Source organism: Euleptes europaea, chromosome 6, assembly GCF_029931775.1.
Source record: "Euleptes europaea isolate rEulEur1 chromosome 6, rEulEur1.hap1, whole genome shotgun sequence".
Classification (NCBI taxonomy): domain Eukaryota; kingdom Metazoa; phylum Chordata; class Lepidosauria; order Squamata; family Sphaerodactylidae; genus Euleptes; species Euleptes europaea.
The window spans coordinates 31,159,339-31,228,764 of NC_079317.1; the positions used below are offsets into that span (position 1 = coordinate 31,159,339).

Here is a 69,426-nt window from a genome sequence, read left to right on the forward strand (position 1 = left end):
CCCCACTCCTCCACATGAAGCCAACTGGGTGACCTTGGGCTAGTCACAGCTCTCTTAGAGCTCTCTCAGCCCCACCTACCTCACAGGGTATCTGTTGTGAAGAGGGGAAGGGAAGGTGATTGTAAACCGGTTTGATTCTTCCTTAAGTGGCAGAGTAGTTGGCATATAAAAACCAACTCCTCTTCTTCAGATGAGGAAGAAGAAAACTTGACACCAAGCTACCATTTTCAGTGAAAGCCCTATGTTCTTCATGAAGGGTAGTATTCCCCTGGGTCTTCAGTAGCAAAAGGGGAGGCACACCAACTTAAAGATTAAACTTTTGGCAGACGTGGTCTTTTGTTGGCAAGAATCTGTTTTGTAAGAGAGCCTGTGTGGTGTAGTGATTAGAGTTTCAGACTGGGAAATGAGGCTTGCTAGGTGATTTTGGGCCAGTCACTCGCTTTCAACCCAACTTAATTTACAGGGCTATTTAGAAGATAAAATGGGGAAGGGTGAACCACACATAGTGCCCTGAGCAGTATAGGATGGGTATGAAAAAACAGAAAATACCAGAAATAAAGATCTGGTATCATGCCTGAAAACACTGTGCTGCCTTTTTAATCTTTCAGGTATCACAAGCTCTCTGGTTTGGAATACTCTGTCTCAGGGGTGTCAAACATACGGCCCAAGGGCCGGATCCACCCCCTTGAGTGCTCTTATCCGACTCGCTAGCCAGCTGAGGCAGCCACCCACCCCCCAGTCCCAATCTGGGCTGGCGAGGAATGGCCTGGCCCGGTCAAGTGATATTTATGTCATACCCAGCTCTCTTAACAAATGAGTTTGACACCCCTGGTCTATCTTGTGCTCACCAGCACAGTATGATGGCGACTAGCATCCCATGTTGCTTATTCCCAGCATCCAATATGCCAAAATCCACAATCCCAATTTGGAGTTTCTGTTTTAAGCTCTTATGGCTAACAAGGTCAAGACTGCTGCGGGACTTGGAAAATTCAAAATGCTATAAAAGCCAAGTAATAAATATTGATAGAGACAGGTCACTGAGGTGCAACTCTCTATTTGAAGCTTGTTGCCCCTTTCTGTGAGACACCCCAGCATGAATCCCAGTGGGGATGAACAGTGGATGGTATCTACAAAAACCCAGTCTCTTTGTATATTCCTCATTTGTTATTCCTCATTATACAGACAATAAGCATTTTTTTAAAAATCCGTGAAGATATTCATCAGACACGATGAGCATGAATGAGGTCAAAGCAAAGATCCCAGACTCTTCGCAATGGCAGCTGTCCCAATTATACCTCACCCTGCTGCTGCTCTCTTTAATCTCAGAGAGGTTATTCTGCAGAATGACCCTACAGACCGCTGGAATCCTTAGAGGGGCTCCTTCTCTCCTCCTCATCTTTGAAAAGGCACTTGAAAGAAGGATGTGTTCCCCGCTCGGGAGCAAACTTCCCCATCTGCGCATGGCTTCTGCTTTCCCATCCCTTGTCCAGTCCTACAGGAATGCCATGTTCAGGTTTCACGGGCTAGCAGTACATCAGTGGTAACTGATGGTTCGGGATTGATTGAAAGAAGCATCTCTGGTCCAGCAAATCACCTTGGGTTCATTTGTCTGCCCTTTCTCTACATTCATGGCGGCATGCATTTCCTTGGCTGCCCATTTTCAGTACATGCAGGAAACTGGATCAGGAGAACTGGGGGTGCCAAAAAGGTTACTATAGCATCTTCCTTCTCATTCAGACAACCTGTGTTCACTTCTGCACCTCTCCCATTCAACTGTCCCCAAATACAATGGGACAATAAAGAGATTTTGGCAGCTACGGCAAAACATGTAGGGGGCTTTCTAGTATTCCATCAATAAATTTTCCCTTTCCTACCACGCTATGGGCATTTGTCTTTGCCTTCTTTCATCTTGGTGACTGGCACAGCCCTCTTGCATTGCTGCCCAAACACAATGGGACATTAAAGTGATCAGATTGTGTGGCCCGGGACTCCTTGGTGCAATCCTAAGCAGAGTTCCACCCTTCTGAGTCCATCGAAGTTGATCAACTAAGAAGGGTATAACTCTGCTTAGGATTGCTCCCCTATGGCCTGACTGAAAACAATTTCCCCCACCCCGTGCTTTTATTAGTGTTCAAAGGGAGGGAAGGGGATCCTTTTTTTTTACTTTAAGAGAAGGAGGAGAAGATGATGATGATGATGATGATGAAGAGTTGGTTTTTATATGCCGACTTTCTCTACCACTTAAGGAAGAATCAACCAGCTTACAATCACCTTCCCTTCCCCTCCCCACAACAGTAACCCTGTGAGGTAGGTGGGGCTGAGAGAGTTCTGAAAGAACTGTGACGTGCCCAAGGTCACCCAGCTGGCTTCACATACTGGGGAAACCAACCTGGTTCACCAGATTGGCGTCCATTGCTCATGTGAAGGAGTGGGGGATCAAACCCAGTTCTCCAGATCAGAGTCCACCACTCCAAACCACTGCTCTTAACCACCACACCATGCTGGCTCTCCTGTGTAGGAGGTGAGTCAGTTTCAACTGCCATAATGACATGGGAGGAGGAGTTAAACCTGCCTCTTTACCCCCATGTAGCCCCAATGCAAACTGGGCCCCTGCATGTTTTCTATTTGCATTTTTTTTAAAATGCTGGTAGGATTTGATCACAGATTCCTCAACATCTGGTTTGTATAGCCCTTGTTGTTGTTTTTTGCTTTGATATGCAGTGCTAATGGACACTGGAGTCCAAGATGAGTCACTAGATGAGAGGGAACAATAATCTGTTAGGCAGAAGAAGCACCAGGTGATACCTAAAAGCTCCAGCCCTGGAGATGGCACCCATAACAGAGACTCACTGGACTGTTTTGAAATATTGCTGCCTGCATATTAATAGCTTGATGCTCTGGGCAAGCTCTCCCAGCTTTGTACAAGCTGGGACTTTCCAGGGACAAGAGGCCGGATCATTTCTCTGCAGAACCTGCAAAAGAGAAACTATGATTCCTGATCGTCTCTCTTGACCCTGTAGAAGCCATTATTGCAAGGCGAAAGCATCACGTCGCCTCCTTCTGATACTCATGCCTTGTGAAGTCGACGCACAAGCATTTCCATGGCAGACGTAAGGGGAAGTCTCGGTGACTCTCTGAATCTTGACTGAATGCATCACCTGAACAAAATTGTCATATTAAAAGAACAGAGTGTGTGTGTAAACTGTGTGTTTGGCTCTAGAGAGCACTATCTTGTGGGTTGGCTTCCCTCCCCATCTGGGAAACTCTCTGTAGGGGAGCCCTTTTGAGATTCTTTGTGTAACTAGTCCCTCTCTTCTTGAGATTTCTCTATGGTGCGCTTACTTTCCAGCCACCACCAGAGCTAAGTAACTGAATTTTTTTTTGTGAAACTGAATTTTTTTTTGTGTGAAACTGAATTTTTTGTGTGAAACTGAATCTTTATTGTGAACCTGAATCTTTATTGTGAACCTGAATCTTTATTGTGAACCTCAATCTTTATTGTGAACCTGAATCTTTTTTGTGAACCTGAATTTTTTTTGAGTAACTGCATATTTGAATATTGAGTACCTGAAAACTTGCGATCTGGACGCAGATCATAGCCGGGGTGAGCTCAAGCCCCCCCCCCCAAACAGGAGCGACGGCACTGGCTGTCTGCTACTGAGTGAAACTGAAAGATTGGCCGGGAGCGAGGTGCCCCCCCAATCCAAGAGCAACTGCAAAGTCTGAACCCCAGGAGCGACGGCACTGGCTGTCTGCTACTGAGTGAAACTGAAAGATTGGCCGGGAGCGAGGTGCCCCCCCAATCCAAGAGCAACTGCAAAGTCTGAACCCCAGGAGCGACGGCACTGGCTGTCTGCTACTGAGTGAAACTGAAAGATTGGCCGGGAGCGAGGTGCCCCCCCAATCCAAGAGCAACTGCAAAGTCTGAACCCCAGGAGTGACGGCACTGGCTGTCTGCTACTGAGTAATTGATAGGATGGGCTCGAGAGCGAGGTGCGTCGAGGCCCCAATCCAAGAGCATTGGAAAGTCTGGAGTGGAATGCACAGAATTTCCAATAGAGAACCCTGGAGGGGAGTATCCCCTTGAAACAATGTGGGTTGTGTAGTCTGGCTGCAGCAGACTGCACTAGCCTGCCTTAAGCAATGGACCCTGGGTTAAAACCACCCCCAGAGCAATAAAAGAGTGCTTGCAAAAATATCTAATTAGAAATTGTAGCAATTATAGCTCAACTTGAATCCCTGAACTTTTCTTCCACGCTGGGCTGCACCCCAACAGCCAGCGATTAAAAATCCAGAGAGCCCTGATCGACTCCAACCCCTCCCTTGATGTGGACTATGGAACGTTTTCCCCCGCCACCCTGAAATACCCACAGGTGGCGTTTCAATCCCAAGAGTGCAGATCAGGCTCAAACCCATTCCCCTGGTTCTCTACTGAGAAACGGATTTCTTTTGCCTCACCAGGATCAGCCAGAGCGATCCACCCTTTCCCCCAGAGCTATAGTTTTCATCATGGCAGGAAAATTGAACAGTGACCCCAGCCTAAGCAAACTAAAGAGATGGCTGCCAAAATTAAGTCATGGTGATCCTTCAAGGCACAATATTGGCAAACGCGACCCTGTTGGATCCCAGGCAACTAATACTGGACTAATGAAGGATAGGAGTGATTTGTCCCATGCTCTCCTTGAAACACAGAAGGAATTAAATCAAGGGAAAGGAGCAATGAAAGCTGCCTTGAGCAGGATCACCTCACTTCAGCAAGAACTAGACCATTCTAGGGCCACAATCCAGTATTTACAAGAGCAAATCATGGCCCAAGACAAGAGCAGAAACTCTGCTGCCCCTTCCCAAATGAAGGAACAGCAGAAGATCCCATGGGATTGTAGCAAGGCAAAACTGCCTCTGCTCATTCCCTCGAGTGACAAAGGGGAACTATCGGCTTCCTCCCCCGCGGAGGAAAGCTAGCTATAAACGTAGCGACCTGCCTACCCCCGCCTTGGGAGCGGCAAGACACGAAGGAAAATTGCAGTAACTTCATAATCAAAATCCAACATTGTGACTTGGTTCAATACGAAGGAAAAATGCCGTTTCAAGCCTCTGTCTGAAAATTACCATGCAATGTGCATCTCTCCCCCCCCCCTTTTCCATCTCTTTTGATCCTATGGGCTTTTCCCATGCAATGTGCATCTCTTCTTGCCATGCAATCTGCCCCACCTCTTTCCCCCTTTTGAGTGAATGTGTGTGTGCGCGCATCCCCACCCCCCTCTCTCTTTTCTAAACTTCATTCTGTACTATTCCTAGTCAGCTGAACGAACATGCAAAAAGCCTCCTCAGTGCAGGAAGGGAAATGGTTAAAGAAGTGTGTGCCTAGTTTTAACTATGTAATGAAAGAATTAAAATCTCTGCAACTCAATGTTAAGATGTATAGCCTCTTCGGCAACGAAAGAGTTAACAAGTCAAGCTGTATTGCCATGGGGGAGCGGATCTTGAGGGAAGATCCGAGCAAAGCTCTCTCACTGTTTTCTAAATTATAGCAGAGCCTCCCTGGCGCAGGGAAGTGTACCTGAACCATAAAGAGTACCAAATAACTTGTTTTCATTTGCAGGAAACAATGACATGTCTCTGTGTATCTCTCATCACCCTTGTGATGGTTTTAAGTAAAGATTTTTACCGGGGCTTGTTTCTTGAGAAAGGTATGGCCAGCCTTTCCCAAGAATATCATCAACCCCCGTCCACCTCTCCAAAATAAAGGCAGTTTTCGCACAATTTGGCAAAGAGGAAAATGAAGTGAAATTACATGTGTATATGTGCCCCCCCTTGCCTGCTTCATATTGAAACTTGTATGTGTGTGTGTGTGTGTGTCGACCCCACGGTACCAGGGGAAGGCACTGGAATGAGATATTTTGTGAGTGTATTGAATGAAGTGAATATGGAGTGTCTATTTCATTGCGCAATGAAAGCCTTTTTTTTTTAATTTTCTTTTATGTGAATATATGTGTGGACCGTGGTAATGTATAAAATGTGATGTGTTCTCCAGCCAGTTAGGAATATGTGACCCAGTGAAGAGTCAGTGTGAGTGCATCAGAGCAAAGGTTTCCTTGTTTGTTTGTTTTTACCCTATGGAATGAATGAGGGAAGGGACAGCTTAGTACGCTTTGCTCCCCCCCCCCCTTTTTCAGCTCCACACTCGATATTTTCTGGGTCTTGTGGTCATTTATTGTGGTGGAAAAAGGAATGGTAAAACTATGTAGAAAGACAGGATTTTTATAGAAAGTGATGGTTAATGGCATGGCATCTAGTGTGAGGCTGCTACTCATAACAGATGCCTGTTAAGGTGTGTTTTCGTAAATGGAAGGTTTTGAAGGTATGGAAATGAAAGGATTTGACAGAGGTGTCTATGTGTTTCAGAGGGGCTGCACTGAACTGATGCAGCAGTGGAAGGAAACTTTCCCCACAAAATAATGGTCACAGCCCAAGATTGTAATATTATATGTAAACAATGGTCTTGCCCATCCCAAGATTGTATTGTTATTTGTATGTATAAAACGCTTAAAAGCAGTCCTGTCCCATTTAAATCAATGTTCAGGACTTGCATTGTACTTTTCCAAGCAGCACTTTGCACATGCCCAAGTGCTGCCACAATTGCCCCATTTATACTCCTTTCATCTGATTGCATCAGAAGAAAGGAAGGGGGGAGAGAAGGACACCCGGTCCCGTCCGGTCCATTTTTGTTTTTTTTTATCTGAAAACTTTTAAAGGAAAGGGAGATATGACCCACTTTTTATTTCTTTTGGACTTTGAATTTGAGGGATTTTTTTTTTAAGTTCCTGAACAATACCTGATCATTTGCAATGGATCCATTTTAATCATTGTGCCTTCTAAGAATCCAGCCTAAGTTTGTGATTTAGTTTATATGATTTTGGCCTTCTTCCAGTTTTTTTGAATTTTATTTTTGAGGAGTTTTAAATGCTTCAACCTAGCTCTTTCATTCCCCTTGTGGAGTACCAATGAATATGGCTATCAGAGATATGAAAGGGGGGAGCCCCCCCCCCACTTGAAGGGTCTCTTCCCCCTCCCTTCTTCTTGAAATGCAGATTGCCTGGTATTCATTAACAATCTTGCCTCCTGTTTTCCCTCCCTCCTGAAAGCCATGCCAACCAGCCAGGAAACCGGGAAGAGAGGCAACGCACTACCAACTTTTTTGTTTTGTGTGCAGTGTTTTAACTTTCTCTCCACCTTAATGAGTTTTTTTTTCTGTTTCGCTTCAAGGAGCAGCGGTCCTTGGAGTGATCCTCCAACCACTAATGTGTATAAGTTCCATCCCTAACTATACAGGTCTCTGCTATCAGTCACTGGTGGAACTCCCTGCTGCGTGCTCCCCCCCATAATCACCTCCCAGGCAGGAGACTCCTGACCTGAAGCAATGCTACTTCAGCCCACCTGCGGGGAGAAAGGAGGAGAGTCAACAAGGAGCTTGCTGTAGGGGCATACTTAGGAAATGAATCCCTGTCTCGAAACAAACATTGCACCATTGACAATGCTATTGGGTATATATGAGTCATTCAGTCCCAGGTTACTATGATGTACGTATTAATGCAAGGATGTGATTGGTTCAGATGGGACCCTGCGCTGACATTTGAAACCCAGGGCTCCCCCCTTGTGCCAACCTCCCGTGTAAGGAACACCCCCCCACACCAAAACATTGGGTATCCAGACAACTGCCAACTACCGCTTCCACTAGCAATGTTCTTGCACTGTCCTTTCTCACAAGGACTCATTAACAAATTGACTTAACCCTTTCCAGTACTTATAGCCCTATGATTTCTTGTTATTTTGTAGGCACAGATGCTTAGGTTTCCCTGCAAACAGCCATCCTGATAGCTTTAGTATACTAATCCAGATTGAATTGGTATCCTACATCCATTACTTGTCTGTACCTGCTTCACCTTCCAAGGTTTTATATTAGTTCAATGCCTAGACTTAATGGTTTAGTAATGTTTACAAACTTGCCAAGTTTTATGTATGTTAGCATTAGGATTTTTCTGAAACAGTTGATTGCCCAAGATGAAAAGATTAAGATAACAACCTATCTCAGCCACTGCATTGATGGAATAGATTTTAGATATTTATATGTGTAGTCCCTTTTATTGGGTATAAACATGAATGTTATGATTTGATCCCATTGGATATATATGTGTGTGCAAGCTGCCATTCTTCCTTTACCTATGCTTTCACACATCTATGAGTTTTGGGTAGATGGATGCAAAAATGGCCCAGCAAAATGATAGTCACCTACCAGGCTACACGGCTCTCCTAAAAGCAATATAGAGACCTGTGTAACCCCTAGGCTTGCTCTTAAGTTTTTATTATTTTCTATTTTTGACTTTCCAAGGTGGGGACAACATTTGGCATCCCCTAGACAAAAATTAAAGGGAGGGACTGAGGGACCCCCTTCCCCCCTCTAAAAAGGTCCTGCCCTTGGACAGTCAATCTCTTTTTGCACCTGAAAATGTGTTTTTGCTTCTTCATGTGCCAATCCCCTGACACCTACTTTTGCCCTGACAACCAGTAAGGCACCCATCATGCTCCAGCATTTGAAGATCTGCATGTGCCAGGCCCTCTGGGGCACGGGATTTTGCACCAATGTTCTTTTGTATAAGGATATAAATGTGTATGTGAAAGCTCGCTTTTGTGTTAGCCTTGCAGCCCGCTCTATTTCCAGCTCACTGTGAACCAATTAACCCCTTCCACAGTCTTCTGGGTATACATCCAAGCAAGAAGCATGAACAGCCGTAAAAGAGCTGTAATTTATGGAATCGTTTCAGCAATGTTATTATTATTATTTTTTGTAACCAAAAAGTGAAAGCGATACTGAGCCTCTAAGCACCTGGAGCCCTGCGTCTCTATCATCAGCCTGCAGCGAAGACCTAGTTAAGCTAATTAACCCTCTCCTTGATATAGATATGAGCTCACGAAGTGCTCTAAGGGGGGTGCTTTCCTATTTCCTACATTGTAACTTAATTGCGATGCCAGCGGAAACTTTCCTTTCCTACTAACTGTAACCTTGTAAAGAAGACTGACAGTTTTTTTTTCTCTGCAAACTGCAACATCCAGAGTTTTTTTCCCTGTACAGTTTTCTATGTATTGTAAATAGCAGATAGCCAATTTAGTTACTCTCTCTCCTTCTTGTTATCTTTAAACTAGTTAGAAAATCAACAAGTGTAAATAATTGTACATATATATCTATACCTCCTAGCACAACTCTATTCAATGTATCTACTTCTCACGAGTAGTAACAGCAAAACCAATATAGTACCCAGGTGTTTCCAATTCCCGTGGCTGTCACCCTTTTCAATCTGACCCGTTTTTAGCTTAGATTGCAAAATGGCTCCTACACTTCCCTTTGATTTATACATCTACTGGGTCTCCAATCAACACTACAAGCAAGTTCCAGCGACCCCGTTCCTGTGTTCCAGACCGTTCCTGTGTTCCAGTCCGTTCCTGTTTCTAACTTGCTGCCTTTAGTTTCCAGCATTCCTGCTTCAGCGCTCCTGTTATCCTGCCTCCAGCAGTTCCTAAGATCCAGTTTTTGTGGTGGCTCCGTCACGAAGTTCTGGAGCCACCAAAGGGGGGAATTGATACCTAAAAGCTCCAGCCCTGGAGATGGCACCCATAACAGAGACTCACTGGACTGTTTTGAAATATTGCTGCCTGCATATTAATAGCTTGATGCTCTGGGCAAGCTCTCCCAGCTTTGTACAAGCTGGGACTTTCCAGGGACAAGAGGCCGGATCATTTCTCTGCAGAACCTGCAAAAGAGAAACTATGATTCCTGATCGTCTCTCTTGACCCTGTAGAAGCCATTATTGCAAGGCGAAAGCATCACGTCACCTCCTTCTGATACTCATTCCCCCCCCTCTCTGTATCCTGTGGGAAAACATCCTCAGCTATCTACATTAAAGGATTCCCCCTGCCGCCTCCCTGGAATGTGAAGATTTACAACCTCCGGAGAAGGACCATCTCAGGATGTATAAATCAAGGATGCCAGCTTAGTAAACAAATTGCCACCTCACCCTATCTCTGACCCTGAAATCTTTTTAATCTCTTTTTGTTGTTGGAAGGAGCCATCTGGAGAATCTCACTCCCCCCCCCACCCCCAGAAAAGGGTATATTTTGCCCTACCCAACAAGGCTCAGTGCAGATCTTCCCCCTTCACTCTCTGCCATGTCTCCCTCGTGTGTTAAGTTCCATACACCCCTCCCCCCCCCCGCTGTATTCTGTCTACCTCTATGCCACGGATGTTGGAACATCTCCACTTCTAGAGATTGGTAAAGTATCCTAATTAATAACTCCCTCAATGTCTGTAGCTTACCTTTATCTTTATTCCTAGTTTCTCGTATGTGTGTTACTTGTAACATTGAATGGATGAATATATATATATATAAACACCTTTTAATTTGGAATTCCTGAGTCTGTCTTTATTTGGGGAGTCACTGAGAAAAACCCTCGTAGACATAGGGCGATCCTGGCTTAATAAATACATAGTTACCGATTGCTCGAGCTAATTCCCCATCCAAAGAGCAATTTTGGTAACACAGGTTAGCTATATACAATAGGAAGCTTCATCCAATCCTGGATCTTTGTGTACCTGTCTAACATGTGCTTGCAACCATGTTTATCACAAAACACAGTTTTAGGTAAAGCCAAAAACACCGTATGGGAAGTAGCCCTGGCAGTTTTACTCCAAACCAATTTCAAATGAATAGCTTTAAAGCAGTTGCAAGATTTGCTGAAAACTCGCCTTCTGAATAGGAATGCAGTCTATTCACAGAACATCGCCGGTGAGATCCATGTCAGTTACATCTCTGGCCCAGCAAATCCTCTTTGGTTCACTTGTCTGTCCTTTCTCTACACTCAATGGCAGCATGCATTTCCTCGGCTGCCCGTTTTCAGTACATGCAGGAAACTGGGATCAGGAGAACTGGGAGGTGCCAAAAGAGTTACTGCAGCATCTTCCTTCTCGTTCAGACAACCTGTCAAACCACCCTTCTGAGTCCATTGGAGTTGATCAACTAAGAAGGGTACTGCTCTGCTTAGGATTGCTCCCCTGTGGCCTGACTGAAAACTATTTTTCCCACCCCGTGCTTTTTATAAGTGTTCAAAGGAATGCCGTCTATTCACAGCACATCACCAGTGAGATCCATGTCAATTACAGCTATCTTTCCTCCTGCCTAGGGTTCAACTGCTTCCTTTTCATGGCTAGACTCTTGATGTATCAGTATATTCAACACCAAAATGACACCTTGCACATAACCAAGTTTTGCAGCTACAGAGTTATTAAAAGAGAAGATGACTCACATTTGCTGTGTGTTTGAGAGTTAATAAGACAGCACGAAATATGGCCACTCTGTGATACAGGCTGCATCCACTAGGAAGATTGTGATAAGACCGGATTGTATTTTTAATGAATTAGTCAGATCACCAAGAATTGGTCTCTACAGCCTAAAATGAAGAGAAGAGTTACTTTAAACCACTGTGTTAGATAACCTGATAAAGGGACAGTTTCTTGTTAGTTTATTAAAGGAAGATGCAGTGAGGTTTGGGGTGCATACGGATTAACTATTTGGGGAGGGGCTGTGGCTCAGTGGTAGAGCATCTGCTTGGCATGCAGAAAGTCCCAGGTTCAATCCCCAACATCTCCAGTTAAAGGGACCAGGCAAGGAGGTGATGTGAAAGACCTCTGCCTGAGACCCTGGAGAGCCGCTGACTTTGATGGACCAAGGGTCTGATTCAGTATAAGGCAGCTTCATGTGTTCATGTGTTCAACTATAAAAAGAAAAGGCAGTGGCACATTCATAGTACTATGAGGCTTATATGTACATTGAGCGTCTGTAGCATATCAGTGAATCAAATGCTGATATATCAGTCTCAGTGTTGCCTTCTTGCCCTGTTGGGAAATGTAGGTTGTCTAAAATGGGACAAGGGCAACATTGCCTCCATCTCGGGCGCTCAATGGTGTGGTGCTTTCTTTCCTTGCTCACCTATCTGCTTCCATGTCAATGTTGCCTCCTTGCCCTTAAACTTCGTCCTGTTGGCAAAGAAAACACCCTATCACGATCCGTGCGTACCAAGCGAGAGAGACTGCTTGCCAAAATGTTCAATTGGAGTTATAATTTTTCTTCTTAGTCCCTTTACTTATTTTACCTCAGTAGAAATGAGACACCAGAGGCTTTTTCAAGTTAACAATCAAGTAACAAGAGATTTATTAAACACTGTACAAGGGATGCACTTGAACTGAAAACAATAGGTATGGAAGGCATGGATCTTAGATGGCTTAGTTAGTACAGAATTACAGTTCTTAAATTAAGTTCCCAAATTCAGTTCAGTTCCCAGAACTTTCTATAGATCATGTTCCTATTCAGACTCTGCTGTCTAGCTAACAGGGAAGTATAGAGATTACACAATCTCTCTCCCCCAGAGAACAAAGAAGTATGGAGATTGCTCCTCAAATCTCTCTCCCAGTTCTCTCTATAGATCTACCCCACTTTTGTGGCAGTAATCCTTTAACAAAACCCTGTATCTGGAATATCTCCTTCCCAGAGCCTATTCCCTTCCAGTGACCTGAGAAAGGGACCCTTTCCTCCCAGTCTCTGCCTGTCACTCCACAGGAGTTGTTTCACAACTGGCAAATCTGAACCCTCAGGTTCCCAGAGTCAAAAACAGCTACTCAACATGCAGGTTATCAAAACAGACTCCCTGCCAGTTTTTTTCTTCTTCTTCTTTGAAGTTTCTCTCAAAGATTAACACTTCGTTAGTCCCACACCCTATGGTCATGACTCGAGTGGGAAAAGTGCAATTTCCTCCCATCCCAAGCAGCCAGAAATGAGTTGCGTCAAAGAAGGAGAAGATTAGAAGAGTTGGTTTATATACCCCCTTTTCCTTACCTTTAAGGAGACTCAAAGCGGCTTAGTCACCTTCCCTTCCCCCCACAACAGGCATCTTGTAAGGTAGGTTGCTGGAGATCCAGTGTGGTATAGTGGTTAAGAGCGGTAGGACTCTAATCTGGTGAACCGGATTTCTCCACTCCTCCCCATGAAGCCTGCTGGGCGACCTTGGGCTAGTCACAGTTCGCTCCGAACTCTCGCAGCCCCATCTACCTCACAAGGTGTTGGTGTGGGGAGGGGAAGGGAAGGTGATTGTAAGCCTTCTCCTTAAAAGGTAGAGAAAGTCGGCATATAAAAAACCTACTCTTCTTCTTCTAGTTGGGGCTGAGAGAGTTCTGAGAGAACTGTGACTAGCCCAAGATCGCTGAGCAGGCTCCCGTGGAGGAGTGGGGAATCAAACCTGGTTCTCCAGATTAGAGTCCACCACTCTTAACCACAACACCATGCTAGCACAGAAAGAGGAGGTGGCAGTGACCAAGCCAGCCAGTAGGAGGCACAAGGGGAGACACCAGTGTTCAGTTTACCGGTATGTTGCGGCCATATGAAAAGCATTTCACAGTGCCATGGATGTACTTTGGAATCTCTTTTTGTACTTCGCCTTTAGGGCATGCGGCAAATCTGCCTGGCAACGATCTGGCCTATTCTAAACATGGTATCTATTGTAACAGCAAGAAACATATTTTTTTTAAAGTAGAAAATGCACAAAGAGAAGAGATCTATAATAGCCACCAGCGATGGTTAGCGGAAGTACAAACTTGGTTTTTCAGAGACAGCAGAGTTCCAAGTACCACACTGATGGAGAGTAACTGCAGGGGATCAATACTGTTGCCATCCAGGTCTTCTCAAGAGCCTTCCTAAGACACCTGCAGGACTGCTGTCAACAGAGAGAATGCTAAAGCAGACTAACAGTTGCTCTCACCCAGTGAAACACTTCTTATGTTCCCACACCTCCAGGTACTTTTATATGCCTCTTAAATATACAGTGATATGTGCTGCTTTCTTTTAAAAAGAAACATCAAAAGCAGCCATATGGTAGTTCCACAGGATTTTTCCAGCTAGGGGATAATGGTGGGGAGTTTTATTAGCCGGCTTGCTGCCAAACCACTCTAGCTCCCCTCCAGGGAAGTAATTTACTGAACATAAGAACACAAGAAAAGCCCTGCTGGATCAGACCAAGGTCCATCAAGTCCAGCAGTCTGTTCACAGTGGCCAACCAGGTGCCTCTAGGAAGCCACAAACAAGATGACTGCAGCAGCGTTTTCCTGCCTGTGACCACAGCACCTAACATAATAGGCATGCTCCTCTGATCCTAGAGAGAATAGGTATGAATCATGACTAGTATTCATTTTGACTAGTAGTCATGGATAGCCCTCTCCTCCATGAACATGTCCACTCCCCTCTTAAAGCCTTCCAAGTTGGCAGCCATCACCACATCCTAGGACAGGGAGTTCCACAATTTAACTATGTGTCGTGTAAAGAAATACTTCCTTTTATCTGCTTTGAATCTCTCACCCTCCAGCTTCAGCAGATGACCCCGCATTCTGGTATTATGAGAGAGGGAGAAAAGCTTCTCCCTGTCCACTCTTTCCACAACATGCATAATTTTATAGATCATTTTGGTTGCTCTTTTCTACACCTTCTCAAGCTCTGCGATATCCTTTTTTAGGTGTGGTGACCTAATGTCTAATACTTGTTTAGTTCAATATAATAGCAAGTAGAAGAATGGCCACAAACAACGGTCCATGCTTTGGGGGTCATGGTTGCCAAGGTAAAGAAGAGCTTGTATCGTTGGGAAAGTTTCTGCTCCTTCCTTCTAGGCAGGCTAAGGAGAGGATTCTGATTCTTGTATAGGAAGTCTGGCTCAGGCAGACAGGCTGCAATTCTATTGGTGGCCTGTGGTGGCAGCAGAGAGCAAGGAGAAAGGGACTGAGTGGGATAAAGGGTGGAGCAAAATCCACTCATTGGGACCAGTACCAGCAGAGCAAATCCCTCATCCCCCCTAGTAAAAATAAGAGCAAAGGAGCCACTTTACCACAAAGGGAACTATCAAATCGAAAGGCTGTACACCTATGAATATCAGTGCTAAGAGGCAACACCAGGAGCTTCTATGCCCTGTTATTGGCCCACCCTGAGAAGGTGTTAGGGCAGGTGGTGGCACAGTAACTCCCAGGATGATACATCCGCCCTCACCCCATTTCAGTCTGGCTTCAGACCTGCGTTTGGAACTGAGGCGGCTTTAGCTGCACTGGTGGATAATCTTGCTTGAAGTTAGACAGGACAGAGGACAGTCATCCGTGTTGATACTGATAGAGGTATCAGTAGACTTTGGAACAGTTAAACTTCTCTGTTCTTATCCATCAGTTGGAATACGGAGTTGGCATTGGTTCAATGAGTTTGATCTTTCTTTTTTTGTCTGATCAGACACAAAGGATTTCCACTGGAGGAGCGGAATCAAATGGGTGGGATATAGGGATGTCAACCTCCAGGTACTGCTGGAAATAAACGGACAACACAATAGTGTAACAAAGTGTATCAAAGTTTATCAATGTACAAATTAACATATAACAAACACACAATATTATACAAAACTCTTTCAAAGTCCAAGGTACACAATGCTAGTTTAAGAGCCAAGCATCAAGAATTTCTTCATGTAGAAGTTGCTAGGAAGACGATTGTTTCTGTATTCTTCATCAGTTCCATTTCTATACGTCAAAAGATACTTATGTAATTTACTTTAAAAAATTATATAATAATAACATAATAAATGTTACTTACAGTTAAGAACTTACAGTTCTATATTTCATTACCCAAGCACCCAGAGGCATATTGGTTCTGAATAGGTGCTTTGAGGCTGTGGTCAGGAGACTAAAGCAGAACAAGCTGACGCTGAATCCAGACAGGACAAAGGTAATACTGGTTGGGAGAGCTGATATTCTAGAAGGATTGGATCCACTTGTCCTCTGTGGACTGGACTTGGCTTTTGCAGAGCAGGTGAAGAGAGAGGTGCTCATGGACCCAGCCTTGCTATTTGAAAAGCAGGTTGTAGTGGCCTAGAGCCCCCTCTATCAGCTGCATTTGGTTCGCCGTCTCCCTCCTTTCTTATACTCAGCCAATCTGGCCATGCTGATCCATGCTTTTGCAACATCCCAGTTGGATTACTGCAATGCACTTTATGTTGGGATGGAAACTGCATTTGATTTAGAATGCAGCCGCCTGATTATTGTCAGGATCTCCTCAATGGGGATGTATCTTGCCAATCGTGAAACAGCTGGAAACAGCTACATTACACTGGCTGCCAGTTTGTTTCTGAGTCCAGTTCCAGGTGCCGCTTATAATCTTTAAAGCCTTTCGCAGTCTAGGATCCACATGCAGGGTTGCCATCCCTTGGGGGGCAACCCCTAGGAGCTCTGGGGGCTGGGCTAGCATTGTGTGGTGTTGCACCATGCTGTAGCATCACTTCTGCTCACGTAGCCATGTGCCAACTACAGTCTTCAGGCTGCCCCCTACTGGCTATTCCCCCTGGCATCAATCAATCCCTTGTACCTCCCACTCTGTGGATCAGGCTCCCTAAGGAGATGAGTGGAACGCCATTGTTAGAATCTTCACAAAATGTTTCACGGCTCTTTTGTTCGTCGGGGCTTTTAATGGAGTATAAACTGAGGACATTTGGGTGGGGTGGGGGGCATATGGAGTTTTATCCTGTTGGTTTTAAAATGTGATGTTTTAACTGTGGCTTGCAAGCTATCTTGAAAGGAAAGGCAGGATAAAAAATGTTTTAATTAACAAATAAACACACTGTTGGTCACAGTGTGAAACCGGATACTGGACTAGAGGGATCACCAGTCCTATCCAGCAGGGCTCTTGTGACATTCTTATGAACTCAAGTCTCCTCCTTCAGACTGGAAAACTAGTACTCCACATAAAAGATAATACGAGACAAGAGGTAATAAAACTAATTATATCTTTCCACAAATGTCCAAAATTGGAGGTGGAGGAGTCCCTACATTTATTGTTATAATGCTTGTTGTTTTAAATATTGAAAAGATTTGTGTCAGCTCTTTTCCCTTGCTCGCTATATGAGGCAACTGGCTTTTCCTCTGTTTTTTCCTCAACAAGTTAATGCAACCCCATTTGATAATGTATTTCCATCCTGTGGGCTAATTCATTTCACTCAATTTAACATACACATTTTTATAGGAGCCTTGTGTATTGAGAGGAAACAATAAAATTATCTGTGCACCAACTATAAAAATTCCCGCTACTTTTCATAACAAACACCCCCTTCAAAAGCTTAATAGAGGGCTGTTTATTTTTCAGATATGGTTTCCCATTAAATAATTTCATTATATGTAACCTGGAGCTTTGCCTTGCACAGGCAGTTGCTGAAGAATTGGAGGCCAGAAGATACAGTACTATTTAATCACAAACAAACAGAAACGTGGATTGAATAAGAGTATAACTAGCAATTACAGGAAGCATTGGATATGGGAAGCCGAGCCAGGAATCAGACTTCTGCAGGCCACAGATCACCAGTGCTCGAGTGTAGCTTCTGCCTCTAACCTGTACAGACCAAAAGGTGCACTGTTATACTATTCCTGGGTACATCTCATGTCTGTCCCAGATCCAGTCAAACCAGACATGTGCTGCCAACCATCAGGTTGGGCCTGGAGTTCTCCCAGAATTACAACTCATCGCCAGACTATAGAGATCAGTTTCCCTGGACCAAACAGCGGCTTCAGAACGCTAACTCTACGGTAAACCATAGATTGTAGGTGAAATCCTTCCTCAAAATCAACCTTCCACAGGTACCATCACCCAAATCTCCAGGAATTTCCCAGGCCAGAATTGGCAAAACTAGCTGGGAGATACATGTTACATCTCCGCAGTTCCCCATGAATTTTGAAAGTTCTCAAGGGGGGGCTAATGTGTAAGATGGTATTGTTCAGAAGGTCATTTTCAAAAAGGGTCATAGTTTATTGCTCTGTTTATTACATATGTTATTTTCTAACTCTTGTGATCCAGTTTTCCCATTGCTTATATTCTTTATATTGCATTGTCTTGAAATTTGGTAATCTTTCTTGAGTCTCAGCAAGGAAGATGTACTATAAAGTAAATAAAATAAATTCAGATTTGGACTGTGGTTTATGGGGAGAGGGGGCTTAAGCCTTCCCACCCGTTGTACCATTTGCCCAACCCAAAACAGCCCTAAAGAGCCAGCGATTGTGCCCCACTGGGGAAATTTACATGTGCGTCTACTTTTCCCCAATGAGGACAATTGTGGTTCCACAGGGCAGGCTACCTATTGTAAGAAGACGCGACTGTTGGCTTGTTGGCACATCATCCTTCTCACCTTACAAAGCATACAAAGAAAGCCTTTCAGTATTCCTCAAAAGTGCCAGACATTCAGTAGGCCTCCTAGTGTCTGCGAGTACAGTGGAATTGTGCTTAAGATCATCACGCCATATATTGCCGAATAGTTTTACCTTGGGTTGGCACTGTTATGGGATGGGTGATGTTGTAGCAGAGATCCGTGACAGAAAACAGCCTTTGCAATAGGTCTAACATACACATGGTGAGAGGCCGTTTGTTCCTTTAAAATGCAGCTCGCAAAAAAGAGCGGCTCTTATAAGTTACCTGTGCTCCCAGCCAGTTAATGGTTCCAAGATTGCTTTCTGAACTAACATCTCCAGGGAGTGAGATAAAGCAAAGCTAATTAGTTTCTTTTTGAGTTTCTCACTTCAGCTCTGCCTTTTCGGATGGCTCCTTAATAAGCAAGCCACTTATAGTCAAGGCACCTGCTGAGAATAAGCTGCCTGAATAGGCTTTGAATTCTTTTTCAATTATACGTGCCTTCCTCCAAGAGTTTGAGATGGGGATACGATGAATGCCAAAGACTGTATCACGAGGTTCCCTTTTTTGCGGCCAAGACAGATTTCTATTGTTCAACCTAAAAACACTTTGTGGGTGCACATGTGTGAAAGAGGAGAAAGGCAGACTTTTAAATGTATTTTCAACAGGTTCTTTAAATCAGCTGATGGTCATCAGGAGAATACATTTGCAATCTATCACATTTCAAAGTTGCTGCATTTGTTGTGTCACCAACATTCTACTGGAAGCACATTTTTTAGTCCTTCATCCACCTTTTCTATCATCAACTTCTGCCCTTTAGCAGTAACTTTACTCATTTAAACCTCTCCCCTGTGCGGTCCTCCTTTCCCCCCCCCCCCCATTACTCTGGCCAAATATATCATGGCTATTTCCTTCATCACCACTACCACCCACCTTTGGAAGAACTTTCAAGGTCAGGAAAAAGCATTATCAATGACACTAGGAGGTCATTTTCTTCTTCATAGGGGCACAGGCATACACTGATATGCATTTTAAATTTAAAACATTCTTTAAATGTTCATTTAAAACATAAAAACTGGTAAGGAGCACTGACCTGGATAGCCCAGACTAGCTGAATCTCATCAGATCTCAGAAGCTAAGCAGGGCTGGCCCTGGTTAGTACTTGGATGGGAGACCACCAAGGAAGTCCACGGCTGCTACACAGAGGCAGGAAATGGCAAATCATTTATGTTCATCTCTTGCCATGGAAACCCTACTGAGGGCCCTTTCCTCCACCACCAAGGAATCTGTGAAATTTCCCAAACTTTGTCAGCTTCACCAGAGCCCAGAAAAGAGGCATCTCAGGAACCAGGTATCTAAGGTCCTTGAACTGTCCCCTTTTTGGAAGGTTTTATGCATCTCTACAGTCTCTAGGTTATTCCTCAGAGGTTCTATTAGTTTGTCATCAGCTGTCATACACTATACAAAACAAATTACCAGATAGGAGCTACCTGGCCAAGGCAGCTGATCCCTCAGTCTCTCTAGGTACAAAGGTCTTCTCTGTTAAGATAGCAATAGCAATGGACCAAAAACTGCAGAAGTGGAGAGGAAAGTAGAGGGTTAATTTACTTGCAAAGTTATTTAGTACTTAGAAGAGTTGCTTTTTGTACCCCACTTTTCTCTACCCTTTTATGGAGACTCAAGCCTTCCCTTCCTCTTCCCACAATACCTTGTGAGGTAGGTGAGGCTGAGTTTGGAGAGAACTGTGACTAGCCCAAGGTCACCCAACAGGCTGCATGTGGAAGAGTGGGGAAACAAAGTCAGTTCACCAGATTAGAGTCCGCCGTTCATGTGGAGGAGCGGGGAATCAAACTGCCGCTCTTAAACCACTCTGGCTCTCAGAGGGGGGCTGATGTTGGCTAGTAACCAGTTGGGGCCTAGAAGTTTTTTTCAGTTTCTGGTTTTCTTGTTGCTTTCTTTTGGTGCTTGCTGGATCAGCTGCAGATCAGGAGAGAGGTCTGCACTGTACCTGTTTGTTTCAAGAAGTAAAACCTTCACTTAACTTTCAGCCACACAGAACAGATAACAATCTTCAGCCTGGACTCATCGTTTATTTGCAAAACTGAAACTTCTATCATTCTCAACCTTCCTTATTTCCACACCTCTCAGATCTGAAGCACTGCAGAACAATGAGGCACACAAAAGAGGTTTGGAACTGGCAGAATCACAGCAGCTGCAATCCTAAGAATAGTTTTCTGGGAGTAAGCCCCATTGAATAAAATGGGACTTACTTCTGGGTAGACTGGCTTCAGCTTGCTCCCTTAAGCACTTGAACATGAGAAAGTGGTTTTAATAAAGGGGAGGCACATATAAAGAAATGTAAACTGAAGTCAAATGCTCTATCTACATACTGTAGAGCAAACCATTTGTACAATTTTAGCTAGTTACTAAGGAATTATATTTAGATCATCAGATGGGCAGAGATCCTGCCAAGAAAGGTTAAATAAAATCTCTTTCCATAGGAACCCAAGTCTCATTTCAAGGAAATCCTGGGATGCTTGCCCAATCAACTTCAAGGACAGAGAACTAATGTTAACCTAACTCCAACATTCTAAAGCATTAAAAATACTTTTTGACACTTAAAAAAACCTCCAGTCTGAGGTCCTTTATAAGGTTAAAGATCTGCAAAGTATATTGCTTCAAAGATTCAAATCAACCAATAATAAGAGAAAGGTGAAAGTTCTGGCTAGGGGCATTTGTTCATATTGGATTTGCAAGCTATTTGTTTACAATTGATTAGCATCTCAAAAAAGTGATTTTGCGATCAAATAAAAAGGTTATCATTACAGGTGAAACCCATGTGTCTCACTATTACAGATGCAGGTTTAATAGATAACACAGTCTAACAAAGGCTTTCCACCATCCCAAGAGGTGTGGGTTGAAGAGAGAGGCAAACTGGAAGACCTCTTGAATTCCAGGGAGCTGTGCTAATTTAAGATGTTAATTTAGACTCCGTACTAACCTGGCTCTCACAACGTGGGAATCATTTTGAAGCTAAATTTCATTTAACATGCTAACAAGATTCTTCAGCTTGTGGTTTACAGCTAGTCTAGATATGCAGGACTTTTGCTTCAAAATGTACAGATGACTTCCTACTAGCACAGGAAGAGATCTCTTTTTTTCCCTCGCACAAGACCTCAAATTAAATTTATTTATTTATTTAATTTGATTTCTGACTCGCCCTCCCCAGCCATGGCCAGCCTCAGGGCGAGAAACACTGAAATAACACACACAGTAATTTTAAAACCTGTTTAAAATGTACAATCCTTAATATTGTCGAAGGCTTTAACGGTCAGAGTTCATTGGTTCTTGTAGGTTATCTGGGCTGTGTAACCGTGGTCTTGTACAATCCTTGTTTAAAAAAAATAATCTAAAATATCAGATGGTGCTAAAATACCGTATTTCTTTTTTTTACGAAAGACGTTTCATAAAAGCGGTTGTCAGTGTCACCACTCTAGAGTCTGACAACCAGGTAGCAAAAGAACTGCCTTCTGTAGGAAAATTTAGCTAATTAAAAATAATCTCCCACTGCATTCAAGTTCTTGACCCTAAGACTCTTAGTGCCAGATTTACGTATAAACTAAACAAGCTATAGCTTAGGGCCCCACTCTCTTGGGGGGGGGGGGTTTAAAGGAAATAATTATTTCACTATTAATATACTTCTTCTTAATTGTATTTCAGTTCAACAATTCCTTTGATAAAATACATATTTTGTTATGTGCAAATGGCTTTAGATACCTATTAGGTCCATAAATTACCATATAGCATATATTCAACACAAAAAACAGCAGCAATTTGTTGTTGACAAAGGACAGCTGGACATATCAAGGGCCCCACTGCCTTCAATAGCTTAGGGCCTCATCAAACCTAAATCCTGCCCTCCTTAAGAGGTAAGAGATGTAAGAGGGAGGGCACCTTGGCCATCTTCTGGGCATGGAGTAGGGGTCACTGGGGATGTGGGGGGGGGAGATAGTTTGGAATGCCCTGCATTGTGCAGGGGGTTGGACTAGATGACCCTGGCGGTCCCTTCCAACTCTAGGATCCCATGTACGTCTTAGGAGGCGATTGTATGGAAGTAACAGACAAATGGAGAGCTTCTCCAGCGCAGACACCCGGGACAGAGTCCCGCATTAGAACCCTCGGGGAAAACTTTTCGCAATGCCTTTTGGTTATTGTAGTCCTTCCTGCCCAGTACGTTGCGCACGCTTCGCCCGTAGCCTCTGCGACGCCGCAAAAGGCTACGGTTTCAATGGATTGAGTATACCTCCGGTTCTATGGCCGTGCCCAGAATCCTCCATGTGCGGGGGCCACCAGTGGAAGCACACTCACAAAACCGGCAGGGGCTAGAGGTTCTTCCTCTTTAAAGCCCTTTGAAATTATTACCCCTCTCGACGAAAAAGAAACGTTCACGAAGAAGCGAGCCAAGGGGAACACTTTTTGTTCTCCTTTCCTACCGCAGGCTCTCCCTTCTACGAGCTGCAATCAGGGACCGGAAAAATAAACCTTCCCCCCCCCCCAAAAAAAAATACATAAAAACCTCTTTGCACGGGAGACCGCAAGCGTGGCCTCCTCGCCCTCCTGATTGTGTGTGTTAAGTGCCGTCAAGTCGCTTCCGACGCATGGCGACCCTATGAATGAAAGTCCTCCAAAATGTCCTATCTTTTATAGACAGACAGACAGACAGACAGATAGATAGACAGACAGATAGATAGACAGACAGATAGATAGAATACAATAGTAATAATAAAAAATTTAAAAATAGAAAAGTAACTAAATATACTGATTAATACATTCTTGATTATAAAATTTAAAAATCAAGATGCCCTTCAACCCTCCACCCACCTTACAAAAGTGACCCATCACCCGACTTCCTTGGAAGCGTCTAAACAGTTTTAAAAATATCTATTAACAGTAAAATATAAAAACATTAAAACTAAATTCTATAACTCACTAATTGTAGTAGTAAAGTCCATTTTTGCCCATTTATCCCAATATGTGGCGGCCTTTGCCCAAGTTTTTTTTTTTTTTAAATCCCTCCATTATCATTTCCATGTAGGCATTCCTATCTTTGACAGCCTTGTTCAGATCTTGCAAACTGAAGGCCGTGGCTTCCTTGATTGGCTGGGAGAAAAGCGTGAGCCACGCGCCCAAGCTCCGGGAACCGACCGTTCTCGCCCAATTCGAAGAGGCCATGTCGAGGAACCTCGGAGCCAATGAGCTCTCGGCGTCGACAGCGTCCGCCGACGATTGGAGGCTCCGCCGGAACGGTGGCTGGCGAGGCGCTGCCGCGCGATTGGCTGCGGCGGGGTCGGTGGGCGTGGCCGAGGGCGCCGGGCGGAGGGCTGCCGCGGCGTCGCCTCTCAGGGCAGGGATCGCGAGCGAGATGGAGCCGCGCAGGCGGGCTGGGCCGCCGACCTGGCTGTGGGCCGTGGCGTTGTTGCTCGTCGGCGCGGGCCTGGCCGTCGCTGCCGGTCAGTAGGAGCGCCTGGGGCGGGCGGGCGGGCCTCGCGCTGAGGGGGAGAGACCCTGAGAGGAAGTGGAGGCTTGGAAGGGGTGTGGTGGGGGGGTTGCATGGCGTGGGAGCCTGCGGCTGCCCCACAGAGCTCTGGTGGGGCCCAAGGAGAGTGTCACCCGTCTGTGCCTCCTCCCAAGGAGCCTGTTGCACCGTACTTAGTTTTGCCCTCTGCCTTGTTCCCCACAGCAGCCCTGTGAGGTAGGTTACTCCTTGAGGGAGAGTGGTTGGCCCAACTTTTAGGGGGATTTGAACGTGGGACACCTAGCTTTTTAGACACTACACTGAATGTAGGCCGGGTGCATCAGAAAGACCCCAGTAAGTTCGTTGTGTGTGTGTGTGAAGTGCCCTCAAGTCGCAGCTGACTTATGGCGACCCCTTTTGGGGGGGTTTTCTTGGCAAGAGACTAACAGAGGTGGTTTGCCAGTGCCTTCCTCTGCACAGCAACCCTGGACTTCCTTGGTGGTCTCCCATCCAAATACTAACCAGGGCTGACCCAGCTTAGCTTCTGAGATCTGACGAGATCAGGCTAGGCCTGGGCCATCCAGTCAGTTCATTGCGCTAGAATAAGGTGTATAATAATGTGAGGGAAGGGTATTATATCATATAGTATATATTCAATGTGGTTAAGATAATATAGTCGATATAGGGAAGACTATAAGACGGGGTCAGAATTGGTTATGCCCACCCAGAAAAAGTATGTTGTTAAATGTTGTAGGTTTTTTTTTAAAAAAACACTCCAGTAATAATTGTCCCATTCTATGTGAATCGAGGTAACATTTTTTTAATCATATCCCTACTTCCAGTGTCTTCTGTGTTGAGCTACATGTAGAAGGTCTTGGGTTCAATTGCCAGCAACTCCACTTTAAAAAAATCTGATGGCATATGATGTGAAAAACCTCTGCCTGGTGACTGCCTGTCAGAGTACATGATGTTGATAAACAAGTAACCTGATACAGTATAATTCAGATTTACATCATAGTAATGCACTCAGTGTGAAAGGATAGACAGGGATGTTTTTTTGTTAATTTTCAGTTGAACACTTAGCACATCTGTACTCTGTTTTTCTCTTCTCTCCCGTTTGCATTTATAGTTATGCACTGGCTGAGATCAGAATCGTCCAGATCCTACTCTGGTCATTATCAGCCACTGAGGTCTCTCCGTGTACCTTCTCTCCAAAAGTGCAAGGAACAACCCTTTTCCCTCAAGATGTTTTTGTACCTGGAGTTTGGCACCCTGGTGGTTTCTCAGTTGGTCTCTGGTTGCACTGGCCCTTGGGGCTAAATACTAATAGGCTGAGCGTATCTGTGAATGCTAAGATGGTAGCCTGTGTGAAATGGGGTGGAATAAGAAGTAGTTGGAATAATAGGGTTGGAATAAGAAGTAGTTGGGCATTGTTGAATGGGGAAGGGCTGATACAGCAAGAAATAGTAAAGAAGTTAAGGATGACAAGTTGCCAATTGAGAAGCCTGGGGCAGTGGATTCCTGATTTTTTGAACTCAACATGATTTGTTGAACTCAACATGTATGTTTAAGGAGCTGTACAGTTAGAGGAAAGGTAAGTATGGGAAAGTGACATTGGGCATCCTGCAGTTTACTGATTAATTTGAATCATAGAGTAGGAAGGGGCCATACAGGCCATCTAGTCCAACCCCCTGCTTAATGCAGGGTCAGCCTAGAGCATCGCTGACAAGTGTTTGTACAGCCTCTTGTATTTATAGCCTGTCCTTGATTAAAAGACTGAGCAAGTAAACTACTACAACAACAACAAAAACTACTACAACAACAAATGCTCCCTATCTGTAAAATAGGATACAGATACGAATTTGCCTTACTTTGTGATGGCTACACAGTTACAGTTCTATTCATTCTAATTCATTCTAATCAACAAAAACACCAAAAAAAAATTCACGTACACTTATTACGTAATCACCCTTTGCCATGACCACATTGTCTCTGTTTGGCAGTTATTGCCACAAATGAGCAAGAAAGAACCTGATTGCAAATCTATGGCTAACTCAAATAATTAAACCCCTTGTTTCAGAACTTTTCCCCCAATGTAAGCTATTTGATGAGGGAAAACATGCTGGTCATTTTCTTTACCTGTGTTGGAAGATGGATCTTGTCTGTAAACCAGTATAAAAACAGTGTTTATTGCAACACATAGGAGGAGAGGTAATTTTATTATACCAAAGTGTCTGCTTCTGGAACTTGCCAGTTCTATAACTTTGTTACTGAATTTTAAACATAGGAAAGAGTTAAAGACAATTCAATTTGGGTTATAGCCATTATGTACCTGTGGCATTGCTATCTTTGGATACTTGGTTATTTGAAAGAGGGTTACTGAATGGATGTTAAGTAAAATGCAGTTTGGGAAGCACTTTCTGGTGTAGAGGTAACAAGTACTTACCTAGGACAGCAGGAACATTCTGTTGTGCCTTTAGGCTTGGGCAGCACTCACTAGATATGTCCCCTGTGCTCATTATTCTTTGTGCTGGCGACTGGACATTTGCCCATTCCCTAAGAGCATGCCAAAGTGTTAAGAGGGGCAGTCAGGCCTAAAGTTAAAAGCCCCCTTTATTTTCACACAGCAGTACAATATTTTTAAGGAACTCACTGGACCCCATCGCCTGCTGCAGTTTGCAATCTGAGGGAAATTTCCACATTGTCTGGTATCGGAAGTAAATGTAGATAAATCATAGATCTAAACTTGGCATCTAACATCAAAAAGAAAATGAGTTTGTACTGAGGGAAGTGTGGGCAGTGGCTGTACTAAGGGTCCAGATTACAGCTACAAGATTAGAATGAATAGAACTGTAACTGTGTAGCCATCACAAAATAAGGCAAATTCGTATCTGTATCCTATTTTACAGATAGGGAGCATTATCATTTTAAGCCATTGCTAAGTAAATTGTTCCTGTTTCAGGTTCAGAAATTTCCCTGAAGCAGATAAACCTGTCCAGCCTTTTGCCAAGGGCAAGCATCTGTCAACATAAGGAGCTGAGGATCGGTGAAGTGTGTGGGCCATCTAGGAGCAGTGGGCTTGCTGTTTGAGATCGGCCACTGTCATGCATTGTTGCTCATTTCAGTTTGATTTGTTTGTTCAAAGTTCCAGAGAGCAAACATTTTCCCTGCATCACCACTTAATAGATGATAACTTTTGCCACGTGGTGTCCACCTGGTCCACTAAAGATCAGCCTGCACCTTTGCAGCATATTTGTGCACTGCTGACCTTGAACGCCTAGTACAACTAGAAGCTAGCTGCAATCCAGCATTTTTAAGGAGCCCAAATTATGTTTTCATAATTGTGAACATTTGAAAGCTCTGTACGGATGGTGTTTCACAAATAGTACCTTGTTATCTATATGGCAGCCCTATAAGCTGGGTGAATTCACTCACACACTTGCCCCATATTGCTTATGCGGAACTGAAACAGAGCTGCTTGCTTAAGAGAGCCCGCATGGCATAGTGGTTAAGAGCAGTAGACTCTAATCTGAAGAACCACGTTTGATTCCCCACTCCTCCACTTGAGCAGGGGAATGTAATCTGGTGAATCAGGTTTGTTTCCCCACTGTTATACATGAAGCCTGCTGGGGTGACCTTGGGCTAGTCACAGTTCTCTCATCACTAACTCAGCCTCACCTACCTCACAAGGTGTCTGTTTTGGGGAGGGGAAGGGATGGCAATTGTAAACTGCTCTCCTTATGGTAGAGAAAAGCAGGGTATAAAAACCATCTCTTTTTAAGGCCACTGGTTGAGTTCACAGCAGAGGTGAGATCTGAACTGGGGGCTTCCTGGTTAGTAACTCAGGGCATAATGTTTCACTTAGAAAAGAAGTGGTTTTATATCTGCTGCTGGCAGCCCAGTTGGTAATAGCAAGGCACTGGTAATAAAAAAAAAAAAGCCCATTAAATCTAGGAGAGTATAAACAATCTAGCTGAATTCCTTAGAATAATATTGAGGTTGCTAATGTTATCTTTCGACCAGAACATATTCTTTGATATATGTTCATTGAGATGGATATAGTGATTTTGATACCATTTTTGTTCCTCAGAATAAGGGAGGGTTTTAGGGAGGCTAGCATGGCGTTTTTATTTTCTTTGTTTTAATAATTTCTCAGTTGCACTAATATCGAGGAGGAACCCATGAAAAAAACTCTTAATTCTCCCATTTAATTCATTGACATTTTGGCAAATAGAACTTTAGCTCAATTCAGTGCAGAGACCACACACCACAGCAAAGGTTAGAATGGCAACTGGGCAGGCTGGAGAACAGGTTACTGACCTTCTTGCACAGGTTTAACTAGGAATGCAGTGCCTGCTATACTTGGTGGATCATCTAACTCTAGGAGCCCCAACCTTTTTGAGGATGCAGGCACCTTTGGAATTTTGAGAGGGGGGGTGAGCACCACCTCAAAATGGCTGCCATAGGAGGCAGATCCAAACCAAAAGTGGCTGCATATGGAGGCGAAGCCAAATGGAATACCTCCCTCCTCTCACATCCTGAGATGAAGAAAATACTGAAGAGGGACTAGAACCACATATGGACTAAGGAAAGCCCAGTTGCTTACCAGTTGTCCTCGTCCTCCAGTGGAACACCCTTTCATTTGAATTAGGGAAGCCAATAACAAGCCCTTCCTTACAACGACCCCACCCACTTCCTGAAAAGCTCATTGGGCACCAGGAAAAGTACTGGTGGGCGCCATAGGATCCATGGGCCCCATGTTGGGGAACCCTGATCTAACTGATCCAGATGACAGGCTGCTTAAAGGTTGGTTTAATCATGTTCCTGACCTCCTGTCATTAGTTTAAATTTGCATAAGAAAATATCTCCTGAGAGCCTACCATCTGTGTTGTAGGTGGAGGAGGGACAGTGGGGTATACTTTTCATGGAAAATATGGCCAATGTACTGCCAGAGCTGGTGGTGTGCTGGACAATTTAGTTTATATGTTATCAGTCTCAGTTCTTTCTTTGATAGTGGAGCTCCAATACCGTGAGTGGCACCTGATGCAAGAAGGCTGTTGGTACCTATCTCGTTGACAGATAGATTACTTTAAAACTTGAGCAGGCTAACCACCTGCACTTTTTCCCAGAAGTATTTTTTTGGGGAAACTATTCTGTGGAACAAAATGAGGGGATCAGCAAAGATTCACTGTCAGTAAGTTCCAGGGTTTGTCACCCTGCTTCTGTCTCTTTACAAACAATCAGACTGTTAAACCAGATCATGGGCAAATGTTGAGTTGTCTTGTTTTGGTTTTCCAAGTCCCCTAATATGTCAGTCTAATATATGTTAAGGATTCAGTTAGCATATAGATAGGGTTGTCAACAGGATTGGAGAAAAAATGCCCTATCCCTTTAAGAGAGACTCAATGCGTGGAAATAGGCAGTTGAAGCTTTTCATGGCATGAAGGTAAATGATCTCCAGTGAAGACACTAATACAGACAGGACATTTTTCTCCAGGCAAGTTGGCAACCCTACATATAGCAGCTAATTTTAGCAGGATGTTTGGTATCCAGAAAGCATGTTTAGAACTGTTTATTGATGTACCCTTGTAGGGAAAATTACATTTTCATGAAAAGAGAAACAGATTTATGGCACCATCTTTGTGTTTTTTCATAAGTTGAATACATGCAACTTATATAAAGACCGCTTTATATAAGTTTATATTTTATATTCCTGAGCAGAGTTGCTTCTTTCCAAGGAAAATCAGACTTAGAAGGGTATAACTCCTCTTAGCATTTGCACTGAAAGTCTGATTTTGCATTTGTCCTTAAGGTAGAAGTTTCTGTGAAAAGCAAGAGTTGCTGAAATTGAGTAGCACAAATCTGATATTTACAGCCCTTTTGGTATTTATTCATTAAAAGAAGTTTACATTTTCACTTGCACCTGACATTCCTATTATCTAGAAGTTTGATGCCAAAAATAATAAAGCTGTAAATTATCCCTTCTCCAGTGACTCCCCTACAGTTCAGCCTTCCAAACTTAAATGGGAAACTTTATGAACGTTAGAAGAAACTAAGCAAGCAAAGCCTGTTTCTCCCCCCTCCTCCCATTGGACATTTCATTTTGAAAATAACATTTATTTGCTGACAAATCAGCTGTGTTTTGACTACAACCTAATATAGAGCTTATTCCTTTAGAGAGATGTTAACATGATGCAATGAGAATGAAACACACCTCTGGCTTCACATGATAGGGATGCAAATATGTTTTTCAGTTTCTGGTTCAGTTTAAAACAAGATAATCCTGCACACCTCTTAGTGTTTATCCAGACTCAAGACTACCTTGTTGTTCAGCAATTTTTTATTTTAATGTTTTATGTGACTTGTTCCTGGTCTCTTTTTTTAAGGCAAGTTCTGAAATATTAAGTATAGAATCCCAGTTGATATGGTGGTCACTTCAGCATCATAACTGTACAAGAGAGATCTTCTAAAAGAAAGCTGAACTTATTGTCGAAGGCTTTCACGGTCAGAGTTCATTGGTTCTTGTAGGTTATCCGGGCTGTGTAACCGTGGTCTTGGAATTTTCTTTCCTCACGTTTCGCCAGCAACTGTGGCAGGCATCTTCAGAGTAGTAACACTGAAGGACAGTGTCTCTCAGTGTCAAGGGTGTAGGAAGAGTAATATATAGTCAGAAAGGGGTTGGGTTTGAGCTGAGTATTGTCCTGCAAAAGTATTGTCCTGTAAGTATCAAGATAATGTGCTAATGAGGGTATGGTATGTTAATATGGAACCATTGTATCCTGAAGTGATCTGTTAATGTGTGTAATCCAAAACTAATCTGTATGTCTATTGTTGAATGTTGTCTTTGTCTGGAGGCTTCCTGCCCTGAAAAACCTCCAGACAAAGACAACATTCAACAATAGACATACAGATTAGCTTTGGATTACACACATTAACAGATCACTTCAGGATACAATGGTTCCATATTAACATACCATACCCTCATTAGCACATTATCTTGATACTTACAGGACAATACTTTTGCAGGACAATACTCAGCTCAAACCCAACCCCTTTCTGACTATATATTACTCTTCCTACACCCTTGACACTGAGAGACACTGTCCTTCAGTGTTACTACTCTGAAGATGCCTGCCACAGTTGCTGGCGAAACGTCAGGAAAGAAAATTCCAAGACCACGGTTACACAGCCCGGATAACCTACAAGAACCAAAAGCTGAACTTGTTTGCAACCCCCCTTCACCACCTTATCAGTCCTTTAAAAATCTAGTGACAGCTTTCATAAAATTATAGCTGTTTAGGATTTGCACCATAGACCACTTTGCAGGTAATAATAGAGAGAATTTTTGAACATTTTAAAGCCATGAAGAAGAGGGAGGTGGAGATCTGGGAAAAATCTGAAAAATGCAGGTCTTTCTTATCAAACTTACTTAAGTGCTTTAACAACATAAAATTCATTGTTTATAACTTGGCATATAAAATTGTAATTTGGCACATGCGTAGAATTTAAACATATAAGTGCCTTCTAAATGCCATTAAAAGTCTATTTGGTGACTAAAATTACCAAATAGTAGTGTTCAATATAGATTAAGTATAGATTCTTTGCAATGCAGCTATCTGTGAGGTAAGAAAAAATAAGAGCTGAACATAGGAAACAACATTTGTAGTAAACAACACAATCTATTATTTGGATAAACAGTCACAGTAGAGTTAGTATAGTTGGATATATCAAGTTAACATAACATTGAAAATACTGAACAAGTACCAGTCTGTACTGTCATATGTGTTATAGAAGATTGTGGAAAGTTAACATTTGAAAATCTTTGAAAAATACATTATGTACACAGAATTACATCATGTATACAGTGTACCCAAGAATTATCATTATCTGATGCTGGAGATTATTACATAAAAATCTTCACATTACGCATTCTGATCAACAGTTTTTAAAAAGGATTTAACTCATTACAAAAAAAGAAAATATTTCATAGCAGTTTTTTTCCCGCAAAGTTCCCCGCAAAGTCAGATTTTTCAACTGGAAAAATTAGGGGAAATTCCTGGGGCAGGGGGGCTCTTTTCCCTGAATTCTTCTGGTTTATTTCCAGACCTTCCAATCTCTAATAGTAACAAATGGCACTGTAGTTATAATATGTGTCCTGTACACATATTATAACTGTACACATATCTTCTACAAAGAGTGAAAATGACATGCTTAGCATTTATAGAAGTTTATTGCCTTTTCCTCATTGCTCCCCTGCAAAATTCATTCTAGTCTTTAACAAGTTTTTTTCCTGGCTACCCTTGTTCAAAGCCTGAGACTTCATTTTCCCTTCTGTCCATACGCCTTTATCTTTGTCTTCTGTCCAGATAATTTTCTTTCTCTCTTCATTCAAAATTGCTGCAATGCATAGAATAGTCTAGGACTAGCAGAGTACTTAATACTCATGCTATCCTGATTTTGACTATTTTACCTCTCACCAGTAATGTGGTGGTGGAAAGTGCCATCAAGGCAAGAGTCAAACAGAGGTTGTTTGCCATTGTCTGCCTCTGTGTCGCAACCCTGGACTTCCTTGGTGGTCTCTCATCCAGGTACTAACCAGGGCCAACCCTACTTAGCTTCTGAGATCAGGCTAGCCTGGGCCATCCAGGTCAGGGCAACCAGTAATATATTTGCATTTTTTAAACTTGAGGGAGATGGGGAGACCAGTTTTGGAGGTTCATGCTTCCTACTTAGATATGGAGTAACACAGGCTGACATTTTGCATCCTCATTTATGTATTTGGTGCATGAGAAAGTCACACTTAACATATAACTTCTGGATATTGTTTATTGGTCAAAAAGGACAAGTATAATGAGTCAGAGCACGAGCAGTATATGTTTGAACTCCCACACTGCAAGAAACAAAGGGTTGGTATCTGCAAAACATATGTTGTGGAACGCGATAAGTATTCTTGGCAAGAGCAGAGTCCATTTGGTTTCTTTCGGAATGAAATGGTTAACCACAGCCTCAGCTTTATTTAAACCTGGGATAAAGATGTTCTGTTTCCCAGCAGTTTCCAGTTCTATTATAATACCCAAGAGCCAGCGTGGTCTAGTGGGTAAGAGCAGCAGACTCTAATCTGGAGAACTGGGTTTGATTCCCCACTCCTCCATATGAAGCCTGCTGGGTGACCTTGGGCCAGTTACAGTTCTCTCAGAACTCTCTCAGCCCCACCTATCTCACAAGGTGCCTATTGTGGGGAAGGGAAGGTGACTGTAAGCCGTTTGAGACTCCTTTAAAAAATGGTAGAGAAAATTGGGGTATAAAAACCAACTCTTATTCTTCCAACTGATATATGTATCCTTTTGATGCAGAACCTTAAGGAGTTTTAAAATCCCTGTGTTTATTTTGCAGATGAAGAAGGAACTCAGGATGAATCCTTCGAATCTAAGGTGAGCAGTGAATCCCTTTATGGACATGTGTCATATCCCCTTCTTGCTGTTAAACAAATGTTAATATTTAGATTCTGTTGGCAATGGCAGTACATTATGCATTCAAACCATTTGGTCCCAGCTTGGATTTTGTGGGAGGGATTATTTCATGTGTTGAGTATACATTCCATGTTCACTTGGCATGCGAGAGAAATAGATTTTTAACAGCTCAAACTGGAAAAATTAGCAAGTGTTTGTTTGGGGGCAGGAGTAAATTAATGTGGTGAGATACATGTAGGGAGGAGAGAACAGTTTTGAATATAAAACTGAAGCAGCAGGTGTGGTTTCTACTGTTGGAGGTATGTTAGGCAGCTGAGAAAGGAATAATCAGATTTTCAAGGGAAAAATAATGCACAATTTGTAAAAAAAATCTCTAATCAGAACTTAGACCCGTTGAAGCATCCACCCACAAATATTTCTCTCTCCTAAATATGAAAGCTCTAATTTCTTTCTTTACATTTTGCAGCCAAAATCGTACACATGTCAGAAGTGGTGGTGTTGGGGGGGGTCACCCTGGGTGTCATTGGGAAATGGGGATGTAAATATTCTAAATGAATAAATAAGCTTAATGTTATTCTCCTGCTTCTTATTCTGTAGGCAACCTTGCCATCAGAAGAACAGGTGAAAGACCATCGAGCTGGAGCCCATGTGGTAGCAGGCCAAATCTTCATTGACCCTGAGGAACCAGAAGGTCACGCTGAAGATGGAGAGAGACTTAGGAGCCAAGAAGAACAAGAACAAACTTTAGAGGAGTTGAGCTCTCTAGAATTGACAAGCTCCTTAAATAAGGACTTGGAAGAGGTTGAAGTGCAAATACCAGGTAGTCTTTTGCATATAATCTTTGATCTGTATTTGCAGAGTTCTAGAATGTTAGAGAAACATACACCTGGGATGATATTGGTAGGAACTGGGGAAATCACTCTTGGTGTCTGTGGCCAGAACAGACAATGCTATGGATCTCTTGACCAAGTGTTAAAAGTGTTTGCATTTAATTCCCTACTTGTATTGCTCACATTGAAAGTCATGCTTCGTAACCTTCATCAGCATTATGTGCAGTCTTAATTGTGACCATTCAGTTAATAGTAAGGTTCTGGCTTTTATATGGGGCTTGTGGGGGAAACAGTGGCGTGTGAGCCTGTAAAAGCTTTTAAGGGCCTCAGTTGCAATGAACAGACGGGCGAAAGAAGTATTAAAAGGGTGGGGGTGGGGGCAAGCACTACTCTACTGACTTGCCTTGCAGTAAAACTAGTAAACGGCCATAGAGAGATTAAGTATACAAACTGAAATACAAGTATGCCCAAACTGTGAGTGCGATTGCAATGCATTTTGAAGGGAGTGACCATCATTGTTAGCGCAAGCCCTGTAAAGATGAAATATCTAGTGATAAACCAGTGCGTGTGGAAGGGGAACAGGCCCTACTTGCAACACCCCTAGCTATGCACATTCTCCAGAACAAAGGTATGGCTCCCGTTTACGTACAGACCGTAGGCACATAGTCTGCACCATTGTGACCAGGAATGCTGCTTTTAGAATGTTTCTGCTCACGGGAAAAGGGATGGAGTGTGGGTGCCTTGCCCACTTCTTGTCAAATGCACATAGATCTTATACAAGGGCCAGTGCAGTCATTCCCTCTCCTCCTCAATCTTGGTTTGTCCCTAGATATGTTGTCCATTCAGGGCTATGGTACTGGCTACTGCACCACACTAGTATTGAGTTTGGCCAGAGTTCATTTCTTCCAGGTTTTTTTTTTTTAAAAGACAACTGGTCCCCAGTTTTCATCTTCTGTGAAAAGGTGTCCTGACCTGGATGGCCCAGGCTAGCCTGATCTCATCAGATCTTGGAACCTAAGCAGGGTCAGCCCTGGTCAGTATTTGGATGGGAGACCACCAATACCAGGGTCGCTAAGCAGAGGCAGGCAAACAAACCACCTCTGTTTGTCTCTTGCCTTGAAAACATAAAGTGCCATAAGATGACTGCAGTTTGATAGCAAATGAGAGAGAGAGAGCAGGTGCCCCTATGAACATAAAAGTATGAGTAAAGCTGTAGTACCTCAAGAAGCAGCTGGACTCAACCTTCCAGTACTGTGGTGACAGAATGTACTAGAGTTGACTTTGGCACTCGGGGGAAAAAGGTAGCAACATGATGAAACCTGTTCTTATCTAATTATAATAGCCGGAGGACAGAAGACTTGTTTCATATACCATTGACGCAGCGGGTGCAGCCTTTTTTTCACTTCTCTTAATGCCACGTCAACCGTAACTCTGGGTTTTGTGTAAAGTCCAGAATAGCCTTGAGTCTGAAAACTGAACAAGTCTGCCAAACCCTGGAGTGCCCTGTTGATAGATTAAGTAACGTAGGCTTAACATTTTTCACAGAGAATTGCCATACTCAAGTGGCTCAAAATGGTGAGTGGGGAGGGGCACTGTAACAGCCCTCTTCCCTAAAATTGTATCAGATCCTGGCTGCCAAGAGAGTTAGCTCTCAATATGTACTCTGCCCTGGTTGAGTTTCTGCAATTGTCTCATGGCTTTTCAGCTCAGTTGTTGGGGAAACAAATATACTTTTATTTTGTGTGTGTGAGATCAGAAATTCACAATGTGATTCAATCACTGTGCAACAACAGCTAGATAAAGCAAACAGTGCTGCAAACAAAATTGCCCAGCTACATCAGTGGGATACCAGGATTTTGATTAACTAGCAAAGTCCCAGCTTGCTTATATGATGGGGAGCCTGTTATGATCTCTGGGGTTTCTAAGCTTGAATGTCTATACATACAGACCAGCGAATCAAAAAACACCTGTATACTAAGTGTAAGAACAATGAAAGTCAGTATAGGATGCCAAACATATATAACATCTTATTCACGCTGTTTAACTCACAAACAGCTTGCAAACAATTTGTTGTTGGTATTACTGTTAATTGCACACTTTGGAGTGTGATTGTTGGAAATTCTGTATCGACAGTTGTAGCCAAAAAGTCCTCAAAGTGTTTTCAATTGTGAAAGTTTACTTTGTTTGAATAAGATGTTACATATGTTTGGAATCCTATACTGACTTTCATTGTTTATACATACAGACCCCCCAGGATGTCAGGGGGCATTCTGGGTGTTCTGGGGGGGAGAGACAGAGTATCACGTTCCACAGACGCAAGTTTTTCCACCCACAGAAACATTAGTCTGGATCCATGCCTTTGTTGGGTAGAGGAAATGTTTGTATCGGAAGGAAAAGGCTTAAAGATTCTACAGACAAAATGGCAAAGAAACAGCAACAGCCAAGATCCTTCTCAATGCTAACTCTTGGGAGTTTGTTTGTGTTTTCAGTTTTAAGAGCCATAGGGGGGACTGCAGATGGTGAGCTGTGCCACTTCCCCTTCCTTTTTCTGGAGAAGGAATATGTGGAATGTACTGCCGACGGGAGGGAAGATGGCAGGCTCTGGTGTGCCACGACCTATGACTACAAGAGCGACCAGAAGTGGGGCTTCTGTGAAAGTAAGTGGCCTCACCTATGCTTACTTCTAATGAGCTGCTGAACCACACAAGGGAAATTTTACTACAAGTATGGGGTTTTCTAATCCAAATATGCTCATTGGCTTGTGGAAGCTATCGAGAGGTTCCGTTCTTGGGTGGCATGAGGTTAAAATTATGAGTAGGATGGAAAGAATAGAATGGGAGCAAAAGAAAAATCATGGAAGAACTTGGGGTTGCCCGGTGAAATGGATTGGTAGTGTGTTTAGTACAGTCAAAAGAGTTCTTCATAGCACATAGTTAACTTTGAAATGGACATTGAAATGGAAGTGGGAAAACAGTAGTAACATAATGAAGCATGTATTTAACTGATTAGAACACTTAGAAGGGAGAAGACTAACAAGATTAGTTCAGATAACTTTAAAGCAGGATTTGACATTTCATGAGAACAGCTGTTGCCTGTGATAGCTACCTGGAACCAGCAGCAGTGTATGTCTGAGTACCAGATGCTGGGTTATGAATAGCAGGGAGAGTGGTGGACTCTATGCCCTGCTTATGGGCTTCCCAGAGGCACCTGGCTGGCAGTGTTGGTTATACCTTTGACCTGACCCAGGACAACAATGATGAGCTGAGATTCTAAGGTTCTGATACAGGCACACCTCCCTGCAGCTGCCGAAAGATTAATGCACTACGTTAACTCTCCAGATGGGAGGGGGAGTCAAAGTAGGACTATATTAAATGTCTTCCCCGTGTAATAAAAGAAAGTAACTCTCCCCAACTACTTTCCTACCAACAGGAGCAGGGAAAGTAACTAAACAAATCCTTGGCAGGGCAAAGGTTTAGAATCTTCTCATCTGCCAATTGTTGTCTCCCAATGGCAGCCCCCCCCCAGTTCCCCCCTAAAATGTGAATCGCTTCTCCTATTTGCCCTAAAGCTCAAAGTCACTTTAAATTTGTTGTGATTGCTTGAGCAAGCCATCCTAAATTAATTTCAGGCTCGCAGTGTCATATGCAAAAGCGAATATGATGTTTCATTGCACTAAGTGGAATGAAACTGGTAGTTCTGCTCTTCAGCACTCAACTCTACTGTGGCTGACAATCAGTGGCATTTATTTCAGTGGGAAAAGGGATTTGGCTTGGCATAGTGCAGGCAGGTGTGTTCCTTCTTTAACACTACCACCAAACATCAAGCTTTTATTTGTTTCCAGTTTGTAACTGGGTTTATCTCTGAGCCCTTTCCTCCTTGAATTCTTGCAAGGCAAGACCTGCAAAGGGATGTGGGCTAATTAAAGCACAGGAACCCCTTGTGAACCGTTGTTTTTGTGGTGATCTATGATGACCAAATAGCCTGGGGGGGGCTGTGTTTGAGCAATATTTTAATGTCTGAAGTATTGATTTCTGTGTCTCCCCCCCTTCTTATAAGCTGAGGAACAGTCAAATAAGAGAAGACAAATGCAAGAGGCAGAGGAAGTTTACCAAACTGGGTTGAAAATCCTTAATGCGAGCAGTAAGAAGGCCCAGAAGAAAGAGTAAGTTGACTTTTTTCTTTCGGCATTACTATGTAAAGCTCATCAGCCTGTTGCAACTGAAAGGTAAAGAGGCTACAGTGATAATTGGGACTTGTAAAAAAACTTATTGTTATATGACTCACCCATGTTAGTAGCTGCCACCAGCCCCTTTTCGCTACCCAAACAGCCAGAAGCCAAGGGGCAAACCCCCAGCTTTCCTAGGATTAAAGTCAGAAAGTCACCCCTGCAAGGTAGACCATTTGCAGTGTAAATTTGACAAAACAGTTAATCTGGTAGGTGTAGCCACGTAGACCTAGGTGCTGGACAAAACACCACAAGATAAAATTAAAGCAATTCAAGACTATTTCTAAAAAGAACATTGAGAATTAAAATAACACACCACTAAAGATAATTAAAGTGATATTAAAATTGTGCAAGAATATTTCTAAAACATTTCCTCAAAATTGTAACTGAGTGTGGGTGTGTTCTTTTTAAGGGCTTATCAGTACCTCCTGAGAGCAGCTGATATGAACCATACCAAGGCAATGGAAAAAGTGTCTTACGCCATGCTGTTCGGGGACTACCTGAAGCAAAATGTCCAGGGGGCTAAGGAGCTGTTTGAAAAACTGACTGAAGAAGGGTCTCCTAAAGGGCAAACGGTACAAACTTCTTAAAGAGCTCTGATCGGTGAAAGATACACGAAAGCTGTGTTGAATTCAATTTTCTTTCTCCTAACTTGCATTGTGTTCTTTGATCGAAGAAGGCTGTCTGTTCAGGGGCAGCTGTTCATCAACGGAACTGCTGAAAAGAATGACCACGCTGCTTTTCCCGTTCTGATATCTGGGTTAGATGGATATCCTGGCTGGTTTTCCAAGGCATTTCCAGTCATGGCTTCTTTGCAGTTCACAATTACCTGAAATAATGTGCCCTGAATGTAAATAATTTGGGTTATCAACCTCTGCGTGTGGTCAGTTGTCAGGGGTCAGTCCAACAAGGCCAAGGGACTTCTGGTGGCGCCACATCTTCTTACTTAACCCCCTTGTTCCTGTCATGCCTCAGGTTTTTCACAGGAAATAGAACAGGGTCCTTCACCCAGCTTTTTTCTGCCAAAAGAATCCATTCCATTTATTTACTAGCTCCTTTGACCAAAGGTCTTGAGCTTAACCATAACAATAATACATAATACAACACCAAATAATCAATTTACAATACCCAACATATACTTCTGCCAAAAGGAAAAGATGGTGTGGAAATACTTGACAAAATGATATACATAAACTTCTGAGTCTTATTCCCATTGAATCTATCAAAATGGTAGCAGAAGCACGAGACGTCATCATTAACAGTGCAGTCCTAAGGAGAGTTATTCCACTCTAAGCCCATTCATTTCAGTGGGCTTAGACTGGAGTAACTCTGCATAGGATTGCACTGTAAGCGGAATAATAAAAATCCGTTGTGTAGCTCTTTCTTCTTTATGCACAGCAAGGAACGTATTTCTGGGGGCTTCCCCTGCTACCGCACAGCCTATTTTTAGATTGGTTCTTACTATGAAACTTTACCAACCTTAGCGTCATGTTTTCATAACATGTTGCTGTCAGATTTTGAATGTAACTATCTATAGTTTGCTTGATGTGCAATAATAGGCCCTGCTACTTAACTGTAGAAGAGTGTTTTGATCATCCTGATATGCCAATGAGACAAATTTAGAGCTGTGTTTTGTAAAATGGGTGATGAGTTCAGTTTAACCAATCTTGAATGTACCTTTCCAGGCTCTTGGTTTCCTGTATGCCTCTGGCCTTGGTGTTGATTCCAACCAAGCAAAGGTATGGCACTTCAGTTGCCTTTTTTTTTTTTTCTTGCTCAGACTTTTAGTTAACATTATGGCAAATTAATCTTCATTAACATTTGCATCTTTCCCCAACAGGCACTGGTTTATTACACTTTTGGAGCTCTTGGAGGAAATTTGATAGCTCACATGATCTTAGTAAGTGTTTTTCTCCTTGTCCCCTAAATCATATTTGTTCATAGATGTGTGTGCTTATTGTTCTAGGAATGGAGAGTGTCAAGGGAGAGGAGATAGCCTACCCAGCCTCAGCCAGGCAGGGTCACCTCCTTTATGAAATAAAAGTTGCTTTCAAAAACTAGAGCACTGGGCCCAGGACTCCTCCCTGGCCCAATGGGTATTGTTGCCACCAGCCCTTTACTAAAGGTTGAGCTCCAGGGAGAGGATAAGGGCAATCCCCTCCCAACTTACTTCAAAATTAAATGCAATGCTTACCCTGCAAGGTAGAGGCCTTGCTAAGGGAAAATTACACTCCCAAAAATGTTTTAGGTTTTGGTAGGTGGTTTCACACTCACACACACACAAGGCACTTAGATGTAGGCTTGGAATCCCAAAGGCAAAAGACACAGCCAATTTAAAGGCTAATGATTTATTTTATAAGATTTATGCTGGTTACAGGAAAGAAAGGTTTCATGAAGCTTTAAGCAAGAAAATAATAACACTTTAGCATAGCTAACTTATACTTTTTAGTTTTCAAGGTTCAAAAGATTGGCAAAGCTTCTCAAAGCAATGTTCAAATAGTTTCCAGTTTCAAGAGTTCTTTCAGCATACAAGAGTTTCAAAAGGTTGTCCAAAGGTTTCTCCAAAAGGTCAGTTTGACCAGAGTTTCCCCCTCAAGGCGCAAAATCGAATGGGTTCTGATGCCGCCAGCACAGCTCTCCTGCTGTACCCCAAAGCGTGCATAATTTGGCTTAGAACTGATCTGCCTTTATGGCCATGTTCCCATGTTCTTGAGCGTGAGCTCAAGAGCCAATGAGAACACGAAAGTAATTGGTGGTTAATTAATTGCTTGGTCAGAATGCTGACTCACTAATTGACGCATTCAGGTGGTGAAGCCTGCAGAACTCCCTGCACCTGAATGTCATCACAAACATTAAGATAGTGGCTGACCAATTAGTTACTGTGACATCGCACGGCCTTGCATTCCAAAAGGAGGGAGAGGGCCTTAACAAGAACCAGCTGGGGCCTATCTTGCTCCCTCCAGCAAAGCAGTTTTCAAAAGGAAACATTTTTACTGTTTCAATTTCACAAAAATCGTAGGCATATAGCCTGAACCAAGAAAATCATGAAACCCAAGAAATTGAGGGACCTCAACTTCTTGTCAGAGAGAAATCCACATAACACATTCTTTGTTTCCAGGGCTACCGCTATTGGGCTGGTATAGGAGTCCTTCAGAGCTGTGAATCTGCTCTCACACATTATCGTCTAGTAGCCAACCATGGTATGTATTTTAATTCTGCTTTTCCTCCAAGGAAATCATAGCAGCATCCTTGGTGTATCATCCTGGTCCTCCCCCCCCCCCGGCCACCCCATTTTGTTCTCATAACACACCTGTGAAGCTGTGAGGTAGGTGGGGCTGAGAGCTCTAAGAGAGCTGTGACTAGCCCAAGATCACCCAGCTGGCTTCATGTGGAGGAATTGGGAATCAAACCCGGTTTTCCAGATCAGAGTCCACCACTCGAAACCACCGCTCTTAACCACTACACGCTGGCTCTGAGGGAATATGACTTAACCAAAGCCACCCAGCGAGCTTCCATGGCTGAGCGGGGTATTGAAGCTAAGACTCCCAGTGCCTAGTCAAGCACAGTGACCACTAATGCCTCTATTCTTAGTGTGATCTCCACAGAAATCGGTCATACCTTTTCTCGCCTTCCTTGGATATAGGGATTGCTGCTGCTCGATCTCCAGCATGCTTTAGTAATCTGTGAGATGGGGAAATAGTCTTAACAGGCATGATGTTAAATTTGATCTGCAAAACATCTCCTTGTGCAGCAATTATTAAAGGACATTCCTTGTAGCTCAAACACAACTGTCTTTTCTATGTACAAATAGTTATAATCATATTGTGTTGGGTTGGATCCTTAGGGACCCTTCCAAGCAGAAGGCATTTCTTTTCACACAAGGGAGATTTGCAGTATTTGTGTCTGCCCCCCACCCCCCGGTGCTGCATCCTACATAGAGATTCCATCAGGAGCAGCTTTTAATTGGCCCAAGGGCTGCAGTGGAATGGGAGAAGTGGGAACATTCAATGGATCTGAGGCGTCAACCCAGTATATTTTGAAGAATTAAATATCCTGTACTGCCTAGTTTGACCTCACAAGGGGTTCTCTTTCTGGAATGTTTAGCTAACTTCCTGCTATCCATGCACAGTATCTTCTCCTCCTGTTTAATTTCTAACTTCTTTCTGTATGCTTTGAGGGCCGCTGCCGGTTAACTGTTAGGTACGTACTTAAATCGTCTTGCATATGCACCTTGCTTGAGTGCATTTGGTGGCAAGTGTGACATTGCTGCTGCAGAATGCATTAAAACAGCCCTGAGTTTGTTTGGGATTATTCCTCTAAACCTTACACATAAGCATTCTTCTCTCTTTTTTTTCTTCACGTTTTATATTTGACTAACCATTAAATGTTCTTACGTGTTTTGTCCATTCTAGTGGCAAGCGACATCTCCCTGACAGGAGGTACAGTGGTGCAGAGAATTCGCCTACCAGATGAAGTAGAAAATCCAGGGATGGCAAGTGGGATGCTGGAAGAAGATTTGATACAGTATTACCAGTTTTTAGCCGAAAAAGGAGATGTACAGGCACAAGTAAGATTGGATTTCTACCGTAGATGAGAATTAATTCTTCCTGGAGTTACATGCCTAAATTAAAAGCTCAAGGACACATTTAAGCATTATCTTCTCCCCCCCCCCCCCCGCCGCCATACCTAGGGAAGAGACCTCTAGAATTTGAACATTTGCACTGAAAATCTTCCACAACATCCTAGAGATGCGTGCATGCTTTGGAATTAAGGGTACATTTATTATCCTTTTGAAATGTTGGTGTTGGCCCACTGAGGGATACTGTTATTGATTCTCGTAGAAGATTGCAAGCTCTTTGAGGTATGGTTTGTGGGCTGATTCTCACTGATGTGGCTGCTCCATAGAGAACAAGATGTTGGGGAGAAGGCTAGGTTTACAGCTCTCCTTCCTGGTACTCGATTGCCTGTGTAAGTGGAACATTTTGTACGGAGAAGCATTGTCTTGTGAGCGCTAGCTTGCCATCTGAAGCAGTGTAGCCAGGAAGCAGGTTTACCCGCCTGAGTGAGGACAGAGCACCCTCTTCCGTGTAGCTTTGTGATTCTTTTATACAACTTTTTTCCTCCTGCGTTTTTCAATACGCAAACACTGAACTTCGATTGGAAGGGGAGGAGGGACTTCTTCGCTGTCTCCCCTTGTGCTATTTTCCCAACTGAGAATGACCACCCTCTCCACACACACCCTGCTGGGGAAATAAGCCATTGCACCCTTAGGCAACATAAAGCAAAGGCCCACTCAAATCCAATCCCCTTGTGTGCTCAAATACAGTAGTCCAGGGGTATCGAATTCAATAGTTACGAGAGCCGGATATGACATAAGAATTTTAGAAAAGCCATGCTGGATCAGACCAACGTCCATCATGTCCAGTAGTCTGTTCACACAGTGGCCAACCAGGTGTCTCTAGGAAGCCCACAAACAAGACCTTGGTGCTGTTGAGGCCAGGCCATGCCTCAACAGCCCAGATTGAGAGTTGGGGGGGTGGCTCACAGGCCACATAAGAGCTCTCAGGGGGCAGCATCCGGCCCGTGGGCCTTATGTTTGACACCCCTGCTGTAGTCTGTGCAACAAAAAAATCCCTTAAAATGACTGCATGTTTTGGCAAGTTTTTTTAGAAAGTGTTTTCACTACTTTATGGTGCATGCATTTCAGAAATACAGCTCTGGAAAGATCTGTAGATTCAGACATAATTATTTCTGCTCCAATAAATATTTATGTAATCTGGGACCCCAGGGAAAAATGTGATTCAGGAAGATTTTGTAAGCATGCCTAGGTCCTAGCTGGCAGTTGCTGATTTTGAGTTAGAAGCTCCTTTCCAGTCCTTTCCTTTATTTCTGCTCATTATGCTCACAGACCAACAGGTCATGAGCAAAACAAATTCAATAAATCCAATAATACAGAAATAACCAAACATACAGAAATACAAAATCTAAGGTATACAGTTAAAAGGAAGTATCATTAAAAGCCATAGATAAAAAATTTGCCACGGTGAAGGTTACATTTGGATCCAATCCTCTCCAAGAGTTCAGGCTGCGTAGTAGCAGACATAAAGAGAAACAGACGAGAAGCCTGTAAGTTTATTTGCATGAGAAGCCACGTTGACTGAGGCACCATTCTTACAGAGAAGGGAAGATGCTAATTACGTCTCATTTAATCACTGCTACAAATTTGCCTATCAAAAGTATGACCTCATGCACCTTCTCTCTTCAGCAAAAATGAACTCTTCTGCCCTGGAGATTACCATCCATTACATGGACTAGTCCATCTGAAGAGTGTCACGTTACACACTTACTGGGCACAGCAATAACTGAAAAGTATTATCTCCAAAAGCCTCTGCACTCTCTGGCTGTATTTTTTTTATTAATTTAGAAAAAATTATGTGTCTCATCTCCAGAGGCCTGCTTGAAGTGGTTCACAAAATAACATTTGGATTATCAGTAACCGAACAGGCCAGGGATATAAAAACAGAATAAAATAACATTCAGCAGCCTAAAATGACACTCATTATTATTTGCATATCCTGCAGTCTTACCAAATGACAGCTGGCACTTTAAATTCTTTTTGCTGCAAAAAAGCAGAATAGCTTTGCACGCCTGTGGATACCTTTTTAGCACAGGCGGGTTCAGGACCAGCCCCTACACACACACACGTATGCAAAAGAGGACCCACAGTTATTACCTCAGCAGTGGGGAAGTGGTCTCTACGCCACAACCACATGTAGAGCATTGGAAGACCTACTGGTCAAGGTGGCTGGGGCAGTGCTTGGACGGGGTAAGAGAGATCTCTCACTGGGGGTGGATGAGTGTGTGTGTGTTTGCAGCCTGCTTGTGCTAAAAAGAAACCCACTTCCTCATTACGTGACTTTGCCTCACCATCTTTCTACTCCCCTCACCAGTTGTGCAAAGAGAGGCAGGAGGCACGGTGCCCTGCTTCTGAAAACTAGACAGTTGGATATTTTTTTTCTTGCATAAGAACAAGGACTCCATGCCTTCTTCTGATACAAGAATGATTTTGTTTGTTGCTGGCTTCATTTTGTTTCACCTGCTGAAGCAGAACAATTTTGGTTTTTCCCAGATATTTCCTCAATCTCTTGATGTTTAGTACTCGTGTTAGATACACTTCATTTTACATCTTTTGAGTCAACTTGTGTGGCAGGAAACTGTGTGACATGAGCTTAATGTTGCAGGTTGGGCTTGGTCAGTTGCATCTGCATGGAGGAAGAGGAGTAGAACAAAATCATCAGGTAGTGTGCCATTTAACTGTTTTGGGAGGAGGAAAGTGACAGTGCTTATAAAAAGCAAGTCGACGGAAATGTTGTGGGCATAACAGCTGCCTCTCTGGGCTAGATATAGGTGTTGGGACTGTTACATACAAGAATTCTCTTTGGGGAGCTTGTATAAAGCAGTAACCTTGAAACTGGGAAAGATAAAATGCATGGAGCCATATTTCATATAATGCATATCAAATGGCTGTCTTTGTATTCTTAGCATGAAGAGAGTTTAGAACTTTCTGCTTCACATGGTGGGTTACCGCATTATGTATTCCCAGCGATGTATTTAGAGTTTGAAAATGTTATAAAAAACATCGCTTTAAAAGGGTTTTTGGATGCCACAGCTAAAAAATGGTTGGAAGACGTCTTCACAGCTAAAGGGGCCAAACAAAGTGCGAACAGTATTTTTTATAACCGTTTCAAACTCTTAATACATCGCTGGGAATACATAATGCGGTAACAACCATGGTTTACTGAAACACATGACAGTTTTCCTCACTGGGATGAATAAGCGGTGAAACTGACAGCTGTCAACTATTCAGGATTCCCAGTTTATACAAGGCCAGTAGAGAAATAAATGGGAAGTAAGAGGATGAGTAAGAGGTACTGGCAAACCACCCCGCAAACAAAGTCTGCCTAGTAAACGTCAGGATGTGACATCACCCCATGGGTCAGGAAGCAAACAATGTGTGCCAGAAGGGAGATCTTGGCAAGCTGTAATCCAGTGCCATGTTTTAAATAGTAAAAAAAAGCAAGAAATGATGTTGCTTTCTACTGTTATTCATTCATTAGGCCCTGAATTTTATCCTTTTTCGGTTAAACTTCACTTGTAGCTCGCGAAATAATATCTACTCTGTACTGTCTAGTTACAAAAGTGAGCAATGTGGTGATGGGCAAATATGCTGTTAGTTTGAAATTTGCATTTGTGACTTACATCTCCTCCCTGTTTGCCCCTCCCCTCCAACCAGAGAGCTTTTGAATACTTCAATCAAGCAGCTAATGCTGGTAACTCCCACGCCATGGCATTTTTGGGGAAGGTAAGGCTTCCATGTTGCGCATGTTCAGGGAATTATCTCTGATTACCGCTGTAATCAGTTGATTGACAGCTGTCGAAAACAGATTTATCTGGACGTGAACTTGGACCCCTTTTCCTGCTGTGGAGGTACAGGGGAGTGGGAATCCTTCACGTTCTACACATCTTAGATTTTGAGTTAATAACCCTCACCCCCTCATTCCCTGCCATGCTCTGAAGTATAAGACAATGCTTGGTTTTGGGGATAGGCTGTAGCTCAGTGGCAGAGCCTTTGCTTTACCTGCAGAAGGTTCCAGGTTCAATCCATTTTGTAGTAGATAATGTGAAAGACCTGTAAGACCCTGGAGAGCCACTGCCGGTCAGTGTAGATGATACTGACCTTGATAAGACCAATGATCTGTCTTGGTATAAGGCAGCTTCCTGTGTATTAAGAACCCCCTTTTGCAAGAGATGGTGCTCTCTCTGTGCAGTGATCTTGGTACATGAGTACTTTCCTTCTGTAGGATGATAAATGTTCCACAATTGTGGCACATTATCTTGACCCTTATCGCTATTACAAGTTGACTTTGATTCAGTGAAATAGTAATTGGCATACATCCCTCCTACTGAATTAATCAAGCGCTGTGAAGTACGGTGCTGCTTTTATGACATGTGAAGTTGAGGCGTTGAGCTATCTGATAGTGGCTCTCCAGAGTCTCAGGCAGATGTTTCTTCCAGCACCTGCTTTCTCAGGTCTTCTAACTGGGGGTGCCAGGGATTGAACCAGGAACCTCTTGAAAAACCTGTTTCCTTCTCCAAATACGTGAATTAGCCTTATCAGGTCAACCAGCCCAGCAGGTTGCCCAGGAAGTCTAAAGGTGTTTATACCACTCAGCACTAACAGCATGCTCCAACTCATTTATTTGTAGCTTCAGGTCATCTCTTTTAGGGGAAACATTGACAAGATTCAAGTGTGATCTCCTCACTTATTAATAGTGGCATTTCCCTCCAGTCTGTATGATTCTCTCTCTCTCTTCTGTATGTTGAATTTACAGTGGGTAGCTCTTTTTCCAAATTGCCTTTGACACACTGTATTGTAACTATCTGTAAAAATCAATGGTATAGTTCATTAGTGCCCAGTCCCTTCCCCAAATTAAGTTTGTTTGAGGGAGAGAGTTGGGGGAAAGATGTATTATTTGGCCTAGAATAAAGGAGATGAATTATATATGACTGCTTCTCATATGTCATATTTGCTTACTAGCGTCACAGTCCTCCTATTTTCCTGAACAATGATTGATTGATTTAAAATATCTATGAGCTGCCTTTCTTCCTTATGGAATTTGAGGCGGCTTACAATATAGATAAAATACATAAAAGCCAAAAATTATAAATCACAACTTCGATTTGCATGTTTAATTTCCAGATGTACTCAGAAGGAAGTGATGTTGTACCCCAGAGCAACGAGACAGCGCTTCAGTACTTCAAGAAAGCTGCTGACATGGTATGTCTCTGCTTAGCCATCAAAGTGGAGAATATTTTGATCTAATCAGGAAAATATTATGATCTAATCAGCTTTGTACTACAGGTATACAGCTGAGTATTGGCTTGATGCTACTGCTTATTCCTGTGTTGAAGCAAAGGGACCTAAGCTTAGGCTTAGTACTTTGGTTGATCCTCTTTCCCATGCCGTGTGCTGCAATGAAGAGATGTCTTTCCTTCTGGTTATAATTTGTTCATTTCATACTGGTTATAATTTGTTCATTTCATACATCTTCCGCATTCCCACCTAGAACATAACATACATATGTAGAACATAACATACACTTGCAGCCTTTACCCTAAATTGCTGTTGGAGTGGAGCTGTAGCATAACGCGGTTGGTGCTAAGTACAGGTTTAAAGCTGAAACTGTGAGGCACTTAGCCCTGAGCGTGTGTTTTTCTCTTAAGCTCTGGCTATACTTGTGAATGATAGAAGTACAGATGGGTGATCTAGATTCCAATGTGTAATCACGTTGCTGTGTAATCTCATTATAACCTCTTGTTTTTCAGGGTAACCCAGTGGGACAAAGTGGTCTAGGAATGGCTTACCTGTATGGAAGAGGTGTTCCAGTGGTAAGTTTGCTCAGTATAGTGGCCATTTCAGTCTCCTGGGGATGATTTCACAGTACAATGTAGTTGGATTTCTACATCAAATTAGGCTCTTTCCCCCTTGGCTGCTGCTCAAGAGATCCCAGTCAATGGGAATTCCAGTGAGCAATCCAACAAACTTCGCATTGAATAATCCACCTGAGTGGTCTCCCAGTGTACTGAAAATGAATCTAAGGCATTGTTAGCTGCCAAAGGCTTTAGGCTGTTACCGCACTAGGTATTCCCAGTGATGTATCAAGAGTTTGAAAATGTTATAAAAAACATTGCTTTAAAAGGGTTTTTAGATACTACGGCTAAAAAATGGTTGGAAGACGTCTTCACAGCTAAAGGGGCCAATCAAAATGCGAACAGTATTTTTTATAACGTTTTCAAACTCTTAATACATCGGTGGGAATACAAGTGCGGTAACCCCCTTAGTTTCATTAACAGTGCATTCCTAAGCCAAGTTACACCCTTCTAAGGCTATTGAGGTCAAGGGCTACAATTGTTCTTAGGATTGAAATATAAGTGTATTCGTTTTGCATGGGCACGCAGCTATGAGACTAGGAAGGTGAATTGGTATTCTTAGAGATGCTCCTTTAAGGAAAAGGGTGATGTTCAGAAAGTTCCAGCCCATAGAGCGCAAAAGAAGAAGAAGGGGGTATTCCTTCCCCCTTCCTTTTCCCTGGTCTAGGGATTCCACCCAGAATTCATATCTTCTACTGATTATCTGCAGAGTGCTTCCTCTGCAGGCTCTGAGATGTTAATGGGACAGGAATTGAATCTGTCCCTGTTTCTGAAATAACAAACAAGACTTGTTTTCAAAGGTTTGGTGAACCTTTCCACTTATTTGTAATACCCATATCTATCTGCATAATGGAGCCCCATGGGAATGATAACCACACAAGCAGTTTCAAGGCTGTGCACAGGCTTGTCTGCAAACCAGCTCTCAGTGGGATAACAATAATAGTGTTAGACACTCACACACACAATCACTAAAGAGGCTGCCCAGTATACTGTTAGTCCAAGAAGTTCTGGGCACCATAATGGGTTGGGTCCACTGGAGCGACTTCCACAGATGGAAGGATTTCTGCTCACTGAGCACAACTATCTCCCCCTTCCTATTGCAGCCCACAATGGCTGCTCCTGGAGGAGAAGGATCTCCAAGGAACAGCATTTCAGGGGACAGTTTGGGCTGCAGCCCAGGGGAAGGCAAGAAATTTGCAACCTACTGGTGGAACTCTTGTGTCTGTGGAAACCTCTCAGGCAGATCCAAGCCAATGGGGCTCTTCTCTGTTTTTATCCTCGCAGCAATCCTGTGAGGTAGGTTAGGCTGAAAGTACAGCTGGCTGAAGACCACCCTGTGAGCTCCATGGCTGAGTGAAATTTTTTTTTGGGGGGGGGGGGGGAGAACAGAAAAAAACAAGATTGTCCCTTTGTATGTTGACTTGAGTGAAGATCTGAACATAGTGTTGGACTAAGATCAGAAAAACCTAACTATTCTCCTCCACTGGCTCTCCCTGCAGAATTATGATCTGGCACTGAAATATTTCCAGAAGGCAGCAGATCAAGGATGGGTAGATGGACAGCTTCAGCTGGGCTCTATGTATTACAGTAAGTAGCTTTGTTTGTTTTTTGCATTGTTTTCTAATTTTGTAATCCAGCTTTACTGCATTTTTATTGTATGTGTGACATTGTTTTATTAAATTGCTCTCCAGTTTTGAAATCTTGTTGTATTCTGGGTTCAAAAGCTCTTCTCACGACCTGAGTTCAATCTTAATGGAAGTCGGCTTCAGGTAGCCAGCTCAAGGTTGACTCAGCCTTCCATCCTTCCGAGGTCGGTAAAATGAGTACCCAGCTTGCTTGGGGATAAGGCAATGGCAAACCACCCCGCAAACATAGTCTGCCTAGTAAATGTCGGGATGTGACGTCACCTCAGGACTCAGGAATGACCCAGTGCTTGCACAGGGGACTACCTTTACCTTTAATTTTGTAATCTGGTTTTATTGCATTGTTTGTATGCATTACACTGTTTATTTCATTTTTAAAAAATGGTATAATTTTGAGTCTGAGCAAGAAAGGCAAACTATAAATGTATATTGTCAGTTTTGTATTTGCTGTGCTAGTTAGCTTCCATTAGGTGGCACTCATATCCAGTTCATTTGAGTGCCTTCCTTTTTTTAAAGAAAGGATACTTGGAGGGGTGTAATACATTTCTGCATACTTCATAAGCCTTTTTTGTCTAATAAAAGGTAGATATTGTACCTGAAGTACATGTGGGAGGGAAGTATCTTGATGGCATCAAGGTTTTTTTTCCTGTTCTTGGTCAAATGTGTGTGTGTAAAGTGCCATCAAGTTGCAGCAGACTTACAGCGACCCCTTATGGGGTTTTCAAGGCAAGAGACCAACAGAGGTTGCTGTGCAGAGACCAACAGGGTTGCTATTGAGAGCCTTCCTCTGCATAGCAACCCTGGTATTCTTTGGTGGCCTCTCATCCAAATGCTAAGCGGGGCTGACCCTGCTTAGCCTCTGAGATCTGACAAGATTGGGCTCTACCATGCTGCCTTCGGTATTTCTTCGACAAATGCTTCGTGAAAGTAAACAGGCCTGAGCAGTTGATGTGTGCAGTGACTACAAGGAAAGTAAATCTGATGGAGAGAAGGGGTCAAATTTTATTTTATGGATTTAGATTGTTACCACCCATTGTGGTGGCTTGTACCTAGACTGTTGTTGTTGTTGTTAACTTTTAAATCTAGGGCACACTGACCAGGAAGCAGGTAACTGACCTTGATAGAACATGCTTCTGAGTGAATGTTTAAGCTTGGCCTGTAAATGTGGTTGGCCAAAGAAAGCTAGAGTGAGACTTTTAAATACATAGTTGGGTATGTGAGATTTTCCAGTCCTTGTAGGGAGTTCATTTGAGGTAAAGGGCACCTAGTCATTCTTGTGTGCTCTCAGAACTAAACTTTTTCTAGAAAAACTGCATTATATTCACTGCCATGTTATAGCTGCAATCTTGCTCTGTTTTAACTAAGCTTTTGTACTTAACAATTGGTGGAGAGACTGTAGGTAGACAAAGTGGCACCGATTATGTAATTCTAGATGACAGACACTCCTAACCTTCTGCTGTCCCACCAGCATGGTGTTGTGGTCAGGAGCGGAGGACTCTAATCTGGTGAACCAGGTTGGTTGGGGAACCCAGTCACAGTTCTTTTCGAACTCACAGTGGGCTAGTCACAGTTCTTTTCGAACTCTCAGCCTCACCTACCTCACAAGTTGTCTGTTGTGGGGAGAGGAAGGGAAGGAGATTGTAAGCTGATTTGATTCTCCTTAAAATGGTAGAGAAAATGGGCATATAAAAACCAACTCTTCTTCTTCCTCTATTCATAGATGGCATTGGAGTCAAAAAGGATTATTCGAAGGCTTTGAAGTTTTTCAACTTGGCTTCTCAGGGAGGCCACATTCTAGCCTTCTATAACCTGGCACAGATGCATGCCACCGCCACTGGGGTAGATCGTTCCTGTCGTACTGCCGTTGAGGTAAGAATCTTGCCCTCGCTCCTTTCTTCATCTGACCAGAATCTTTTGTGTGGCTCTTAATTCCTGCGTGGTACCATTAAATGCTTCTACGGGCTCTCAAGGAATTAGTTCTCTACAATAGTTTGACATCAGAATAAAGATGACCTGCCAGTCTGTTCACTGACTTTTGTTTTACTGTGGTCAAACATTTCTTTAAAAGGACTGGCTTTGAATCTGACCTTCATTTCCACTGGCAGTATGTACTTCCTCTTGCACAAGCAGGAGAGGGCAGTTTTTGCTTCCGCCCCCCCCCCCCCCCGCTCCTCACTGCAATTCCCCCAACTTCAATCTGTTTGATGCTCCTTGAGGTCCACTCTTCCCCAGGGGCACAGTGGAGGGAGGGTGCCTCGGAAAGACAGCCGGAAGGTTGCTGTTTGTGTTGCATCGTCTTGATGCCTAGGATCCAGGCCAGTGTCAAATATTGCATTAAGCCAAGACAACTATGTGTCGCTTGCCTTTTTCAGTTATCATTATTCCGTTATCCAGACTACCGAATGTATTATACTGCTCTTAATTCCATGGTTCTTTAACTGTGTGATCCAGTTTTATTACACTGTACGAATGATGCTGGACAATTACTGCAATTTTCTTAGAAGTCTAATCCACCTTGAGTCCCAACGAAAAAGGCAGTTGATGAACAAAGTAAACTATTTATCTTGTTAGCAGGAGTGAAGGATAGTTATCCCCGCCCAGCTGTTCTGTAATGGGAGCCAAACCTAGCAGCATGACACCGCTGCTTCTGTTCTCCACCTGCTACGGTTGTGCAGAAATCTCCAAAGAGGATGATGTGTTTACTGGGTTTATATCCTGCTGCTGGGTTTATATCCTGCTGCTATTTGGGGTGTGCTCAGGGTGGTTAAGGAGCCCCGTGGCGCAGAGTGGTAAGCTGCAGTACTGCAGTCCAAGCTCTGCTCACGACCTGAGTTCGATCCTGACGGAAGTTGATTTCAGGTAGCCTGCTCAAGGTTGACTCAGCCTTCCATCCTTCCCAGGTCGGTAAAATGAGTACCCAGCTTGCTGGGGGTAAAGGGAAGATGACTGGGGAAGGCAATGGCAAACCACCCCATAAAAAATAATCTGCCTAGTAAACGTCGGGATGTGACATCACCCCATGGGTCAGGAATGACCCAGTGCTTGCACTGGGGACTACCTTTACCTTTTTTTGCCAGGGTGGTTAATTGGTATCGAACACACAAATAACTTTAAATCAACGGGCTAGCTGAGTGAAGGACAGGCTCTTCCCTCTGCTGATGGAAGTTGTTGAAATCACTGCACAGGGTCCTGTCCTCCCCAGAACCCTCCATCTCTTGTGGTAGTTGATGGTTATCAGCAGGGAAGGCCAGTGGACTGAAACCCCCTCCTTCTGCCCCTCGCACTTGGTCTTAGATTGCTGCCTAATTAGCACAACTTTAACACTTACATAACGCTTGGTTTTCCGTGGGTGCTATTTGTGCTTTTATTTATCTGGAACATTTATAGCCTGTCTCTAGTTTTATTTTAAAGAAAGTGAAATTAATAGGCTTGACCACCTTGGTGTGTCAGGATAAAAGCCAGAGAAGAGCTGTTTGAATCATTCACACTTATAGAAACCTTATTTAACATTTCTCAAAACTGTTAAAATGATAGGAAGTTTAGTTCCACTATTTCATGACAATGTGTGGTTAGTAAAAGTATCAAACATGCTTTTTTATTGATTTTTTTAAAACTACTTGATCAGTACTTGATGAGTCAGTTAGCTAGATCTCATCTACCCTACATCACAAACAAAGGGCAACTCTCCTGTGCTTGGCAGGTGGGCCTTTGGTCCCTTGGGTTCTTCCGCTCTGTCCTTAACTCTCTCCCCTCTGGCTGCATGAAATAGACCCACCGAAGCATATTTCTCTGAAGATTAACATAAATTGAGGTGAAGAACTTTCAACAAAACAATATTTTTAACGCTAGGACAGGTGCCGTCTGAATTTCTGAATAGTTTTTATAAGCCCTTTATTTTACGATTTGTCGTTCTTATTCCTTGTTGAATGCATTGTTCTCCCTTTCATTATGCCTGTGAATAAACGATGGGAAAGGCTTTGGGATACCTAAGCTTAGTGTCCTGAATGCACATTAGCTATTTGTAGCTAAAGAGGTTACCGCTGTGTGGTGTTGCTTTCTCTGCAGCTGTTTAAGAACGTCTGTGAACGAGGCCGCTGGTCTGAAAGGCTTATGACTGCCTACAACAGCTACAAAGATGGTGATGCAAATTCTGCTGTGGTTCAGTATCTCCTGTTGGCGGAGCAAGGCTATGAAGTGGCGCAGAGCAACGCTGCCTTTATACTTGATCAGAGTAAGGAAACGGGCCGTGATGGGTACAATGCTGGCTCGTGGCAGGTGAAATGAAATCAGTATCTCGAATCTGAGGCACTTTCCTTTCTGATGACAATAAGATAGTTGACGTGGGTTGGCATGAGAGTAGCCACAAACAGCTGGCGTAATTTGATTTCGATCCGCTTGTAACTTTTGGCCAATTTGAAACTTTGTGCTGCTTCAGAGATCCTTGGAGAATGTCTTATGAGCTGGACCAATCTCAAGGTGTAGCAGCTACCTTCTCTTGCTTATTAGAGTTGAATGACTAGATAGCTATCCTGATACAGGTTGAGTATCCCTTATCTGAAATGCTTGAGACCAGAAGTGTTTTGAATTTCAGATTATTTCTGATTTTAGAATATTTGCATATACATAATGAGATGTCTTGGGGATGGGACCCAAGACTAAACACAGAATTCATTTAGGTTTTATATAAACCTTATACACATAGCCTAAAGGTAATTTTATACAATGTTTTTAATAATTTTGTGTGAAACAAAGTTTGTGTACATTCAACCATCAGAATTCAGAGGTGTCACTATCTCACCAGAAGTTTCGGATTTTGGATCATTTTGGATATTGGATTTTTGAAAAAACAAAAGCATCCTTTTACATTAGCCCTTTCCTCTGTAAGCCCTCAAGTCAGCCTACCATCATGAACCATCCTAACTCATAAGGCAGTAGCAGAACCAGCAGCAGGAAAATGGAACACTCTTATGACTTGCAGCCCCATGATAGAATAAGATGGTTTTTGGCTTGCTGCCTAAAAGAGAAGAGGGGCATTAATCAATGGAGTGTCATCACAGAGAAGGGCACCCAGAAAAATTCTGAAGACAGGGATGACTTTCAGATGCAGGTCTCCTAATAACTACTTGCCCTGTCTTGTGCAGTGAACTACTTGGAAGGAGACAGGGGATGAAGTTGGAGAGTGTTACGGTGTCGAACCCTGATGTCCGAGCTATTCAGCACTGCCTCAGTCAATCCCATATGTCACTTATACATACAACTCAGGCTTTCAAAAGAAAAATATTCTAGGCAAGCAGCAGGTATAAACAGTGGCTTCTCAGATCAGTCATAGGTGTTCAGTCTTCATGTTTCTGCTACTCTAACAGTGCAATCCTAAACAATACATCCTTCCAAGTCCTCTAAAGTCAGTGGGCTTAAAAGGATTAAAAGGAGTTAAAAGGATGTAACTCTGTTTAGGATTGTGCTGTGTTGGTGGAGTGAGCCCCAGGACTCTGTGTGCCTTATCAGACTAGACTTCCATTGGGCTTCATGGGTACTGAGTTCTTTGGGAATAAAAGATTACTTGTACCTTAATTCTCTCAAATGTTTTGTTCAAACTTCAGAAGAAGCCAGCATCATAGAAGAAAATGAGACGTACACCAGAGCTTTGCTGCACTGGAACAGAGCAGCCTCCCAAGGTTGGTGGCCGTTGAAATGGCCCTGGGTCTGGGCAGTAGTGCACAAATCCCTTGTAAAACTTTTTCGTTTGTTTGCTTTATTCTGCAGAAAAAGCAAAAGAAATCCTGCGCATCTCTTTAAAATTTCTTCATCATTCCCATACAAAGTAAAAATACACATGAAATACCCCCCAACTATCACACCCTCATTTTAAAAAAATCCTTCCCACTAAGAAACATTGTTTTCTTGGGGGGGGGGGTAGTGGTTGCCTTTTGCACCATCAAAATAAAAATAATTTATGAACTTAAACATACTTTCATGAGAGCACCGTTCTCATGTATGTATTCCATATGTGCCGTCATACTTTGTTCAGAGCATATTCTCAAGAATGGTTATCAACATTTCAAACTCCTTCTTTTTTATTGCAAGAGAACTGGATTGAAACGAAGGACAGTTGATTTTATTCCTTTGCTTCATTTATAGCCTGCCTTTCTCACCATTTGGGACCCAAAGTGGCAGATATTGGGCTCTTCTCCTCAATTTTATCCTAACTGATCATGAAAGACGGAACTGGGACAATTAGTTCATCAATGCCTGATGCTTCTTGAAAATCATCCTGACTTTTTCCAGTGCTTATGCAGAATAACAGCCCAATCCTAAGAAGGGGGGTAGATATGCGGCGGCCAGGAGTAGCGCAGGTGTGCTGCCTCCTGTGAGACTTCCCAGCAGAAAAAGACATAAATTAAAATAAATGAATTTTTTAAAAAGGCAAAAATCCGCCATTGGGTTTATCAAGACTACCGCCACCTATTTTGGTGGCATAGCCACGCCGTCGCACAAGGGAGTGTTCCTGGGACAAAAGGGGTCTGAAAGCTGATTAACATCAGCTCCGCCCCCTGGAAACACACACCCAACGGCAACGTGGGATTTCCCTTCTGGGATTTTCCTGCTGGCATAGCAGCTCTGGGGCTCCCCGGCACCAGCGTCAGTGCCACTTTGCGCTGTGGAATCATGCCGGCTCCTGTGGAGCTTCACGCCCCCCTTAGGATTGCAGCCTGAGTCCTCTCTCAATGGGTTAAACTCCCAAACTGTGTGTGCAAAGGGTTTCCCCACCTTCTCCTTACCCCTGCAACTCCCAGAAAGGTATTGCCATGGGTCCCTTGTGGGTAAACAGCCATGTGGCATGGGGGAGAGGAGAAGCTTCCATACTACCTGCCTTTTGTCTACAGGGGTCCCTTGACCTCCAGCAGTTCCTTGTAAGAGGGTCACTGGGAACTACTGCAGAAAAAGGGGAGCAGGGAAGATTTTCTTCCATTAGCATTGTGCACTCCAATGTATTGTCTCCAACACTGTCTCCTAAGCTCAGTATTACAGATCGGCATGTTTCTGTCTATTTATCCAAAAAAACTCAGTTTCAAATGTAATGTGAAAGCTGCTTAAGGTACTGGTGAATCTTAAATTAGTTGAAGAGCTTTTGTAATGTAGTTCAAGGTTGTGTTTTTTTTCATAGTTTCTTCTTTTTGTCAATAGGTTACACTGTTGCTAGGCTCAAACTTGGTGATTACCACTTCTATGGCTTTGGCACGGATGTTGATTATGAAACAGCATTTATTCACTACCACCTGGCAACAGAGCATCAACATAGTGCTCAAGCTATGTTCAACCTCGGGTACATGCATGAGAAGGGACTTGGCATCAAGCAGGTGAGCATGGCTTGAGGTGCACGGTGTTTATAAGGTTGCTTTCTACAGAAGTCAGTTGTCTCTTGCCAAGAATGTACTTTGTGCCTTGTGCATAATGCACCGGAGAGGGGGAGGAGAGACTTGTTCCAGCATTTACAATCTGGCTGGATGAGTAGAAGGTCCCTGTTATGCAAAGGACTTCAGCATAACCCAAGAAGACTTCAATAGCCAAAAGTGGGAGTGCCAGCAGTTTTGCTACTGAAGAGATGTGAAGGCATAATTGTACAAACTCTTACTGTGCCAGCCTTTTCTCATGCAACACTGAGAAGTACTGTCCTACCCATTTAAGTAATACATCTTTGAGACTTAATTCATAGCGTTTTCGTATTATGCACAAATCAATACGAGTTAAATCCGATTTTGTTTTGTTTTTTAAATTAAGCATATCCTATATTTTCCAGGATATCCACCTTGCAAAACGCTTCTATGACATGGCCGCTGATGCCAGTCCCGATGCTCAAGTTCCAGTCTTCCTTGCACTCTGCAAATTGGGAATAGTTTATGCCTTCCAGTATATACAAGAAACCAACGTAAGTAGCCCAGTGGATTCACAGGCAACCAACGTTGCCTTCAGTGTCTTTAACAATGTTACATTCCTGGTCCCCATGATCCTTCTTAACTATGTCTACTGTGACCCATGGGGGTGGCTTGAAGGTTAAATGGTATCATGTGAAAGAGCTTTAAGGCGCAGAAAAATTTACCTCTAAGCTGGAACAGGCTGTAGCAGTAATAGGTTCATAGGTAGGAGGTTAATGTTTCACCTGTTTCTCCTTCCACCTGAGTTGTAATAGTAACTTGTATTTTTTTATTTTTCATTGCACGTAATATTTGCTGCCTCATTCCTAGTCAGCAAGTAGGCTAAGTTATGTTCAGACTGACAAGTTTGTGCTGGCTGACTCATTTTGGCTACTCTGGTTGTATGGGTTTAGTGAGTAATCAGACTGGTCCATGTTGAATATGGCCCATCTCCACCATTGATGCAGGAGTTGTTCTGAAATGGCTGGAAACTCATCTTTCAGACTGAAAGTCTTGCAGGGTCTAGAGTGCTCTAGAGTGCAACAAGCTCATTGGATCACATAGAGCCTGCTTCCTCTTCCATTAAAGGGTCCATTGAAAACCATTGATCTTGAGCTAAAGGAGTTTTGTTGGAAGAGGAAGCATGCTTTGCCGCAAAGACTAGCATGCATGGAACTCAGTCATAGGTAGGCAGAGTTTTATGTCGGGAGTCAGTGTGCTATAGTGGTTTTGTGGTGTGCGTTGAGCTAGTATCTGGGAGACTGAGGTTCAGAACCCCTCTCAGCCTTAGAACCCATTGGGTGATATTGAGCCAGTCACTTTTTTCTCAGTGGAGGCAAAATGCTGGAGAGGGTAACCATGTGCACCAACATAAGATCCTTGAAGGACAAATGGGTTAAATGCATGTGTCAAGATTTCTATAGATGGCCTGTGCATCACATGCACTAGGACTGTCGCGCTGGGAGAAATTCTCCCAGTAAGTTGCTGACGCACACTGTGGACAACCTGTTCAGTATCTTCTTTGTCTTTTCTCCCTGCTGTTAAAAAAAAAAATAGCTTCACTTTTTTTTCTTTCCCTGTTCAGGTCAAAGAGGTGTTTTCCCATCTTGACATGGATCAGCTCCTGGGGCCAGAGTGGGACCTTTACCTCATGACTATCATTGCTCTGCTCCTGGGCACAGTTATCGCTTACAGGCAGAGGCAGCATCAGGCGATCCCCAGGCCTGCGGGGCCCCGGCCAGCCGCCCCTCCCCAAGAGCCTCCTCCAGAACGTCAGCCACAGCAATAGCAAAATCCAAGGGTCTGGACAAAGTGAACTGGATTTTCCCAGCTGGGACTGTTCTTGTGAATTTTTTTTCTTACGACACCAGATTGATGGTCACTTCCACACCAGAGAGACAAAAGAAGTGTTGCATTCTGAAAGCTGCTGAGAACAATGCCTTTTTTTTTTTCAGGGATATGCAACTTTCTTCAAGACTGAGATGATTGTTATTTCAGTGCCAATGGAATAACACAATAGCTTGGGGGAGGGGGAACAAATGTGCTACTGCAGAAGCGATGCCTGCTGTATCCAGATTGTTACTCTCAGAGCCCCTTTTCCCATCCTTCCGTGAGAGTTTTCCCTCCCTTGTGGAAGCTGGCCCTGCCCAGAAAGGAAAACGTAATTGTGAGGCGTCATACAACACTGGAGAAGCACTCTCTGAAGCAAAAGGCAGCGCTGTTCTTGGAGTGCGTTTGACATGGTGATAAGCGCAATGGTTTCATCTGCCCCTGTTCTCCCCAAATTTATTCTTCAATGCTGTCTTAATCCCTTGATAATATTTTTGTATCTGTTTTGGATGGTTTAACCTGGATATAACAGTCATAAGAAGCAAGATAAAGACAATCAGTCAATACAATGTTCTCTGTGGTCTGCACTTATCCCTCGCCTCTTGCACGTACCCTTTTGCTAGAAGCAAAAATGGCCCAAAAGAGTTAGGGATATGGACTACATTTGCAACATGAAAATATAATCTAACAAAGCCCTTGAGTATACAGAATTCTAATTCGTCTCTTCAGCCTCTCTGTAGCTTTTGTGCTTGGGGGTCACAAGACTTGCTTTTTCACTTTTCCTTTATGAAGATGGGTGGTCCATATATATGCCAAGATGGGCCCCAAGTGTTAGAGAACCCTTCTGAGCTCAACAATTGGTAGCATTTACTTTGTGAGATGATACTTTTTTTAGTGTTGGTTTGCTTTTCAGACTCTTATGATAGCTTTAATGAGCCAGATTTGTCTTAATTAGTTATAAGTGGAAAGGTCTTGTTCTATAATGGGGGTTATGAATGTAACTGGATAGCTACATATCTCATCAGAATATGTGTGTCCCAAGTTTGGACATTGCACCTAACATTATTGGCAAATAGCCTCACTGTTTACACCAGACGATTCTGACTCTCCCCCCCCCCCCAATTCCTGTGCCAGTCAAGATGTTAGGAGACAGCATAAATTAGGTTTTTCTGCACCTTGACAAGGATGCTTAAAGAAAATCTCTAGAGCTTGTTGTCACAAAACAGCACCTAAGAGCCATCTTTGTAGGAGAAACTCTTGTCCCTTAAGTTTTATTTGCAATTCCAGACAGTTGCTTTTCCTGACTTCCCTGTTTAGGCAAGTTAATACACCAAGTAATAATCCAAGGATAACTTTCTGGCAGAAGACTTAGACAGAAATATGTTACTTTTACTACTTCAGTGGCAGATACAAATGTCTACTCCTAGAGCCACACTAGATAAGCTACCAGTACTGCGGACAGTAGCGTGCAAGTTGTATGTTGATCCTTATTCCAGAGCTCATACAGAGCATTTGGGAAGCACTTTATGTACTATTTGTGTGCATCAGTTTTTCTGGGCATCTGATTTATAGTTACCATTGGAACACCTAGTCCCACCTCCATAAAACAAGATGCTGTATGGTTGTGAAACAAGCATATTGTTGGGCAAGAATGCTTTACTACAAAGGCTTGTAGACACAAGGCATTTTGCTTCTGGTTTAACTACGGTGTTATGAAGGCAGACAATCTTATAAGTAGTTTTAGTTGGTCTTCAAAATGCACGCATCAAATGGGTGAGTGGAAATGTTTTTTTTTACCACGAGTAAAAAGGAGCAAATGTCAAATATTAATTTACATATAGGCCACAGTTCAAAGAAGCATGATTTGGGGGGAGGGGGGAAGTATTTGACATGTCAGTAGTTCCCATAGCCCTAGAGGCAAAGTCGCTATGCTATTTAGCAAGCAGCTTGGCTCTTGGCAACAAGCGGCCACTGAATCCCCGTGTACGTCTATGATTACTTTGGGGTCAAATCATAATTGAGTGCAATCGAAATAAGTGCTTGATTTCAGGGAGATCCAAGCATTATGCATATACTGTGATCCTTTGGTCCTATTTGCTTGTACCACATTGAAATCAAACTTTACTTTCTCTGGAATGACAAGCAGTAACTGGATAGTAGTTCTTCAGAATATCCACCCATGTACAATGCCTCTTTTCCTTCTGGCATTAATAGCTATCATGGAAGTTCTTCAAGAGTGACCATACCCCACTAAAATTCTATTTGTTAAAAGGACACAAAAGTTGAATCTTGATTTTTCTTATCCACCTAATGATGGGGAAACTGCAGCTTTCATATCTACCTTCTATACTAACCTGGGCTTTGGGGGAATCGGCAAATATTGCCTAATGTTTAGCTTTTTTAATACTTTTTTTTCTCCTAAAGAAATACAAGATGAGCAATAAGGTCCTCTTTCCTCACCCTACACATATCCTGGGCTTTCTCATTTTTTCCCAAAAGCATCCATTTGGATATGATTTAGTTGGCACTAGATATATGGAGAAACATCAAGCTAACTCAGGGATTTTAGAATAGTAAGTAGATCTAGGTTTCCTGCCTCGTATGCAGTAAGTTTGTTCAACCATACTGTGCTAACCCTTTTATTTAAAAAAATATCAAAACAAAATTGATTTTACACAGTCTGTGCTAGGAAAATAGTGTTTTGGCTTCTAAGTTTGGTTATGGGGTGTGATTCTGGAGAGCATTCCTCTTTCTGTGTTTAGAGGTGCATCTTAGAAGAACTGGACAGGAAGTTAGGTTTTCAATTGTCCATTTTGAATGGACTGCTTAATCTGGAAGTTATATTCAATGGCGATTTTCTTTCAAATGCTTTGCAATAAGTGGTGATTGTAACAGAATGGCTCGGTTCCTGTACCTTGATTCCACGTTGTCCTTTGCATAGGCAGTCGTCTTCTGCGGAGCACATTGCTCTCGTGCTAGGCACGTCTCAGCATCTTGAAAGCTACTGGTCTTACACAAGCAGAAGTGCCTAGCACCCAAGGAATGCACCCTCTGCAATGGACAAAGGAAGCATAGGTGGATAACAAAGTCAAGGATCCAAGCCTAGGTATTTAGAAGTTTCTCCTGAGAGTTCTTCAAACAGTAGAAATGTTTTAAGTAAAGGATTTTACTTGAGTCTTAAGCCACTAGTCCCAAAGTCCACAAGATGTTTGAAATAACAATGGGTGTTCCACCGCAAGTCGGGCTTCTGAGTTCTGCCACTGCCATCTTGGTGGCCTGTGGATGCTCTTCAAATATATTACCCATAAAATAGTTTTGTATACGGTATATGTGAAATAGTTTGGCTAACTTCCCTGGAAGGGAAAGTAAAGTGGGGTGGGGGCTTGCCTTTTAAAAACAAAAGTCAATTATTATCTCCTTGAGGGGCTGTTTCCCTTGAACTGGATGAGGGATGAAGGAAAGTATACTATCTTTTAAGGCACATACAGGCCCCGAGGCAGCCAAACATAATTGAGACTGTGTTAGACTCCATTTTAACATCCGGCATCACATCCAGTGAAACAGCTGAGGCATGACGGAAAGATGCGGCACCTTCTAAATTGTCAATGCTGAGTGTGCAGCATAGGTACACTAGCATCATTATTTGCAGCCCATGGATGTGTGGTTTCGCTAACTTGTTTAATTGGAACTTGGGTTGCATTTGCAAATGTGTACAGTGTTCACAGATTTCCATCCCATCAATACAATAAGACTAGCTTCCAAGTAAATATGCCTAGGAGTGAGGGGCAAGCTAGGACTAACATAACCTGGCTGGCTACCACAGTTTGCAATCTGTTGGTGTGCTATTTCCAATGAGGGTTTAAGATTTCTTCTTACAATTGGATCCAAATGTATGCATAATTGTTTTCACCACATGCCCAGGTTTGTTTACCTTTTCCAGTTCTTAATATTTTAAACGGAATACTTATATGCCAACCCACTCCACCAGGGTGTTTTTTTTTTTCTTTTCAGTGCTTGCTGTGATTCGAGAGCTGCGATTGAATGAGTACAATTGGAGAGGGCTAATGAGAAATCCTTTTTTGTTTCACGTTGGCCTGAGTTAAGTGTCAGAGGGGTTTTGTAAATTCTCTTTTGTATTTAAGATGATGCAGTATAAAGGCTGGAAAAAGTGTAATATAACTGTGTAAACAAATCCTGTTAATAGAAAGATGTACAGATTCATTTTGTACTATATCTTATTGAATAAAGATGCCACTTTTGTGATTGGCCTGTAATGCTATAAGAACTTGGATTCTTAATTTCCTGACAAACACAATTTATATCTGAATTATGCATTGCTGTCTTTCAGATTTGGCACTCTTTGTAGTACCTAACAGGGCCATTATGCACATATGTACTGGAAAGCAAATTCCATTGGTTTCTATGTGTCTTCTTCCAAAGTAAGTGTGCTCCAGATCAAAATTTTGGACTTCTAACTGCCTTTTGTTACAAGGGGATGCTAATTCTGAACATGCCCCTAGTAGAGATGATTCTCACAATAGGGTTATGTGCTTTTGTGAAATAATATTGGGAGAAGATGAACATAGGGGAAATGTACAATCATCATTATAGCCGGTTGCTGTCCAGTGCTTTGGCCTAGCACATCCTCTGAGATATTGAGAAGACCTTGGCGCTTGCCTAAATGTATTAAAAGTTTTAATCTTTAACATTTTAGACTACTTCACAAAAATTGCAACAGTATTCCTGGCGAGAAATATAGAATGGGAGTCCTCTTCTCCATATCCGCTGTAAAGCAACTGCAAAAATCTAACCCGCACATGGCATTTGCGTAGCACTTGAGAGTACTCAGAGTATTTCATATGTTGTTGGAGTACACACAACACATGAAGCTGCCTTATACTGAATCAGACCCTTGGTCCCTCAAGGTCAGTATTCAGACCGGCAGTGGCTTTCCAGGGTCCCTTTAACTAGTCCCCTTAACTGGAGATGCCAGGGATTGAACCTGGGACCCTCTGCATGCCAAGCAGAGGCTCTACCACTGAGCCACAGCCCCTCCCCTTAGAGAAGAAGCTCTGTAAGGGAGTTCAGCATTCCTGACTAGGGTTGTGCATTCAGCTGTTTCTGATCTGAAACAGTGTCTGAAATTCCCTGATTACTTTTGGATTGGGTGTTTCTGTTGGATTGGGTGATGTTTAAAAAAAACGGATTTTTCAGGCACTGTTTTGGATTGGAAATATTCAAATGCACACCCCTAATACTGACATCTCCCACACTGCTGAGAGAGTGGCTTGCCAACCTAGTTAGTTCATGGCAGAGACAAGGTTAGAGTGAAGGACTGCAAAGCGCAGTCTCTTAGCCACTTTGCTGTGCTGTTCTCAAGAAAATAAAGCAGTCACCAAGCAAGAATAGTAACTGGCTGCTGTCCTTTTGGTTTTGAAATGAAAAAAGTCCATACAGGCTAATATACTGCAAAGAGGATTCACACACCCTTATAACACACCAACGTTTGTTGGTAAGCAGACAGGGTCAATGTCTGGAAATGGGAAAGAGATGAAGGGGGTGTACTTGCCCAAAATAACCGTGTTCAGCCTTGCTGTCAAATTCAACTACAACTCTTCATCCAGTGGAATAATTCTCAAAATGTATCGTATCCTGTGTTGGAATGAATGCTCAGTTTAGCAAAATGTGCAAGAAGCATTTTTAAGATGCTTTGAGGTTTACCCTTCCCCCCAAAAAAAGCAAACTTGAGAACAAGTAAAATCTCTCTGCTTTTCACACCGGTTTCAACAATGAAATACTATTTGGTCTTACCAGCAAGTGCCCTTAGAGAGCTGGATAGCGCAGACAATTAAGTATCCTAAGTGGAGAACCGGGTTTGATTCCCCATTCCTCCACATGAGAAGCGGACACTAATCTGGTGAACTGGGTTGGTTTCCCCGGTCCTACACATGAAGCCAGCTGGGTGACCTTGGGCTTGTCACTGTTCTCTCAGCCCCACCTACCTCACAGGGTGTCTGTTGTGGGGAGGGGAAAGGAAGGTGGTCGTAAGCGGGTTTTATTTTTCCTTAACTGGTAGAGAAAGGCGGCATATAAAAACCAACTCTTCTTAAGTTCTTGTCAAGTCACTTCCAACTCATGGCGACCCTATGAATGAATGACTTCCAAAACGTCCTATTGTTAACAGCCTTGCTCAGGTCTTGCAAGTTGAGGGTCGTGGCTTCCTTTACACAGTCAATCCATCTCATGTTAGATCTTCCTCTTTTCGTATACTAAAAATATAAATATGTTAATTTGGCAGACTACACTGTTCCTTGGGGCTGCTGCCAAGTAAGTGGGCAGAGGAGGCTCCACAGTGCTTCGTGTACATTTTCTTGAAACCCTTACAAGTAGAGTTGCCAGCGGCTTGGAGAAAAACAGCCTGTCCCTTTAACAGAGGCTTAATTGGATTTTATTTACAGGGTGATATTCTTTACCTCCACGCCCTGAAAAACCTCAGCTGCCCATTTCCTCACACGATGCTGTCCCCCAGCCCTGTTAGCAACCCTGGTTCTGCCACACCAGCTCATAAGATTTGCAGTGGTGTGTTTTCTGGCTCAAACAAAGCCCAAAGAGTCTTTTCAAACCCTAACTGAATATTTTCTAGGCCAGAAGAAAACGCATTTTATCAGCGCGAGATAGAATTAGGCCATTTATTCATGGAAGGTTTTGCATTGGATTTGCCACTCTTTAGATGCACTTTTCCCCCATCCGTATTCTCAAAACTCAACAATAAGCCGCCATGCAGAGTTTTGAGAATTCAGATGGGGAAAATGTGCATCTATAGAGTGACAAATCCAATGCAAAACCTTCCATGAATAAATGGCCTTAGAAAAATTCACCTGTGTCTTCTACTACCAGTTCCCTTGCACTTTTAACATATGTAGTAATTTCTCAAACCAAAAGAGGGGGTGGTTGTTCAGGCCTTCAAGGTCAGAATACAGTGAAGAATTCTTGCTGGAATGGAGGTTCCCTTGGGAGACCCTCTGAAATCAAGAGCGCATTGAGTATCTACCATTCTAAGTTACACCATAATCTATGCTTTGTATAAAGAACCATTAGAGGAATGAGTCTTTGAGCAATGACTGGTTCTTAAATGCCTGCAGCAAAATAATAAAAGGGAAAAGCTGCATGATGTATGTGACGACGAGGAAAAGCAGCGGGTGGAAGGTTTAGATTAGAGATCCCTGTGTTTCTCTCACCCTAGAAGTACATTTCAAACACCCTTTTTGCTACCACCAGGGGTCATTTTTTAAATGTATTAGACAAGCTGCCCCAGACCAGCCCATTCTCCACCACCACCCCTTGAATGTGAGGCTGTGGGCTTGTGCGGGAAACAGGCAGGGTCTCCTGCTTCTCTCTCCTCCCGTCAGTATGGCGGAGTAGCTCAAAGAGGCTGCAACGCAGGGGGAGATAACCCAGCAAGTCACTCAAAAACCAGAACTCCAAATGATCCAGGTTTATTCCCATGCACATGCAAAACGGGTATTACTATCCCAAGGTGAACTACAGCATATGGAAACAAAAGAAAAACACAGTTTCTGGCTAGCAAAAAAAAAAACCAAAACAGTCTTCAGCACATCTTCCCACTATGGAAGCTTTCCCTGGGACTGGTTTCTTTGCTTTACAAAACCGACAAGCTGATGTTCTGTGTATCTTTGTGTGGCTGGAGTTTTGTCCTTCACTGCCAACTTAAACAGTCTTATTTCTCTCATAAACCAGAGAGATCTGTACCTAATGGGGGCAATCCCCTACACCCACAACATATATTATGCTCTGTAACATGCATGCACAGATAGTATTGTGTATGTGCATGTATGATGTAATTCATACACATACCTATGTACGTGCATGCACACGCAACCCCAGGGTAGGGGAACTGTGTGCTTTTCTCATCCTTCCGGTACAAGTAAGAGCACCATGGAAAGCCAGCATGGTGTGGTGGTTTGGAGCTGTGGACTCTAAACTGGAGAACCGGGTTTGATGCCCCACTCCTCCACATGAGCGGTGGATGCTAATCTGGTGAACCAGGTTGATTTCCCCACTCCTACCCGTGAAGCCAGCTGGGTGACCTTGGGCTAGTCACAGCTCTCTTAAAGCTCTCTCAGCCCAGCTACCTCACTGTGGGGAAGGGAAGGTGATTGTAAGCCGGTTTGATTCTTCTTTAAGTGGTAGAGAAAGTCAGCATATAAAAACCAACTCTTCTTCTTCTTCATATGTACGCATGGATACAGAACCTGTTCTATTCATACTGTGCACATGTCTATGCACGTTTCTGTTCTTGCTAAGCTCCATCTTATCTGTCAGTCACCATGGGAACCAGATTCCATACTTAGTCCCCACCACCAGTAAATAGTACTGCTACATAGCATTGAGATATGCTTTTAAATTGGAAAAATGGTTTGTTCTAGCATACATACTTGGCAGCTCTCCTACTAGACAGCCAAATGCTCAAGGGAGAATAAAGCAGTGGGATAGTGAGAGAAGGTGTTTCGGATTGGCATAAAGTATGTGAGCTCTGACCTGGGCCTCATCCCGGTTTCAGATCAGCTGAAAATTGAATGGGAACCCTCTGGGCCAGCGCTGTCTCAGCCTCTACTTCCAGTCTGTAATATGAAAAATGCTGCCTGCCTTTACAGATTCAGCACTTCGTGGGGAGGGGCCATGGCTGAGTGGCAGAGCATCGGCGTGACATGCAGAAGGCCCCAGGTTCAATCTCCAACTGAAAAGGATCAAGTAAGAGGTGATGTGAAAGACCTCCACCTGAGACCCTGTAGAGCCACTGCCGGGCAGAGTAGACCTTGGTAGACCAGGGTTCTGACTCTGTATAAGGCAGCTTCGTCATGAAGAGGGTTACTGAGATAATGTACGTGAAACACTCTGACTTTGCTTCATAGCCACTGCACAGGCTTTTCATGGAGCATCGTTCAGGACCTTCTGGAGGCAAGTCCCTCTCAGCTTGTGGAGGACAGTGCAATTTCACAGGGGCAAGACTGCACCATTATTTGATTTTTATCCTACCCTAACTCTAAGGAGCTCATGGGATGGAGTATATGATCCCTTCTCCCAGTTTTACCTCACAGCAACCCTGTGAGGGAGGGAGATTAGGCTGAGAGTGCACAGCCAAAGGTCCTCCAGTGAGCTATAATGGCAGCGTGGGGAAGCTGAACCTGGCTCTTCCACTCTTAGGGTGCTTTCGCACATACCGAATAATGCACTTTCAATGTACTTGGCAGCTGGATTTTACTATGTGAAATGGCAAAAGCTACTTACGAACGATCGTTAAAGTGGACTGAAAGTGCATTATTCAACATGCTTGAAAGCGCCTCTAGTCTTGCACGCCAGCCACTATGCCATGTTAACTTTTCCTCTCACTGAGCTCTTCAACCAGCATAGCACTTTTTGGAACTGTCTGGTGCAGTGGTTAGAGTGTGGGCCTAGGAGACGGAGGTTCAAATGGAGAACCATCTGTGCTCTCTGGAGGAATGATGGGATAAAAATGTGACAGTGTTCTTGCCCTTATATAGCAGTTTTCTTACATATGACTAACAGGGTTCTGTAGAATTAAAATCTACAAAATATCATCCTTCATCACCAGCAACAAGAGTTACCCACATTCACAATGTTGTCCAAAATCTTTTCGGTACTGATGCCTTGCTAGTAGTAACAAATGTTAAACAAAGG

General features: G+C 43.1%; 1 protein-coding gene across 1 annotated transcript; it reads left to right on the plus strand.

Moving 5' to 3' along the window:
• The first annotated feature begins 23,520 nt into the window (after window positions 1–23,520).
• SEL1L (SEL1L adaptor subunit of ERAD E3 ubiquitin ligase) lies at window positions 23,521–59,678 on the plus strand. Its single transcript, XM_056851841.1, has 21 exons — window positions 23,521–23,800; window positions 33,199–33,236; window positions 33,873–34,095; window positions 36,595–36,762; window positions 38,162–38,267; window positions 38,743–38,905; window positions 40,016–40,069; window positions 40,171–40,230; window positions 41,449–41,530; window positions 42,743–42,897; window positions 45,572–45,628; window positions 46,624–46,692; window positions 48,091–48,168; window positions 48,717–48,779; window positions 50,321–50,408; window positions 52,185–52,333; window positions 54,530–54,695; window positions 56,065–56,139; window positions 57,650–57,822; window positions 58,263–58,391; window positions 59,462–59,678. Exons 1-21 carry the CDS (start codon window positions 23,521–23,523, stop codon window positions 59,663–59,665), a joined length of 2,580 nt encoding a protein of 859 aa, XP_056707819.1. The 3' UTR covers window positions 59,666–59,678.
• Window positions 59,679–69,426: the final 9,748 nt, after the last annotated feature.

Coding starts and splice junctions, on each gene's coding strand:
- SEL1L (XM_056851841.1), top strand. CDS start 23,521: ATGTCGAGGAACCTCGGAGCCAATGAGCTCTCGGCGTCGACAGCGTCC. Junction 41,531..42,742: donor TCGTCTAGTAGCCAACCATG/GTATGTATTTTA, acceptor TGTCCATTCTAG/TGGCAAGCGACATCTCCCTG. Junction 50,409..52,184: donor GCTGGGCTCTATGTATTACA/GTAAGTAGCTTT, acceptor CTCTATTCATAG/ATGGCATTGGAGTCAAAAAG.